The following is a 72,089-nucleotide window of genomic DNA, read 5'->3' on the forward strand; positions in this document are numbered from 1 at the left end:
GATTGAGGCGTTGGACAAGAAAGGTTTGGGGCAAGGTCTTCCTTCTTCATACTGCTCCGCTAGCACAACTTCGAAAGCCTGATAAACCGTGTGCTCGCTCCCTTCCCTTGGTTCAAGATATGGGATGGATGGGTCCCGATAAATAGACTGTTCGTCTTCTCCGTGGACCACAATTTCCCGGTCTTCGTACTCAAACTTCACCATTTGGTGAAGAGTGGAAGGCACAGCCCCTGCCGCATGAATCCAAGGTCTGCCGAGGAGAAAATTGTAAGACGTATCCATGTCAAGCACCTGGAAAGTTATTTCAAACTCCACTGGTCCTATAGTCAACACCAAGTCTATTTCCCCGAGGGTGTCCCTCTTGACGCCATCAAAAGCCCTTACACAGACATTATTGGGGCGGATTCTTCCGGTCCCAATTTCCATTCTCTGCAGTGTGGAGAGCGGACAAATGTCAACACCTGATCCTCCATCTAACATTACCCGTTTGATATAGTAGTCTTCGCATTTAACTGTCAGATGTAAGGCTTTGTTGTGAGCTGCTCCCTCTGGAGGTAAGTCGTTCTTGCTGAAAGAAACCTGGTTAACGGCGAAGAACCTCTCCGTCATTCGTTCCAGTTGTTCGACTGAGGTTTCAACTGGTATGTATGCTTCGTTCAAGGTCTTGAGCAAGATCTTTTGGTATTCGGCCGACCTCATCAACAGAGATAGCATGGACACTTGCTCGGGGCACTTGCGTAGTTGATCCACCACTTCGTAGTCTGGCATTTTCATCTTTTGGAAGAAAACTTCCGCTTCTTCAACGCTTACAAGCTTCTTTGGTGGGAAGCGTTTCCGTGTGGCGTTGTTTAACTCTTGAGTGTTTGAATACCTTCCAATGAAAGTATTCTCCGGAAGTTCTCCCGTGACTTCTCTGCCTTTGTACGTAACCAACGTTCTTTGATAGTTCCACGGTACTGTGGACGGGTTTGTTATCGGCTTCTATGGCACGCGTCCGATAACCACTGGCTCATTCAGCCGAGGTGGTTGAATCGTCCCCCGGACCACATAGGCCCCTTTTGGTACGTACATTGATTTTGCCCTTTTGACTTCGAAACTCTGCGGCTTCTCTGCTCGACCTCATGGAATGTAAAGAACTTCATTCCTCACGGGCACCATCATTACTGTCCTTTTCTCATCCTTCTCTTCGGGCTCAACCTTGATAGCACTAACCTTCTTTTCCCCTTTCTCTAGCTTCGGGGTGGTTTTAGGCCTTTTCCCTGCATCGACGATGGCGATTATAGCTTTTAAAGCAGGATCAAATTCTTTGTCCTCGCAAATCATTCCAATCAGCGGCCCGTTATTGTGAGCGGGCAACGGGTTGTTAGTCACATTTGGGACCTCCTCGTCCCTTAGTACTATCTTCCCCTGCTCTATTAAATTCTCGACTACCCTTCTCAAAGCCCAGCAGTCATTTGTATCGTGCCCTTCTGCTCCTGAATGATAGGCGCACCTAACACCATCTTTGTAAGTAGGTGATGCCGGATTGTGCCTTGTCTGAGGGACAGGCTGCAGGAAACCCAATATGGTTCACCGATGGGTGTGAAAGTCCATCTTCTAGGTGGTTCCTGAGGGCGGAAGTTATTTTGAGGAGGCTGTGGATTATAGTGGTTGCGGTAGGGAGGTTGATTTCTGGGAGGTGGAGCTTGGCCTCGATTGGCTTGCTGTGGCGGATGGACATAGGGCTGGGTATTCATGACCATATAGGGTTGAGGAGCATATGTCACATTTTGGTGGGGGTAGTAGTGTTGTGGGGTTCTTTCTGGAAAACGGGACCTGGGATTACGATATTCCCTTGCTTCTGATGCTGCCATGAACGTTTCTTCCTTTTTCTTCCCTCTTGCCATTCCTCCGGACCCGCTTTGGATGGCTTGGGAGGTTGCCCTTATGGCTGCCTGACTTAAGATTCTACCCGTTTTCAAACCGTTCTCCACCATCTCCCGGATCTTGATTGCTTCCGCGAAAGGCTTTCCCATGGCTGACATCATATTCTGGAAACAGTCTGATTCTTGAGCCCGGAGAAAAGTAGTGACCATTTCTACCTCGTCCATAGGAGGTTTTACCCTTGATGCCTGCTCGCGCCACTTAATAGCATATTTTCTGAAGCTCTCTGAAGGTTTCTTCTTCATGTTTGATAGAGAATTTCTGTCTGGTGCAATGTCGATGTTATACTAGAATTGTCTCACAAAATCTCTGGCGAGATCATCCCATATATGCCATCGATATATGTCTTGGTCCATATACCACTCTGAAGCCATTCCTATCAGACTTTCTCCAAAGTATACCATCAGCAATTCCTCTTTGCCACCGGCTCCCCGCAACTGGTTGCAATACTTCTTGATATGAGAAATGGGGTCTCCGTGCCCATCATACTTCTCAAATTTAGGGGTTTTGAAACCCACGGGTAGGTGCACGTGAGGGAACATGCATAGATCGGTATAGGAGACGCTCTTCTATCCGTTCAAACCTTGCATGTTTTTCAAACTCTGCTCAAGGCTCCTCATTCTTTTTGCCATCTCATCTTGTTCAGCAGTTTTGGGGTTTTGATCCTGCCCAGGTGCAAACTCGTATTGAGGCTGTTGAGGATGAGTGCTGGTGGTGAACCGAGTTGGTTCCAGTGAGAAGGATGGTGCTTGGAATGTGAATGAGGATGAGTCGAAATTTGGCTTGTGTGTAGCAGGTTGTGCCACGATTGGACAGGGAGGTGCAGTAAATATGGTCGTAGCTACATCTGTTGTTGACATCCGGGGATAAGAATCAGAGGGTGATCCAGCAGAGAGGGCTGAAATGGCTGGGTACCCGAATGGGGTAGCTGGATAGCTTATGGGGACGTTGGAAGTCCCACTTGTCCTGGAGAACAACTCAGGGAACCCAGGGATTACACTCGGTGGCTCTTTTCCGTTATTCCAGTCATCTAACATTTCCAACATGCGGAGCCGCAGGATTCTATTTTCCTATGCAGTTGCTGACTCGGGTGTCAGGACGGCCGAGATTGAACTCTCCTCGGAAACAGGAACTATCTGCAAAGGAATTTCTGAAGACATTTCTATGCTTCCTTTTGATCTCGTGAAGTAAGTGCGAATACTCCCTCTTGACTTAACAACGGGTAACTGAACACTCCCTTTCGACCTCGTGAAGTATGAATGTGAGGCTAGACCTCCACCAAACCAACCACCTTTTCTAAAAACCTGGAAGACTCAGCAGCAAACAAACGGTTAGTTTGAAACAAATAACAGATAGGTAATCGCACGTTGGGGTGTGATGCACCTATACAGTTAAATGAATTTCTACATGTTTGCAACGAAGGAATGCGTCATTCCAGCTTCTCTTTATTCATCGTTTTTCTTTCTTTCTTTTTTTTTCTTTTTTTTATTACTGTTTTCAATATTTGCAGTTAAAAATATGACCGGATCCGATGAGGATTGCCTACGTATCACGATGTCGCGTGAATCAGATCATTACGTAGTTCAAAACAGATGAGTGTAAAAGAAGCACACATTTTATTACTGAACAATCTATTACAAACTAACATTCTTGAAAAAAGGAAAATAACAAGCCTTGAAAAAAAAAAAGTACAGACTCAAACAGACTAATACACCTTGATGCAAAAGACGGACAGACTCGACCTATGAATACATTAAGGTTCTGAGAATTGGCGCCCGCGGGGCATCGTTCGGCCTCGCCGCGGTCCTAGGTGTGAGATCCCTTTCAAGTTGTTCCAGCTCATGCATGGTCTGCTTGACATAAACCATCACTGCCGAGAGAACGGTAATGCTGGTCATTTTTTCACACCGTAGACACCGTCTGATGATGGCATGGGCAATGGTCCTGATCTTATCCCTGGTTTGCCTCTTTTCTTTGAGTAAGTGCTCTATTTGATCATTACGGGCTGTCATAACCCGAGAATCCTAGAGGCATTGATTTTGCCACTGCTAAATTTCTACTTCCATCTGAGCTAAGAGCTTGCGGCAATGTCTATTTTCAACTCCCAGGGTTCGGGTTTGCTCAAACGCTCTGTCCACCTTTTCCTTTAGATTGGCAATGGATCGCTCGTGATCCCTTTCCAACTGCCACAGGTGCCGGTTATGTTTTTCTGTCCTTCTTGCCCCGTGTGCTTCGAGCCCTGCTATGGTATTTTCTGACTCACTCCGGCACTCCGCAATTTCCGTCATTAAAGCTTTTATCAATCATTCATCCGACCGGCTCCTTCGCTGGTTATCAGCATTTATCCTCATCTGTTTGATTTGGGCCTTGAGCATCTCGTTTTCCTGAGTCAACCTGTTCTTTTCTCCCAGATCGGTAGCAACTTGCACGTTGTGCTCATATTTCAGACCTTCCACTTGTTGCTTCAACTTGCTGATTTCGGTACGATAGCCTCTTTCTTTTGCCAACCAATCCCACTGCTTTTGCGATGACTCGGCAAAATTCAGGATGTGGGGTCTTTTAGCCGGCCTTTCGTGTTCGAGTTCTCTTCTATACCATGCAAGGTAACCTAGTGCCATTTCACTTTTGGCCCGATCCTGCACACAAGTATCTGCTTTCAAATATTGACATTCATTCCAGATCTGGCGGACTTTTGCTTCAGGAAATTGTCCGTCAGGGCTTATCTCAATTGTTTGAGCACTAAGATCTTCCTCGTGTGGTACTATCTGGTATCTTCCGAGTTGTCTCAAGACTCGGCAGGGCGCATAAGGTTGAATGATCTTAAGTCCCATCAGTAGGAAATGAGTTCTAGTTGCTGGCATATACATGACCTCATCAACAGGCAACCATCCCAGTGTCCACTGTATTTGGCTGGCAGTAAGAGCTTGAAAGAATGAAGTCCATGCCATAACTCCTTTGGGCAGACTGATCTCTTTGGTTCTCGTGTAAAACTCTTCTATGCAAGTTTTCTCCGAGGAACCATGGCTCAAAAGCTCGGAACGATGGCAGAGATGTTCAGTCATCCATATTTGTAGCAGCAAGTTACAACCTTCGAAGAAATTCCCCCGACTTTGCAGGCTGTGAGAGCTTGAAAGATATCGGATACCACCATAGGCGCGAGAGTACTGTCATTTTGAGTGAGTAAAGTACTGACGACCCCGGATATTTTCAGATCAATATTTCCATCTTTCCTCGGAAATACCAGAAGGCCCAAAAATGTTATCATGAAAGCCATCCGTCTGTGCTTATCCCACTTCTGACGACTACCTTTGCTGCATAGATTGTTAATCGGATTGTTGAATCCTCCTACATGACCATACCTGTCGTATATGAAGCATGGATTACAAAAACCGGCGGCCAAATCTGGGTTGTGGACCGTCCTGGTTATTTTTAGTGAGTCTAGAAATCGATGCACCGTGACAGCTCTTGGGGTGACCAGGTATCTTTGCCTTAATGAAAGTTCAGCATTTCCGATGTACCCAGCCATTTCCTCCAGAGTCGGGGTGAGTTCAAAATCGGAGAAGTGGAAAACATTGTGCGCTGGGTACCAGTAGGTGACCAAAGCTCTTATGAGATATCCTCGAGGCTGGATTTCCAATAAACTCGTGAGTCCTTTCAGATATTTCTTGACCTCATCTTGCCCTTCAGTACCTAGATCATTCCACCATAGCCGTAACTTGACAGGGATTTTAGTCATTATCGAAAAGTGTTCATTTTGCATTGTGCTCATCCTGCACATTTATTAAGGTGACTTTAAGCAAAAATGATTTGACTCAAAAAATATTTTGACTATATTTTTTTTAAAAAAAGAAGATCAGATTTTCGAACACGGCCTTTCAGCACTTCGGGGACGAAGATTTTAAGGCTATGAGGGTCAACCGATCAAAAACTCTAAAAGACGACCGAAAGTGGCCGTTTATGCAAAATCAGCCTTCCGCCGTCCCTTGCGGGAACATTTGGCTATTTTTGACAAAAAACAATCACTTGATTTATTTATGACTCTTTTAGTAGTAATGAAAACAACATGGGGAACATGGCCTCACAGAGCCTCGGGGACGAGGATTCTAAGGCCGTTGGGCAATTTGGTCAGAAAAAAATGACCAATAATGGTCGTTTGTACAAAGTCAGCCTTCCGGCGTCCCTTTGGGGAACATTCGGCTATCCTTGACAAAACGGCATCACCCGACTCATTCATGACGAAATTAAAATTCTAACATTTTGGCTATTTTGAAAAGGGGAGGTTGGACCTGATGAGGGTTGCCTACGTATCTCACACCCTGTGAGAATCAAAACGGCGTAGTTCGGGCAACAAACTAAATCCTTTTTTTTGAATAAAATATTTTAAAGAAAAGGAGGAACAACTATTTTTCTGGAATTTTATATATATTTTTTTATTTTTTAAGGAAATACTTATGAATTTTAAACTTCTTTTCACTTTTTTTTTGAAATTTCGAAAATCTTTTAAAGAGATACTCCAAATGAAACAATATATTTTTTGAATTTTGAATTTTCCCTTTTTTTTTTACTTTTAAATAAATACCTTTTTTTTTTAATTTTGAAAGTGATTAAAAAGAAAAAAAAATTTATATGTTTTTTTTAATAAATCAAACTAAAAGACAAACTTTGTTTTCATCATTTTTTTTTAGAAAATTCTGGCGAGGTTTTGACACTACTTGGACATTGGTTTTATTTTTTCAAAATAAGTAATTATCTCCCTACGCTGTTATATTTTTTAAGAGTTTTTTTTAGAAGCCGGTCAGCATGCAGAACTGAAGCAAATAAATGCGCAAAACAAACGGGATGCAGCAGGATGGTCTTTTCATTTCAGGTTGCCTGTCCTAGACGGACCCAACCCCTGTGTTGAGTCCTCTATGTCAAATGCAACATGATGCAAATAAGCGTTCCTACTAGGGATCCGGCATGAGGTTTCGTTATACTAGGTTTATAACCTGGGTATATGTTCTAGACTGTGTACCCGAGCAGACAACTCGAGTCGAGGAGGGGGCTACGTACCGGGGACCCGCGAGATCGTCCGGCTTTGTAACTTGTCCGACCTCTTTCTTATTTCAGGTATTGACACTAACAGAATAGGGAGTCTCGACCAGCGAGCTTCTCCCCGGAGGTAAGAAGAGAAGGGTTTCGGCACAGTTTATATACAGTTCAGATAATATCAAAGCGGTAAAAGACAACATTTAGCACGTTATGCAAAAACATGTAATAAAGATCAGATAATAAAGCCAAATATAACAATTATTCTAAGCTCGAATTCTTGAACCCTAAACCAGTGGTTCTGGGTTATCTCCCCAGGTTTTTAACTTTTTGTCACACCTCCTTTTGCGCGCCCGCCCCGAAGGGTTAAATGCGCGAGGGAGTTTTTCCAATTTAAGTGACAATATTCGAAATGGGATTATTTATTTAATTCAGAGTCGCCACTTGGGAAAGGTTTGGCTTTTGGTGTCCCAAGTCACCGGTTTATCTTGAATCCCAAATCGAGGAAAATATTCGACTTTCCAAATGAAGTCTGCGAACCAGAAATTCTAAGTAAGGAATTCTGTTGACCCGAGGGAAGGTGTTAGGCACCCTCGAATCCCGTGGTTCTAGCACGGTCGCTTAAATTGTTATAATGGCTAAATATCTGATTTAAATACATGTTGTGACTTATGTGCTTTTATTAAGTTTAAACCGCTTTTATTATTATCATTTATTTTTATAGAATTGCAACGTCGTGAAAATGCATCTCGAACCACGTCACAATCAATGCACCCGTGGTCGTCGACACATTTTGACTCCGTTGAGATTCGGATTTGGGTCACATCAATGTGCACCCGTGTTTAAGAAGGTTAAATTATTAAAGGTGCGCCTAAAGCAACTAGCGTATTGTTATTTTGGGAAGGCCGTAAAATTCGCTAAACGGCCTGTCCCGAATTCTAAGTATTTTAATATATACATTTAGAGGGCCCCGCAGCTTGTGCATTTTTGTCAAGGCTCGTCTCATTTTATGAAACGGGTAAACCTACAATGACTACATCATTATTATGTTCGTCTCTAAGAAATGGAAGAAAGAAAATACATTCTAACTAAATTGCATGCTTGGCCAACTCCGGATTCTTGTTTGATTATCTGATTAGTTGTTTATGAGGCAGGAATTGTCTCGTGCCTTATTTCACGGGTGAACATGCTGTTAATTTGCTAAAGGAGATTGCAGGCAAGATTAATAAAAATACTAAACTTACACTAAATGTTCTTCAAGTTCGAATTTAAACTAACTTATTTGGGCTTGATTAATGGAATCAACTACTTATTAGAAAATGCTACTAATTGGATTCGAAACTGCCTAATGGAATCCGGACGTGACAGAGTTAAATTAAATGATTTAAAGCTATATTGCGTTTGTCCAGGTTAGTAGCAATCTACCTTATACATACAGAATATAACTAAAAATGAAGTCTAGTTATCGATATACCAATTACTCGTGCATTCCACGAATTACATAATGACATCATACATACAAACTAAACAAGCTAAACCATTGTAAATCACAATAATTAAACAAACTAAGTTTTCAATTAGATACGAAACTACCTGTTGTATTTTCCTATCGAGTTACAACCTAAAGATTTGCACAAATCTACTAACACTTTATAAGACTATAGGTACAGCACCAAATGACTGAAAAATTCTTTGTGTCTTTCATTTCATACTCATTGTTACTGTTACATCAAGGTGAGATTCAAAATGTGTACCTGGATGCTGAAATGCAAAGAAGAAGAAGAAGGATAGAGAAGTCAGCAGCAGTAGCAAAGGATAGCAGCAACAACAACAAATACAGTAGCAATAGCACCCCCAGGCAGAATGAAACAGCAGTAACTCAATGAAACAGTACCCAATGTCCAAGTAAAAGACTCAACAAGGCTCAGTTGAGACCCAGGAAACTCCAATGTTAATCAACAGGTAATAGATGAATCCGACACAAGATTGAAACACAGTTTCTGATTTTCAGACACTCAAAGGAAAGAAACCCCAAAATTCGAATAGAACAAAGCAGTTGATGCTGATTTCAAACACAAAAAGGTGAGGAAAAGCAAAGTTTTCAACTTCAATCAAACAGCAGAAATTTTCTTTTCTATCTCCCTCCCTGATTTCTGAACTCTCTCTTTTCTGATTTTCAGAACTATCTTTGATTTTCTGAACTATATTTTTCTGCACTCTCCACTGTCTGTCCAAAAAGCCCCCCTTAACTAATGGAATCCTCCTCTATTTATCCTAGCATCAGCCCATTCAAACAACCTGTTAAAATCCACTGAACTCCCTCCCATGTTCTCCTGTTGTTTTTCCACTCAAAGATTAAACTAAAAACCCTTCCCATGAGATTCCCCTGACAGCCTCTTTTTCATTATTAAAATGGTTTATCATTTTATTAAACTAAGCAAACATGGGCAGCAGGAATATACCCTGACAGCACATGATGTCCAATTGACCCTAATTCATTAAATAACTACAAATTGCCATGCTTTCTGATTTCCTGAATCTAAAGTGAATAAACAATGCTAGTAATCTCTATCTTATGTGCACAAACAGGGTCAGCAATTCAATATCAATCCAAACCCAGCTTAGGTTCAGTTTGAAACTAGTATGAATTCATATGCACATATATTCAGCAAAATCAAGCTAACAGGAAGCTCAGAAGCAGGGAATGTCAACAAAACTGGCACCAAACAGTTCGAAGGGAACAAATAAACTACAAACAATTAATCGACGAAACTTAATTAATCGACTACGTAGTGTACAACATACGACTGGCAACAAACAATCAGAACCAAACAGGCAGACTTGTGATTTCAATGGTATTGACAAAACAGGGGCTAAAAGGAAACTTAATTAATCGACGAAACTTATCGAATCGATTACACAACTTGTTATATACTTGAACAAACGAACATGAATAATTCGATCAAATAAAGGGTCTGATTCAGAGAAAAGAAGAACAAAGCGAAGAAATTGGAAATAAAATTATTCTAAACGACAGACGAACAACAAAGACAAACAAACAACAATAGATCAAACAGAAAGGGAAAAGAATACCTCGAGCAAACTAGGTGAAACGGGCCCGAACTCAGACTCGACCTTTTTGAGGTCGAACGGACCTTAATCAAGTGTACTCAACAGAGAACACTTTGACTAAGGTCTATTAGACCCTCAAACCTCTACTAATTAGGACAACATCCTGATTTTTGGATTTCTAGGGTTCTTGGGGCTCAGATTAGGGGTTCAGGTTTTCCTGGTTAGATTCGGACCAAACCAAGCCTAGTTTGGTCACGATGGAGGTCAGGGGAGTGCCTGGTGTGAATCTGGGGTAGTGTAGATCGGGGTTTTGTTTGAACCTTCAAATAAAGATTCGAGGCGACGGGGAATGATTCGAGGCAAGGGGGTAGCAGATCCTTGTTCAGGGGGTTGAGGTGTACTAGGGGTGTTAAGATAGTGGTCACCGGCGTCGTTGCCGCCGGGTTTACGGTGAAGGGAAAGGGGGGAGTCGCGCTAGGGTTTCGTGGGGTTTGGGTCTGGTGAGGGAGACGACCTAAAGGAAGGGGGGTCTGGCTTAGGGGCGTGGGGTTAAGGGATGAGGGATTATATACGGGGTGGATGGTTTGATCTTGACCGTTAGATCAGTCGAGATCAACGGCCTGGATCTCTCACTTAAAGAAAACGACATCGTTTGGTTAAGTGAGACCGGGTTGGTCTTTGGGTGGAATGGGTCGGGTCAGGTAATGGGTAAGGGAGATGGGACGAGGGCCGTCAGATCAACTTGGTTTGAACGGCTGAGATGGGTTGTTCCTGAAACGACGTAGTTTTGGTATCAAACTACGTCGTTTGGTGGCCTGGGAGATGGGTCTCTTGGACCGGCTGCCTTGGGCTGCTTTTGGGCCTCGAATTTTCCTAAAGAAAACTGGCCCAATCTGATTTTCAGACCAATTTGCACTCTTTTTCTTTTATTTTCTAATTTAAAACACCATACCTAATTAAAGTAAAACTAAACACATATTAATTAACACTTAACACAATTATCACACACATATTAAAATATTTAAATAGGTAAAATCACACCATGGCAACAAATAGAATAAAAGATGCATATTTTGTGGTTTTCCTTTTAATAACCGAATTATGGTTTAATTACACACGACATATTTTTTGTATTTTTGTTTGATAAGCCTAAATAAGAATGGACAAGACCACAAAAAACTACCAAAAATGCCACATAAATTCCAAAAATTGTACAGCAAGACCATTTGTTATTATTTTTGATTTCTTTTGGAGTAATTGTCGTGTAAACAAAAATCACGTGCTCACAACTAGTAGGAAGAAATAATACAAAAAAAACTTTTACAATACCATTATGAACATAAACATTACATTAGGATTAATATCACAGTTGTAGTTATAACACTTGATTAGTGGAAATATTAGCTGAAACAAAATTAAGAGTAATAAATTCTCAAATTAGTAACAAAATATTTAATCTGAAGTAGATGTATGCCAATCCCCGGCAACGGCGCCAAAACTTTGACGAGGCCAATGTGTATAGGATTTTCCTGCTCGTGCTTTGTCAAATTCTAGTATAGTTTATGATATCGTCCCACAGAGATTGGAACATCTATGCTACAGACTTTTAATATTTCAACTACTATTTGAGAGAATCAGTTTGATGAAAAGTTTGTGAAATTAAAACTTGTTAAATACTTAACAAAATTAAACAACTTTCGAAAGATATGTGATTTAAAAGAGTTGGGAATCGTTGAATTCACTTGATAATATATTATAATAAAATCTCACTTTTTACATGTATTTCTCTAAAGGATAATTGCTTATTGCTAACACAATTATATCTTATCTCACCAAGAATTAATCAACTAATAACACTCTGTGAGATTATGTAATTAATTGAGTTAAAACTGGTGATGGTTAAATCGAAATATCTTCTGGTCTGAATTGTGCTAAAGATAGTAAAAACTTCGTGAGAATATTTTTACTAAATCAATACTCCTGCGACTACAATTCCTCCGTGAGAATTAAAATTGAGGTAAGCAAGATTACAGACTTTTAATAATAGCGTACTAATAATTACTCTCACTTCACTATTTTATTCAATAGTTATTATATATTAATTTTGCTCTGTGAGAATTACAAAATTAATATAAGAGTAACTTAAAGATAAAATATATAGAAGTGCTAACAATGATTAGTTAAAAACTATTATTATAGCACAATATAAAATATAAATAGAAAGTTCCAAACCAAGAATGTATTAAAACTGAGATAGTATAATAATATATATATCAAGCTTCATCAGTTATCCCAACCAAAAGAATTACTCCATTATGAAGTAAGAAAAAGAACCTACTTTAGAAATACGAAGAATTAGTACAAAGATATTATTTTTCACAAAAGGATAACTACTAGGACTTAGAATATTAAAGACAAAATAGAGACCAAGAATAGCTCTTCTCTGCTCAAGACTTGATGTCTTCTTTCCAACATTCACTCTCTATTTATAGAGTTTTTTTGCCTAAGATTCTTCATAGCTGCAACTACGGAAATTGTAGTTGCAACTATGGCCTTATCACTTTCTTCCTTTTGTAGAGAAAGGCTATAGTTTCAACTATAGTTCTCTAGTTACAACTATGTGATTTCCTTCATGATTCTCCATCGTTATCGTCGCAACTATGGTGCTTTAGTCCATTTGCTTCTTCATTCCCAGTAGACTACTCAATTCCCACTTTTTTTTTGCTTCTTTTATTCGATTTTCATATGCTCTTTCTCCTGCGAAGTATGTTTGAAAATATGGGAGAATATGATATATTTATTCATGTTTTATTTAAAATATTTAATATTTACATATAAAAATATATAAATAAATTACATCCATCAAGAATCAAGTCATTCTTAAATGACAATTATGAGAGCAATTGAAGGGTGCGTAACTGTAGGCACTGAATGTCATTTTCTCTTTAACAAACTATGTATTTAATGTTATAAAATATTCTTTATTAAATGCTATTGGGTCGCATGCATTTATTCCGCCTTTATGAGCACCATTCCTTTCGGGAACTAACAAGATCGTTGCCTTCGGACCTGGTTGCCTTCCGTCTTCAGCTACACGTGTCGCTTCATCATGCGAGCATTTAATATGAACATAATTTACCCTATATAGTCCACTTGCCCTTATGTCACCGGGAAGTTGGTAAAGATATCTTTCTTGGCGGGAAATTCCTTGACCCTATCTGAAAAGTTTTTGACGGTTGATTAGACGCACGTCTCTCCGCATTTAATGCCCCGAACATGCGTCATCCCATCACTCAGCAACACTTTTACCAGTTATCGAGATAATTACGGTCATGATTATAGCCGCTTATTCCTTTACTTTTACACTTCTTCTTTAACACTTCATAATTCTCTACACTCTCTCAAACTCTTTCCAACTCTCTTTATTCGATTCACACTTATTTTCAACTACCTTTAATCTCTCTTCAGAGAAAAACCTTTATTCCCTTCTGATAATTATGGTCTCTTCTTCCAAAATTTTGAGTTCTTCAAAGAGAAAGGAAAACACTAATAATGCTTCTCCTCATACGGTAAGCACCATTATCCCCAGAAAACTCATTACAACTTAGGACTTCAAAGAGAAGTTCCCTTCTGCTATCTCCCGCACGTGGACCGTTGGCGTATATCCTTCTTTCATCCGTCTTTCTAGCATCCTTGACGTGACGGAATATTGTAGTTTTCCGGGTTTGAACGTCATTGCTCCTGATCTAGCGGACCGGTTAACCTTCTCCAAGAAGGGTTTTATGTATATTTACACATACCCCTTTATTTTGGGCCCGTTCTCATTGAGCGGGAGGCTTGACTACGTTATCTTGGATTTTTGCTTCTGCTACCAAGTCTGTTTGGCACAGGTGAGCCCTTCTGTATGGCATGACGGTAGCATGCTTTTGGCGGCTATGCCAGGAGACGAGAGAAGAGCTTTCCTTGGATCGGCTGATGAACCTTTATTCCCCCAAGACTTTTCATGGGAAAATGATAAACTTCAGAAAATATGGTCACCATGTTTTGCTCACCAACATGGATGATGACAATAACCATGGGTGGATGGAGCGGTTTGTTGTAGTTGCCACTAGGTACATCATCCCGGCCACAACCCCATCCTTTCCTGAATCTTGGAATCGTATATGTAAGTTCGATATCTACCTCTTTCTACTATTAAGAATTGTTTATGTTGTTTATAAATCTTCTCTTTTTGTTATCTTAGTGACTCGGTGGACACCTCAAAGGGTTGAGGGCTTAGACCAGTGGGTCCAGAAGATCTGGATAATACCATGCCCGAGAGTCGTCGATGGAAAGAATTGGCCCTCAAATACGGGTAGAAGGTCAAAAATCATGGTAAACTGACTCCTGAACTAACCTTGTCTCTACTTTCCATAAAAGAAGTTTTGGCTAACTTCTTTCTCTGCCAAATTCAGGTCTACTGCATGGTTCTGTTTCTGTCTCAGAGGAGGACGTTTTGGCCGATCCCTCAAATGTGGTGAGGTTGTTGCAGGAGTCCTTTGCCCGAACGAGTGTTGTCAGACCTACTTCTGGTGCAAGTGCATCCTCTCAGAGTCCCCGTCCAGAGAACAAGCAACCAAAAAAGTGATGTTCCTCTTCGGTCGGGGGCAAAAATAAGAAAGCGAAGAGTTCGGCATCAGAGCCATCCGCGGACGTTGTGGTGATGAGCTATGCGCCCGAGCCAGCCATAGACACTGTGGTGATCGACAACGATGGTGGAGCTAGTAATGAAGGGGCTTCTCTACATAGAATACGATGAACTTCATCAGCTCAACAGAATGCTCAATCTATTAAGCTAGTTACGCCAACTAAGGACGATGCCCCAGCACTTTAGGGGAATTTAATATGGTGGAAGATGCTAACTCTCGCTTCCGAGCCCTGATCGTTGTTCCCAGTACTATGAGGTTGGGTACTAGGTCTCTCCCGTCTTCGGTTGACGAGAAATCAACTACTAGCACTAATTTTGCCGCAACTGCTTCTCAACCAACAACGAGGTGGATCGTCTTAAGGAAGAACTTCAGCGGCGAGCGGCTTCCCTCATTGTTGATAAAATATATTCTATGTATAGCATGAGGAGAAAAACCTTGGAAGAGGCCAAAATGGGCATTATTAACTTTGATGTCGAAATCGCTAAGGCCCGTGAGCTGGAATCAACTGCCCAAAGGGGTCTCTTAGTCCAACCTGATGCTACCGACTCTTCTGATTCCGGTTCTGAGTTCTCGGGAACTGAAGAAGAACCGGAAAGGGATGATGCTGAAGGCAAAGATGGTGAAGGCCATGATATTGAGCCGATGGCGGATCCGCCTACTTTTTCTAGGGGTGCAGATGCTTCTCTTCCTCCGGATTTCGAGGGTGCAGTAGTTTAGCTTTTTGCTTTCTTTTCTTTTCCATACCTTTGTATTCGTGCTGCTTGTCATGTTTGTTGTGAACAGAAGTATTTTTTTCGTTTAAGTATTATGCAAGTTTCTCTCTTTGTGTCGAATTATGCAAGGCTTCAGGTGTATTTTTCCCCGATAACATTTGGATTCCAGGCATAAGCTCTTCCGGAATCAACCCTTTACTATGAGGGTTTCATAAGAGAGGGTCCTCTTATGTTTATGGTGCTCTTAAAGAGGATGTCTCCTATTTATTCCGGCACTAGCATTTGAAGTACTTGTTTAACTTTCAAATTATAAAATTAATTCATCGATAGGATAAGAAACAAGATAAAAATAAAAGGACTTTATTTTATTCCTTCTATTTTCAAAAGTACATAGCATTAATTGCCATTACTTGTGGCTAACTTGTGCAACTTGTTTCTACAGGGCTGGCCGCACATTCCCTAGTCCCTATGATACAACTTTATTTTCGAATTTCGTAGTGCTGGTCAATGTGGCAATCATTGTTGCCATATTCTCATATCATTGTCCCCCAGTGTTCGAATGCGAAGAACGCGAATTTGGATATTGGAAGTCTTGCTTCTTTGAAGATTCCAATAGTGATTGGTTAGATAATATTTAATTTGATAGCAAGCTTCACTTCTCCTTAGGAACTTTTTCTATCGAGCCAAATATTATCTAACAATCCCCTAGTGGATTGCACTCGTGAACGGTCGGGTAACCTTTGGCCCGATAGCAAACTTTGCTTCTCGGTAGGAACTTTGGTACCAAGCAGAAGACTATCTAACCTCTCCGTAGTGGCATATTTCTCACATGCCTTGTCATTTAAAGGTCTTATTCCTGCTGACAAAGTTTCCCTCGTAGTATGCTTTCCGTTGCTACCTCGTCAAAAACCTTGCAAGAAAAATACAATTGGGACAAAAAGTGAGCGAAGGGAAAAAGAGTGCAACACATACATTCAGTATAGGCGAGGCTCATCAGCAATAATATCTTTTTAGGTGTGCCATATTCCAGTTGCTTGGCAACTTTACTCCATCTTCATTTACCAATTCGTATAACACTTTTCCGGCAACAGTTGAAACCCGGTAAGGGCCTTCCCACGTCGGACCCAACTTCCTTGCATTGAGCTCCTAGGTGTTCTGATGTACCTTCCTTAAAACCAAGTTTCCTACTTGGAAATAACGGAGGTTGGCTCTTCGATTGTAATATATTTCTATTCTCTCTTTCTGGGATGCCATCGTTATATGCGCAAAGTCCCTGCGTTCATAGAGCAGCTCCAATTTTACCTACATTGCTTCATTGTTTACTTCTTCGTCCGCGCGGAAATATGTCAAGGTAGGTTTCCCTACTCCCATCGGGATCAAGGCTTCTGAATTGTACACAAGAAAGAAAGGAGTCCCCCTCCCCCATGCTTGATTTGGTCGTTGTTCGATACACCCACAACACTCTTGGTATATCTTCGGGACATTTGCCTTTAGCTGCTTCCAATATCTTTTGAGATATTGGATAATTACCTTATTTGTTGATTCTGCTTGATCGTTTGCACTCGGGTAATAAGGTGATGATGTGATCCTCTTGATTTCCAGGTCTTCAAGAAATTTTATGATCTTTGCCCCTATAAATTGTGGCCCATTGTCGCAGGCTATCTCTTTTGGCATCCCGAATCTGCAAATTATATTTTCCCACAAGAAATCTACCACTTCACATTCGCCGATTTTCTGGTAAGGACCTGTTTTAACTACATAGAAAAATAGTTAGTTAAAATCAAAAGAAACCTTACCTTACCGTGGGGTGGCGGCAGCGAACCGACTATATCCATTCCCTACTTCATAGATGGCTAGGGAGACAAAACCGAGTGCAGTAGCTCTGCCAGTTTATGTACCAACGGTGCGTGGCATTGACAGTTACCGCATTTCTGAACATAAGCCTTAGCGTCTTATTCTATTCGGGCACCAATAGTATCTCGCGCTAATTAATTTTAACACTTAGGAATCTGCGCCTGAGTGACTTTTGCAGATACCTTCATGGACTTCTCACATGACATAATTAGCTGCGAAAGATCCCGTAGACCTGATTTACTACCAATTGGGGTTGCATTTAATTTCTATGACCTCGGAATCCAGTCCCTAGGCCAGCTCGAGTCCTGCAATCAAAGCTTCGTGTACTCTGCTTCATTGTTAGTCAGAGGAATAGTTCTTATGGCATGCCTTAGGGTTTCCCCTGAGGGCATGATTAATACTACGCCGAGCCCGGACCCTTTTCACATTGGAAGTTCCGTCCGTGAAAAAGGTCCAAACTCCTAATGTCGACTCTGACACCATTATTGCTTCTTTGGTAGCCAAATGTAATAGTCTTGGACTGAAATCGGCCATAAAGTCGGCCAAAACCTATGACTTAATCGCAGTACTAGGTTTGTATTCTATGTTAAATTCACTCATTTTGACTGCCCACTTGGCTAGCCTACTTGAAAGTTCAGGTTTATTAAGTATATTCCGCAAGGAAAAGGTGGTCACTACGGCTATCGGATGACATTGGAAACAAGGTCTAAGTTTTCGAGTGGCGACTACGAGAGTTAAGGCCAACTATTCCAGATATGGGTAGTGAGTTTCTTCTCTCGTTAGAATTTTACTAACATAATTGATAGGAGATTGCGTACCTTCACCCTCATGGACTAAAACGGCAGTTACTACTACCTCCGAGACCTCTAAGTATATTAGCAGTTGTTCACGTTCCTCCAGTTTAGACAGTAATGGAGGACTCGACAAATACCTTTTCAAGTCCTTCAAAGCCTGTTGACACGTCGGAGTCCATTCAAAATTGTTCTTCTTTTTGAGGAGTGAAAAGTAGTGACGACATTTTTTCGAAGACCGAGAAATGAATCTACTTAAAGTAGTCAGTCTTCCTCTCAACCTTTGAACCTCTTTCACGCTTGATAGATGGTCCGATGTTGATACCCGATTTTGCCCTCATATTTTATAAAATATTATATATACTTTCAAAATATTATTTTTGCATCATTATTCAATTTACAAAAGCCAAATAAGTATTTTCTATAATTTTTCATAATTTTTAAAGCTTTAAAATTGATTTTCTTGCATTATAAATATTGTCCTTTCAAATTATTTTGCAATAACTTAATCATCCAAATTTATTATTTACACCCACATATATATTTTATAATATTTTTACTCCATTTCATATAATTACATTTGTATTTTTTATCTATTTACACAATCAAAAATAATAGCCTACATTCTATACATAATTATATTTATTACATTATGTTAGAATAATATTTGTATATTTTTATAATATTAAGCTATTATTTTCTAGAATTTTACTGCATAAATAATATTTTTATTATTTATTAATCACCTTTTATAAATTTTGTATATTTAATTTTACAGCCCAATGAAGGGCTAATTTTCCGACCAAACATGCCCGAATCATTGGCCCAAAGATCCCAAATCCTTAGCCGGGCCTCCTTTGGCCCAAATCAAAGGACCCCTCTCCTAACCCGGTCGGGACCCGTTAAAATGACCTGCTCCGTTTTTTTTAATCCTGACCGTTGATCTCTCAAGATCAATGGCCCACAATCCCCCTCCACTTTTAACTAACCAAACCTACCAAAACCCTACCATTTCTCTAAGACCGCCACCCCTAAATCCTTTCTTCTCCTCTCCTGTCTAACCCTAGCTGCCACCCCCAAATTTCCTCTAAATCCGATCAACTCATGGATTCCTACCATTATGCACTTAACTTTTATGGATTATCTTGTTGTTTATTGCAAGACTATGGTATTATATAGTACTTGCCCCATTTTTGGCAAGTTCCAATCTTTCGAATCAAGAGAGATCAGACTCACTCCTCAAGATTTAGATGATTTTTAGTATATATACATTCATGGCAAGATTATATGGGTCTGATTTACCTAGATTCTTCGGCCAATGTGAGATTCTGGGCAAAACTAGGGTTTGCCTGATTTCTCCTAATTTGTTTCTAAATCGATTCTACATGCTTTTTTTTCCTTATTTATGTTTTACTAACTATGTTTCCTTATTTGTTTGTTAAATTCTTACTACTACATAAACCCCCTTCCCCATTCCCTTTCCAAAGGCTAAATAACTATTATTTGACCACTATTACTACTACTATTAGTCTGTCACTCTGAGTCATTTAATGTTTTAAAACTTGAGACCTTGGCCGGCTGAAAGTCAAGGCTACCAAAATTTGATTGTTGCTCCTTTCTCAGTGCAAGCATTGCCTGGGGTTCACTTGGAACCCTTGGGAACTCTGACGCACTGAGATTTTGGGAGTCATGTTGTTCTCTCCTTACTACTGCTCATTGAGTTGCTGCTGGAACTTAATTTTCTCATTTTCGTGTTCATTAATTTGCAACTGGTGAGTACTTTGACTCTTGCAATTCTATTCTCTCTAGTTGTGGCCATGCTCTGAATATCTATATTGTACGAACTTTGTGAACCAACATGATTTCAATGTGGTATAATCTTTGTCTGCAATCCTATCCGCCTTGAAGTTAGTCTATGATCTTGTATTTTCTAGCATCTAAACGTGTCTAAATTCTAAACTTGGACATCTGCTCACTATGTGTAACTTCTGATCATCTTGAACCTACTTAGTCTACTATGTTTATGTATACATGAGTTTCCTATGTTTGTTGCTTGCCATATTCATGCTTTGCTTTGGATTCATATGTCAAAACTCCTAAGACACTAATCCATGCCCAAAAATTGCTCGATTGTACTTCTCCACACCAAGTCATTCATGCATAACCTGCTACTTGCTCACTTTCTTAAAATGATCATGTCTATATAAATTATGAACCCTTTAGACAAGCATGTTTTTCTGCCACTTGTGAACCCCTGCCCTTACTATAGTTGCATGGTTTACTACCATCTTGTTCTGTAGACCTATGTCTGCTAGTGGTAGGTTTGCTTGAGTTTGATGCCTATGGAAATCTTTGATATGTATAATCAAACCTGCTATATGTGATCAACTTGCATTCTCAGAATCAAGCACTCGTTTGCTGATTAGTTGTCGTGCTGATTTTGTGATATTGTTGACCTTGAATTTTCTTAATAAACTTTCTTTTTAGCACTTTTGCTTGCCATAAACTGAACTGTCATTTTTAGTTAAGTTTTGCCTTGCATTCTTATGTTGAGGTCTTCTTGTGAAAACTATTGTTGGTATCTGCCTCTCGAGCATGTAATTACTACTTGTTAATCTTCTTAGAATCAATTCATGACCATGTCTGCTTTGAACTCTCATGATTGGTCTCTTTGCTTTTTAAATTCTTTTTTTGCCAAACTCTTGTAATTAATCATGTGCATCCTAAGGAGCCTGTTACTTTGAACTTGTTTGCTAATATGAAAGACCATGTGTATGCCCATTCTATCTACTCTACCTATCCTCTACATCTTATATGTATTTATGTAAAGTTCAATTGTGTGCCTTGCCCTTGAGATGTTTAGAATTCTTGCTCCTGCTAGTTGTAGTATTAAGGGGCAAATGTGCGTATGTTCCTCCTTAGAATTTGAGTCATCCTAAATGATTTTGGTTTGCATGAGTTTCCATTCGTGTCTTCACTAGCTGTAATTGGAAATGGATGGGTAAGAGAATTGTTTTTTTGTTGGGACTGGGCTGCTAAATATAATTCTTGGTACTGTGGTTTTGAGCATATTGTCTACGCCTGGGGTATGGGCCTGTCTGAGTTTTAAAGCCTATGTGAAGGCCCAGAAATCATCGCTGGGTTATTTTGTACTTATGCTAGACCTATAATTATTGTATTTGAGCCTGTAGTTATCCTATTAAGTCTATAATAGTTTTATTATTCTATTTGGGCCTGTAATAATCTGTAATAACCAATAATGGGGAAGTAGTGAAAGTGGGGGGCTGTGATATTTTAATTTTCATATAAAAGGGTAGAGAACATATCTATAGGGTCTATGTGTTTTGTTTGCTGTTTTTCTTTAGCGCGCTTTATTTCTGTACACAGATAGAAATAATGCTTCTAGGAATCATACACACTTCACTTAACATGTCTAATTGTGACGACCCGGCTAGTCGTCTCATGATTTACCACTCCGTTTTTCCCATTTCTTCTTCTTTATGCTTTGTTTATCCGTGTTATGTGGTATCGGGTTGGTCGGATCGAATCCGAAATAATTTTGGTAATGTTTGAGACACATTGTCTCTTTTGAGGAAGCTTAAGTTAGAAAAGTCAACTGAATGTTGACTTAGGTGTTAGAGGGCTCGGAGATGAGTTCCAATTGTTCGGATAGCTTCGGGAGGTGATTTGGGACTTAGGAGCGTGATTGAAATGAGTTTTGGAGGTTCGGAGTAGATTTAGGCTTGAATTGGCGAAGTTGATATTTTGGCAATTTTCGGTTGGTAGGAGAGATTTTGATATAGGGGTCGGATGGAATTCCAAGAGTTGCAGTAGTCCCGTTGTGTCATTTGGGATGTGTGTGAAAAATATCAGGTCATTCGGACGTGGTTTGGTTGGGTTTCTGATCAAAAGCATAATTAAGAAGATTTTGGAATTCTTAGGCTTGAATCCGATGCGAATTTAGTGTTTCGATGTTGTTTTGAGCGTTCTGAAGGTTGGAGCAAGTTTGAATGAGGTTATGGGATATGTTGGTATGTTTGGTGGAGGTCTAGAGGGCCTCGGGTGAGTTTCGGGTGGTCAATTGGACCATTTTATGAAGTTTGGAATTGCAGAAATCTGTTGCTCAGTGTAGCAGACAATTGACCTTCGCGTTTGCGAGAGGGTAGCCACGATCTTTTCGTACTCAGCCATGTTTACTCTGTTTTAACACTTACATGATCTTTTAAATAATATTTTGGGCTAAGAATCATGTTTTACTATTGCCCGAGTGGCTTGTGAGGATTTTGAAAGAGTAAGGCCGAAGGCCTATGTTGTGAGGAAACATTTGATATTGATTATGAGGTCGAGGGCCTGATATATGTACGCCACGAGGTGTCTTGATTGATATGAGGCCGAGGGCCTAGTGATGATGCCACAAGGTGGCTTGATATTGCGCTTGGGCCATAAGGGCCCCTCCAGGAGTCTGCATACCCCCAGTGAGCGTGGGTACCCATTGTGATATGAGACTGAGCCCGAGGGGCTGGTATTGTTCTGAGATGTTGCCCGAGGGGCGGATTTGTTGATAATGTGCCCGAGGGGCGAACCTTTATATGTTTATATTTTTCTTAAATTCTTGTCAAATACCATGCTTAATTGTTGAAAAAGGCTTTTCATGAAGTTAATTTTGAGTTAAAGGATTTTACCTATCTTTCACTGGTTTATTGTTTTAAATGGTTTTACTGCTTCATTATAGCATGCTTTGTGCCTTACTTGATTTCCTGCTTTCAGTCTTTATTTATGATTATTACTCACTGAGTTGGAGTACTCACTTTACTCTTTGCACCCTGTGTGTAGATTCAGACGTATCTGGTCCTGCTCCCGAGTGCTGATCATTTTCAGCTCAGGCGGATCCGAGGAGTCTCTAGCCCAGAGCTCTTCCCTATCTTAGTCCTTCATGTTCTTAGTTTTCTGTATTAAACTCTGTAGTTATATTTGGAGTATTCTATTTTGCTAGATGCTCATGACTAGTGACACCTCAGTATCGAGCTATGTTGGGTTATTCTCCGCGAATTATGTTATTATATATTAACTTTGGATTATCTTATCATGCTTTAGATTTATTTCTTATAGTTTAACTATTATAATTGGATATGGGAAGTGTCGGCTGGCCTAGTCATGACCCAATCTCCGAACCCAGCCGTGATGGCGCCTCTCGTGAAGACAAGGCCAGCCGGACCGTAACAGAACACCCCTTTTAACAATTAATCATCTAACAGTAATAACATATAATGTAATATTCATAAATTGCGAAATTTAACGATAATAACAGCAGGAACCATCCCGACACAGCCCAAACCGGGGTGTCACAAGTCATGAGCTACTATAGAATCTGCTATAGGTCGACAAGTATGGAATCCGATACAACAGTCTCAAGAAACATAAATGATAGAGGATAAGAGAGATAAGGGGCTACGACATCAACAGCTACCTCGTAACTCCAAATTGCTGCCTAGTCTGGACGGAATCAGCACTCATATGCGGACTCTGATATACCTGAATCTGCACGCACGGTGCACGGAGTAATGTGAGTACTCCGACTTAGTGAGTAATAACTATAAATAATGGCTGAAAGTATGAAAACACGTAAAGGCACAAAGCAATTCCATATCAAGCAGTAAAAATCACTTAAAGCAGTAAGTCAGTGAAGAAATCAAATGATATTCCTTTTAAAACAAGTAAAACCGATAAATTAACAGGTAAATAACAAGTAGAAATCCGCCCCTCGGGCACGGTATCAATCGCTCAGCATAGTAACAGCCCCCCGGGCTCACTCTCAGTATAGTATCAGCCCCTCGGGCTCAGTATCAATCACTCATAACAGTATCAGCCCCGCGGGCTACCACACAATCACTCATATCAGCCCCTCGGGCATAGTATCAATCGCTCAACATAATGGGTACCCGCGCTAACTGTGGGTGTGCAGACTCCGGAGGGGGCCCTTACGGCCCAAGCGCTATATGAAGCCACCACGTGGCATCATCACTCGGCACTTGGCCTCACATCACTCAAGCCACCTCGTGGCAGATAAAGTATCTCAGGCCCTCGGCCTCATATCACTCAGCATATCCTCACATATGGCCCTCGGCCTCACTCAGTCCAAAAATCATCACAAACCCTTTGGGCATTAGTAAAACAGTAGTTCTCAACCCAAAACATGATGTAGAAATATCATTAAAGTTTCAAATCTGAGTGAAAGTGGTTGAGTTTGTAAAACAGTAGATATCAACAGGACTGAGTTCAAATAATAAGTCAAACAGTGAGGAAATAGTGATAAAAATCCCCGAAGGGTTCAAATAATTGGCATGAAGCCCAAATATGGCAATCAGCCCAAGTCATGATGATAACAAATAAATTTCAGTCAAATATTCGGTAAAATCATCAATCGGAATGGACCAAGTCACAATCTTCAGCAGTGAAAGACCCACGCTCATCATCCAGCATGTATCTTGCCTCAATATAGCACTACGATGTGCAAATTCGGGGTTTCAAACCCTCAGGACATCATTTACAACCATTACTCAACTCGAACTGGCTAATTCTCTAGCTCGAGATGCCTTTGCCCCTCAAATCGGCCTCCACGCGCGTCGAATCTAACCAAAATCAGAGCGAATACATCACAATATGCTAAGGGAACAATACCCAATCGAAAACAATCGAAAAATATCAAGAATCACGAAGTTGGCAAAAACCCGAGCCCCGGGCCCACGTCTCGAAACTCAGAAAATTTATGTCATCGGGTTCCTTATCTCGCCATGAGTCAATACATACAAAAATCTCTCAAATCGGACCACAAATGGCCCCTCAAATCCCAAATTTAGAATTTCAATTTCACGCCCTAATTTCTTACAATTTGGTTATATTTTCATGAATTTCGAAGATGATTTCACAATATAATCATGTATTTAGTTCATAGGACTTACCTCCAATCACTTCCCGTCAAAACCCCTTCAATTACCGTTCAAAACCTCTCAAGGTTGCCAAAAAATGGAGGAAACATGGGTTGGGTTCGCGGATGAAATATTTTAACATTCTGCCCAGATCATTGTAGCTCCTTCTATGCGATCGCATTAGAGTCCAGGCGATCACATAGCACAAATATTCTGCCCCCCCCAGATTTTGCCCTATGCAATCGCATAGGCCTCTCTATGATCGCATAGCACAAGGTCTTTACCATGTGCGATCGCATGCCTTCCATCGCGATCGCATAGCACAACCAAACAACCCCTCGAATTCCTTCTATGCGATCGCATGACACCCTCTGCGATCGCATAGAACAAAAATACTCTGCAATTTTTCGGCTACATTTTACAACTCCAAACTTCCCGTTAACCATCCGAAATCACCCCGAGGCCCCCGGGACCTCAACAAAACGCACCATCATATCTTAAAACATCATCCAAACTTGATCCAATCATCAAAACACCTCAACTAACACTAAAATCATCGAATTACATCGAATTCAAGCCTAAGTTCTTTTAAAACTTCTAAAACACGCATTTGATAAAAAACCCGACCAAAACACCTCTGAATGATCTGAAATTTTGCACACACATCCAAAATCACCTAACGAAGCCATTACAACTCTCGTAATTCCACTCCGACTCTCGGATCAAAATCTTACCTATCAACCGGAAATCGCCAAAATACTAACTTCGCCAATTCAAGCCTAATTCTACTCCGGACCTCCAAAATCAATTCTGATCACACTCCTAAGCCACATATCATCCCCTGAAGCTAACTGAATCACCGGAAATTGAATCCGAGCCCTCTAACTCAATAGTCCACACCCGGTTGACTTTTTCAAAATAAGCCTTCCTTAAAGAGACTAAGTATCTCATTTCCTATCAAAACCAATCCGATTTAACTCTAACACACCGAATACCGACAACGAAACATGAAGAAGCGTAAAATGGGGGAAACGGGGCAGCAACTCACATGACGACGGGTCGGGTCGTCACATTCTCCCCAACTTAAACAAACACTCGTCCTCGAGCGGGTCAAGAAACATACCTGGGGCCTCAAACAGGTGAGGATATTTGTTCCGCATCTCCCGCTCGGTCTCCCATGTAGCCTCCCCCACGGGTCGACCTCTGCACTTCACCTTCACCAAAGCGATATCCTTTGATCTCAATCTCCCAACCTAACGACCCAAAATAGCCGCTGGCTCCACATCGTAGGTCAAATCATCATCCAACTGGACCATGCTGAAGTCTAAAACATGAGACGAGTCCCCAACATACTTCCAGAGCATAAAAACATGGAATACTGGATGAACGCTCGACAAGCTGGGTGGCAAGGCAAGCTCATAAGCTACCTCCCCAATCCTCTAAAGCACCTCAAAAGGCCCAATGAACCGAGGACTCAACTTGCCTTTCTTCCCAAACCTCATAACACCCTTCATGGGGCAAACCTTCAGCAAGACCTTCTCACCAACCATATAGGACACATCTCGAACCTTCCGATCTGCATAACTCTTCTGACGCGACTGTGCTGTATGAAACCTCTCCTGAATCACCTTAACCTTCTCTAAGGCATCCTGAACCAAATTTGTCCCCAATAGTCTAGCCTCGCTGGGCTCGAACCAACGAATCGGATATCTATATCGCCTCCCATACAATGCCTCATATGGAGCCATCTGAATACTCGACGGGTAGCTATTGTTGTAAGCAAACTCTGCAAGTGGTAGAAACTTATCCCATGAACCTCCAAAGTCAATAACACAAGCACGCAACATATCCTCCAATATCTGAATAGTGCGCTCGGACTGTCCGTCCGTCTGAGGATGAAACGTTGTGCTCAACTCTACCTGAGTACCCAACTCTCTATACATGGCTCTCCAAAACTATGAAGTAAACTGAGTACCTCTATATGAGATGATGGAGACCGGAACACCATGCATCCGAACAATCTCCCGGATATAAATCCCTGCCAACCGCTCTGAAGAATAGGTAGTACACACAGGAATGAAGTGTGCAAACTTGGTCAGCCGATCCACAATCATCCAAATAGCATTGAACTTCTTGAAAGTCCGAGGAAGTCCAACCACGAAGTCCATAGTGATTCTCTCCAACTTCCACTCGGGAATAACTATCTGCTGAAGCAAGCCACCCGGTCTCTGATGCTCATATTTCACCTGCTAACAATTGAGACACCGAGCTACAAACCCCACGATATCTTTCTTCATTCTTCTCCACCAATAGTGCTGCCTCAAATCCTGATACATCTTCGCGACACCCGAATGAATGGAATACCGCGAGCTATGGGCCTCTTCCAGAATCAACGCTCTAAGCCCATCCATATTGGGCACACAAATCCGGCCCTGCATCCTCATCACACCATCATCACCGATGGTCACATCTCTGGCATCACCATGCTAAACTCTATCCTTAAGGACAAGCAAATGCGAATCATCATATTGGCGCTCTTTGATGCGATCCTATAAGGAAGACCGAGAAACCACACAAGCCAACACCCGACTGAGCTCCAAAATATCCAATCTCACAAACCGATTGGCCAAGGCCTGAACATCAACTGCAAGGGGTCTCTCCCCAACTGGAATATACGCCAAACTCCCCATACTCACTGCCTTTTGGCTAAAAGCATCGGCCACTACATTGGCCTTTCCCGGATGATACAGAATAGTGATATCGTAATCCTTAAGCAACTACAACCATCTCCGCTACCTCAAATTAAGATCCTTTTGCTTGAACAAATGCTGAAGACTGCGATGATTAGTGAACACTTCACAAGATACGCCATACAAGTAATGCCTCCAAATCCTCAATGCATGAACTATGGCAGCCAACTCCAAATTATGGACGGGGTAGTTCTTCTCATGGGGCTTCAACTGACGAGAAGCATAAGCAATAACTCTACCCTCCTGCATCAACACGCAACCAATCCCAACTCTCAAAGCATCACAATACACAGTATATGAACCTGAAGCTGATGGAAAAACCAACACTGGAGCTGTGGTCAAGGCTATCTTGAGCTTCTGAAAGCTCTCCTCACACTCGTCTGACCATACAAATAGATCACCCTTCTGAGTCAACTTGGTCAAGGGCAATGCAATGGATGAAAATCCCGGAACAAACCGGCGATAATAGCCTGCTAACCCAAGAAAGCTACGAATCTTTGTGGCTGAGGACGGTCTAGGCCAACTCTGAACCGCCTCTATCTTCTTTGGGTCAACCTGAATACCCTCACTGGACACCAAGTGTCCCAAGAAAGCCACTGTACTGAGCCAAAGCTCACACTTGGAGAACTTTGCATAAAGTTTCTCCTCCCTCAATCTCTGCAACACAACTCTCAAATGCTCCGCATGCTCCTCTTGACTACGCGAGTACACCAGGATATCATCAATGAATATTATAATGAACGAATCAAGATAAGGCCAGAACACGATGTTCATCAAATGCATGAATGTTGTTGGGGCATTGGTTAGCCCGAAAGACATAACAAGAAACTCATAATGACCATATCTGGTCCTAAAAGCAGTCTTAAGAATATCTAAATCCCTGATCTTCAACTGGTGATAACCTGAACGGAGATCAATCTTGGAGAATACCCTCGCTCCCTGAAGTTGATCAAATAAATCATCAATGCGAGGCAAAGGATACTTGTTCTTAATTGTTACTTTGTTTAATTTCCTATAATCAATGTACATTCTCATCGTGCCATCTTTCTTCTTCACAAATAAAACTGGTGCACCCCAAGGGGACACACTAGGCCGAATGAACCCCTTATCTAGGAGTTACTGAAGCTGTTCTTTCAATTCCTTCAACTCTGTTGGTGCCATACGATACGACGGAATAGAAATGGGTTGAGTGCCCGGCAACAGGTCAATACCAAAATCAATATTCATGTCCGGTGGCATGCCCGGCAGGTCTGCAGGAAAAACATCGGGAAAATCCCTCACAACTGGAACAGAATCAATACTGGGAGTCTCAACTCCAACATCCCTCACAAACGCTAGATATGAAAGGCAACCTTTCCCAACCATACGTTGGGCCTTCAAGAAAGATATCACTCTACTAGGGATATAATCAGTCACACCACGCCACTCGATCCGCGGTACACCCGGTATAGCCAAAGTGACTGTCTTAGCATGACAGTCTAGAATAGCACGACACGGGGATAGCCAATCCATGCCCAAAATGACATCAAAATCCACCATGCTCAATAGAAATAGATCTACTCAGGTCTCCAGACCCCCAATAGTCACCACACATGATCGGTACACACGATCTACAACAACAATATCGCCCACCGGGGTAGATACATGAACAGGTAAAGCAAGAAACTCAGGGGGCGTACCCAAATAATGAGCAAAGTATGATGACACATAAGAAAAGGTGGAACCGGGATCAAATAATACAAAGGCATCTCTGTGGCAGACTAAAACAATACCTGTAATGACAGCATCCGAAGCAATGGCGTTGGGTCTGCCTGGGAGTGCATAAAAACGGGCCTGACTGCCCCCTGATCGACCTCTCCTTCTAGGGAGACCCCTGGCTGCCTGACCTCTACCCCTAGCTGGCTGGGCGGGTGGTGAAGTAACTGGAGCAGAAGTCGAGGACTAACCCCTCTGCTGGGACAAACTAGCAACACGACGAGGACACTACCTCCACATATGCCCAAACTCTCCACACTCAAAACAACTCCCAGGTGCTGGAGAAGGGGACTGAAGGGAACCCCTCGCACCTGAATGACCAGTTGATGCACTCGGCATAGAAGAACCCTGAGCTGACGGGGCATGAGATGAACTCTGGGCTAGAAGGGCACTGAGTGATGACTGGCCCCGCTGAGATCCATGATGACCATGACCCGAAGATGCCCTGCGATACTCTGGGCGGGCTGACTGAACAGGCCTGAAAGAACAGCCTCTACCATGCTGAAACTGGCCCCTCAAAGAAGCACCACTATAACTGCCAGATCCTCGAGGCCTCTTGGCCTCCCTCTCCTCTCGATCCTAACGGCGAACCGTCTCAATCTCACGAGCAATATCGACCACCTCCTCGAACGTAGCACCCAACACCCTCTCTCAGGTCATAAGAATACAAAGGTGATCGTTAAGGACATCAACAAATCTCCTGATCCTCTCACGATATGTCAGAACCATCCAAATGGCATGACGAGCCAACTCAGAAAACCTCGACTCATATTGTGACACAGTCATATCCCCCTGTCGCAACCACTCAAACTGTCTACGCAGCTCCTCTCTGCGGGACTTCGGCACATACTTCTCCAAGAAGAGAGTGGAGAACTGCTGCCAAGTAAGGGGCGCTGCTCCAACCGGCCTACGCCTCTCATACGCCTCCCACCATGTGAAGGCAGCCCTAGTAAACTGAAAGGTGGTAAACGCCACACCACTCGTCTCAAGAATCCCTGTTGTACGAAGCATCCGCTGAAACTTATCAAGAAAACCCTAGGCATCCTCGCCCTCGGCACCACTGAATGACGGAGGCTGAAGTCTACCAAACCTCTCAAGACGACACTTCTCATCATCTAGCATAACTGGCACAACAAACTCCTGAGCTGGTGCAACCGGTTGAGCTAGAGGTTCCCCCGGTGTCTGTAGTCCCTGCACTACCTGCTCAGGTGTGCGAGCAGTGGGGGTCTGATTGCCTCCCCCGGCCTATGAAGTAGCTGCTGCTGTAATGGTTGAAACTGCCTGAGCCAGGCCAGTGCAAACTGATAAGATCTGTGCCAAGGCCTCCTGAAGACCCGGAACCACGATGGGCACAGCTGGTGCTTGAACTGGTGCTGCTGGAGCATCCATAGCGGGAGCCTGATCCGGAGCCGGGGTAGCTGGTGGGTCAACAGGTGCTGCCCTCGCTGCTCTGCCTCTGCCACATCCATGACCGCGTCCACGGCCTCTGGTCACCTCAGCGGGTGGCACTGGTGGTCGTCCACCTCGTCCGGTAGCTCACGTCCTCGCCATCTATGAGAGAATGGAATATCAGAAGTTTAGTACTCAGACCAACAAGTTCGCACGACAAGAGTTTCAAGAATATGAAATTTTCCTAAAGGTTCTGCAGCCTCTCGAGGATAAATACAGACGTCTCTGTACCGATCCGCGAGACTCTACTAAACATGCTCATGACTCGTGAGACCTAAGTAACCTAGGCTCATCAACCAACTTGTCATATCCCAATCCCCGAACCCGGTCGTGATGGTGCCTCTCGTGAAGACAAGGCTAGCCGGACCGAAATATAACACCCCTTTTAACAATTAATCATCATAACAGTAATAACATATAATATAATATTCATAAATTGCAGAATTTAACGATAATAACAGAAGGAACCATCCCAACATAGCCCAAACCGGGGTGTCACAAGTCATGAGCTACTACAGAATCTGCTATAGGTCTACAAGTACGAAATCCGATACAACAGTCTGAAGAAACATAAATGATAGAGGATAAGAGAGACAAGGGGCTGCGGCGTCAACAGCTACCTCGTAACTCCAAATCGCTGCCTAGTCTGGAGGAATCAATGCTCAGATGCGGACTCTGCTATACCTGAATCTACACACACGGTGCAGGGAGTAATGTGAGTACTCCGACTCAGTGAGTAATAACTATAAATAATGGCTGAAAGTATGAAAACACGTAAAGGCACAAAGCAATTCCATATCAAGCAGTAAAAATCACTTAAAGCAATAAGTCAGTGAAAAAATCAAATGATATTCCTTTTAAAACAAGTAAAACCGGTAAATAAACAGGTAAATAACAAGTAGAAATCCGCCCCTCGGGCACGGTATCAATCGCTCAGCATAGTATCAGCCCCTTGGGCTCACTCTCAGTATAGTATCAGCCCCTCGGGCTCAGTATCAATCATTCAGAATAGTATCAGCCCCGCGGGCTACCTCACAATCACTCATATCAGCCCCTCAGGCATAGTATCAATCGTTCAGCATAATGGGTACCCGCGCTCATTGTGGGTGTGCAGACTCCAGAGGGGCCCCTTACGGCCCAAGCGCTATATCAAGCCACCTCGTGGCATCATCACTCGGCACTCGGCCTCACATCACTCAAGCCACCTCGTGGCAGATAAAGTATCTCAGGCCCTTGGCCTCATATCACTCAACATATCCTCACATATGGCCCTCGACCTCACTCAGTCCAAAAATCATCACAAGCCCCTTGGGCATTAGTAAAACAGTAGTTCTCAGCACAAAACATGATGTAGAAATATCATTAAAGTTTCAAATCTGAGTAAAAGTGGCTGAGTTTGTAAAACAGTAGATATCAACAGGACTGAGTTCAAATAATAAGTCAAGCAGTGAGGAAACAGTGATAAAAATCCCTGAAGGGTTCGAATAATTGGTATAAAGCCCAAATATTGTAATCAACCCAAGTCATGATGATAACAAATGAATTTCAGTCAAATATTCGGTAAAATCATCAATAGGGATGGACCAAGTCACAATCCTCAGTAGTGAAAGACCCCACGTTCATCATCCAACGCGTATCTTGCCTCAATATAGCACTACGATGTGCAAATCCGGGGTTTCAAACCCTCAGGACATCATTTACAACCATTACTCACCTCAAACTGGCTAATTCTCTAGCTCGCAACGCCTTTGGCCCTCAAATTGGCCTCCACGCGCGTCGAATCTAACCAAAATCAGAGCGAATACATCACAATATGCTAAGGGAACAATACCCAATCGAAAACAATCGAAAAATATCAAGAATCACGAAGTTGGCAAAAACCCGAGCCCCGGGCCCACATCTCGAAACTCAGAAATTATTACGTCATCGGGTTCCTTATCTCGCCACGAGTCTATACATACAAAAATCTCTCAAATCGGACCACAAATGGCCCCTCAAATCCCAAATTTAGAATTTCAATTTCAAGCCCTAATTTCTTACAATTTGGCTATATTTTCATGGATTTCGAAGATGATTTCACAATATAATCATGTATTTAGTTCATAGGACTTACCTCCAATCACTTCCCGTCAAAACCCCTTCAATTCCCGTTTAAAAGCTCTCAAGGTTGCTCAAAAATGGAGGGAAAATGGGTTGGGTTCGCGGATGAAATGTTTTAACATTCTGCCCAGATCATTGTAGCTCTAATGCGATCGCATAGCACAAATATTCTGCCCCCCAGATTTAGCCCTATGCGATCGCATAGGCCTCTCTGTGATCGCATAGCACAAGGTCTTTACCCTGTGCGATCGCATGCCTTCCACCGCGATCGCATAGCACAACCAAACAGCCCCTCGAATTCCTTCTATGCGATCACATGACACCCTCTGCGATCACATAGAACAAAAATACTCTGCAATTTTTCGGCTGCATTTTACAACTCCAAACTTCCCGTTTACCATCCAAAATCACCCCGAGGACCCCGGGACCTCAACCAAATGCACCATCATATCTTAAAATATCATCCAAACTTGCTCCAATCATCAAAACACCTCAAATAACACTAAAATCATCGAATTACATCGAATTCAAGCCTAAGTTCTTTTAAAACTTCTAAAACACGCATTTGATCAAAAACCCGACCAAAACACCTCTAAATGATCTGAAATTTTGCACACACATCCAAACTCACCTAACGAAGCCAGTGCAACTTTCGGAATTCCATTCCGACTCTCGGATCAAAATCTTGCCTATCAACCGGAAATCGCCAAAATACTAACTTCGCCAATTCAAGCCTAATTCTACTCCGGACCTCCAAAATCAATTCCGATCACACTACTAAGCCACATATCATCCCCAGAAGCTAACCGAATCACCGAAAATCACATCCGAGCCCTCTAACTCAATAGTTCACACCCTGTTGACTTTTCTAAAACAAGCCTTCCTTAAAGAGACTAAGTGTCTCATTTCCTATCAAAACCAATCCGATTTAACTCTAACACACCGAATACCGACAACGAAACATGAAGAAGCATAAAATGGGGGAAACAGGGCGGTAACTCACATGATGACGGGTCGGGTCGTCACGTTCTCCCCAACTTAAACAAACGCTCATCCTCAAGCGGGTCAAGAAACATATCCGGGGCCTCAAACAGGTGAGGATATCTGGTTTGCATCTCCCGCTCGGTCTCCCAAGTATCCTCCCCCACGGGTCGACCTCTCCACTGCACCTTCACCAAAGCGGTATCCAGATTAAGTCTGTTCATCACCAGGAGCGTGAGGAGAGGGAGGCCAAGAGGCCTCGAAGATCTGGTAGTTACAACGGTACTCTTCCGAGAGGTCAGTTTCAGCACGACAGAGGCCGTCCATTTAGACATGCTCAGCCAGCTCGCCCAGGTTATCGTGGGGCATCATCGAGTCATGGTTCTCACAGTTTTCATCAGGGCCAGTCATCACTTAGTGCCCTTCCAACTCAGAGTTCATCCCGTGCTCCATCAGTTTAGGGCTCTTCTATGCCGAGTGCATCTGCTAGTCACTCCGGTGCGAGGGGTTCCCTTCAGTCCCTTTCTCTAGCACCCGGGATTTGTTATGAGTGTGGTGAGATGGGTATTATGTTTAGGCAGTGCCCTCGTCGTCTTGCGAGCTCATCTCAGCAGAGGGCCAGTCATTGGCTTCAGCGCCAGTTACTTCACCACCACCTGCCCAGCCAGCTAGGGGTGGAGGTCAGTCAGCTAGGCGTTGCCCCAGAGAGGGAGGTCAATCAGGTGGCGGTCAGGTCCATTTCTATCCACTTCTAGGCAGACCCGATGCTATTGCTTTAGATGTTGTTATTACAGGTATTGTTTCAGTCTGCCATAGAGATGCCTCTATTTTATTTGATCCTAATTCTACCTTTTCTTATGTGTCATCATACTTTGCTCGTTATTTGGGTATGCCCCGTGAGTTTCTTTCTTCACTTGTTCATGCATCTAGCCCGATGGGCGATACTATTGTTGTAAACCGTGTGTACCAGTCGTGTGGGGTGACTATTGGGGGTTTGGAGATCCGTGTGGATCTTTTATTATTGTTGGTGGATTTTGATGTCATTTTGGGCATGGATTGGCTATCTCTGTGTCGTGCTATTCTGGACTATCATGCTAAGATAGTCACATTGGCTTTACCAGGTGTGCCACAGATCGATTGACGAGGTGTGACTGATTATGTTCCCAGTAGAATGATCTCATTCTTGAAAGCCAGCGTATGGTTGGAAGGGTTGTCTTTCGTATCTAGCCTTTGTGAGGGATGTCGGTGTTGAGACTCCCAGTATTTATTATGTTCCAGTTGTGAGGGATTTTCCCGATGTGTTTCCTGCAGACCTGTTGGGCATGCCACCGGATAGGGATATTGATTTTGGTATTGACCTGGTGCTGGGCACTCAGTCCATTTCTATTCCGCCGTATCGTATGGCACCAACGGAGTTGAAAGATTAAAGGAGCAGCTTCAGGAACTCCTTGATAAAGGGTTCATTCATCCTAGTGTGTCACCTTGGGGTGCGTCGATTCTATTTGTGAAGAAAAACGATGGCATTATGAGGATGTGCAGTAATTATAGGCAATTGAACAAGGTAACAATTAAGAACAAGTATCCTTTGCCTCGCATTGATGATTTATTCGACTAGATTCAGGGAGCGAGAGTGTTCTCCAAGATTGATCTCCGTTCAGGTTATTACCAGTTGAAGATCAGGGACTCGAATATTTTTAAGATAGCTTTCAGGACCCGATATGGTAATTATGAGTTCTGTGTGATGTCTTTTGGGCTGACTAATGCCCCAGTAGCATTCATGCATTTGATGAATAGTGTGTTGCGGCCTTATCTTGACTCGTTTGTCATAGTCTTCATTGATGATATTCTGGTATATTTGCGTAGTCAAGAGGAGCACGCGGAATATTTAAGAGTTGTGTTGCAGAGATTGAGAGAAGAGAAGCTTTATGCAAAGTTCTTCAAGTGTGAGTTTTGGCTCAGTTCAGTGGATTTCTTGGGGCATGTGGTGTCCAGCGAGGGTATTCAGGTTGATCTGAAGAAGATAGAGGCAGTTCAGAGTTGGCCCAGACCATCCTCAACCACAGAGATTCGCAACTTTCTTGGTTTGGTAGGTTATTATCGCTGTTTTGTTTAGGGATTCTCATCTATCGCATCGCCCTTGACCAAGTTGACTCAGAAGGTTGCTTCATTTGTATGGTCACACGAGTGTGAGGAGAGCTTTCAAAAGCTCAAGACAGCTTTGACCATAGCTCCAGTGTTAGTTTTGCCATCAGCTTCAGGTTCATATACCGTGTATTGTGGTGCTTCGAGAATTGACATTGGTTATGTATTGACGCAGGAGGGTAGAGTTATTGCTTATACTTCTCGTTAGTTAAAGCCCCATGAGAAGAACTACCCCGTACATGATTTAGAGTTGGCTGCCATAGTTCACGCGTTGAAGATTTGGAGGAATTACTTGTATGGTGTGTCTTGTGAGGTGTTTACTGATCATCATAGCCTCCAGAACTTGTTCAAACAGAAGGATCTCAATTTGAGGCAGCGGAGGTGGTTGGAGTTGCTTAAGGATTATGATATCACTATATTTTACCATCCGGGAAAGGCCAACGTGGTAGCCGATGCTTTGAGCCGAAAGGAGGTGAGTATGGGGAGTTTGGCATATATTCCAGTTGGGGAGAGACCTCTTGTAGTTGATGTTCAGGACTTGGCTAATCGGTTCGTGAGGTTAGATATTTTGGAGCCCAGTCGGGTATTGGCTTGTGTGGTTTCTCAGTCTTCCTTATATGATCGCATCAGAGAGTGCCAATATGATGATCCGCATTTGCTTGTCCTTAAGGACAGATTTTAGCACGATGATGCCAGAGATGTGACCATTGGTGATGATGGGGTGTTGAGGATGCAGGGTCGGATATGTGTGCCCAATGTGGATGGGCTTCCGGAGTTGATTCTAAAGGAGGCCCATAGGTCGCGATATTCCATTCATCCGGGTGACGCGAAGATGTATTAGGATTTAAGGCAGCACTATTGGTGGAGGAGAATGAATAAAGACATTGTGGGATTTGTAGCTCGATGTCTCAATTGTCAGCAGGTGAAATATGAGCATCAGAGACCGGGTGGCTTGCATCAGCGGATAGATATTCCAGAGTGGAAGTGGGAGAGGATCACTTTGGACTTTGTTATTGGACTTTCATGGACTCTGAAGAAGTTCGATGCTATTTGGGTGATTGTGGATCGACTGACTAAGTCCACGCACTTCATTCTTGTGTGTACTACCTATTCTTCAGAGCGGTTGGTAGAGATCTATATCCAGGAGATTGTTCTTTTGCATGGTCTCCAAGTTTCTATCATTTCAGATAGGGGCACTTAGTTTACTTCGCAGTTTTGGAGGTCTGTGCAGCGAGAGTTGGGTACTCAAGTTGAGTTTAGCACAACTTTTCACCCTCAGACTGACGGGCAGTCTGAGCGCACTATCCAGATATTGGAGGACATGTTGTGTGCTTGTGTCATTGATTTCGGAGAGTCATGGGATCAATTTCTACTGCTTGCAGAGTTTGCTTATAACAACAACTACCAATCGAGTATTCAGATGGCTCCATATGAGGCTTTGTATGGGATGCGGTGTAGATCTCCAGGTGGTTGGTTCGAGCCCGATGAGGCTAGGCTATTGGGGACAGACTTGGTGCAGGATGCCTTAGAAAAGGTGAAGGTGATTCAGGAGAGGCTTCTACAGCGCACTCGAAGCAAAAGAGTTATGCTGATAGGAAGGTTCGAGATATGTCCTACATGGTTGGTGAAAAGGTTCTGTTGAAGGTTTCGCCCATGAAGGGTGTTATGAGATTTGGGAAGAAAGGGAAATTGAGTCCGCGGTTCATTAGGCCTTTTGAGGTGCTTCGTAGGATTGGAGAGGTGGCTTATGAGCTTGTTTTGCCATCCAGCTTGTCGAGTGTGCATCCGGTATTTCATGTTTCTATGCTCCGGAAGTATATTGGGGATCCGTCTCATGTTTTGGATTTCAGCACGATTCAGTTGGACGATGATTTGACCTATGATGTGGAGCTAGCAGCTATTTTGGGTAGTCAGGTTCGAAAGTTGAGGTCGAAGGATATAAATTCAGTGAAAGTGCAGTGGAGAGGTCGGCCCGTGGAGGAGGCTACCTGGGAGACTGAGCGGGAGATGCGGAGAAGATATCCTCACCTGTTTGAGACTTTAGATATGTTTCTTGACTCGTTCGAGGACGAACGTTTGTTTAAGTTGGGGGGATGTGACGACCTGGTCAGTCGTCTCATGAGTTATCGCTCTGTTTTCTGTATTTCTGCTTCTCTATGCTTTGTTTATCCGTGTTATGTGGTATCGGGTTGGTCGGATCGAATCAGGAATGATTTTGATAAAGTTTGAGACACTTAGTCTCTTTTGAGGAAACTTAAGTTAGAAAAGTCAACCGAATGTTGACTTAGGTGTTAGAGGGCTCGGAGGTGAGTTCTAATGGTTCGGATAGCTTCAGGAGGTGATTTGGAACTTAGGAGCGTGATTGGAATGTGTTTTGGAGGTTTGGAGTAGATTTAGGCTTGAATTGGCGAAGTTGATATTTTGGCAATTTCCGGTTGGTAGGCGAGATTTTGATATAGGGGTCGGAATGGAATTCCGAGAGTTGCAGTAGTTCTGTTATGTCATTTGGTATGTGTGTGAAAAACTTCAGGTCATTCGGACGTGGTTTGGTTGGGTTTTTGATCAAAAGTGTAATTTAGAAGATTTTGGAATTCTTAGGCTTGAATCTGATGCGAATTTGGTGTTTCGATCTTGTTCTGAGCGTTCTGAAGGTTGGAGAAAGTTTGAATGAGGTATGGGATATGTTGTTATATTTGGTGGAGGTCCCTAGGGCCTCGAGCGAGTTTCGGGTGGTCAATCGGACCATTTTATGAAGTTTGGAATTGTAGAAATCTGTTGCTCAGTGTTGCAGACAATTGACCTTCACGTTCGTGAGAGGGGAGCCACGATCGCGAAGGGTTAGCTGGAGAAGGCTGAGACTTTGGCCTTCGCATTCGCGAGGAAGTCTCCGCGTTCGCGAAGGGATGGGAAGAGATTCATCGCGTTCGCGAGGTAAGCTACGCGTTCGCATAGAGGAAATTGACTAGCTGGGTTTTGAGGTGTTTTGTTCATCGCATTCGCGGGTGAGGGAGCGCATTCGCGAAGGGTCAAGCTGAGAAGCCATCGCGTTCGCGATGGGGATGTCGCGTTCGTGTAGAGGATTTTTGGTCAAAGTCATTTTTGTGCTTCGCGAACGCGAGGCGTTGACCACGTTTGTGAAGAAGGAATTAAGGCCTGGGCAAAAGGTTTAAAAGGTCGTCTTGTCCGCGATTTTGGGGTTTATTTCTTCCATTGTTGGTCGTTTTTGGAGATTTTTTAAGGGGATGGAAGAGGGATTCAAGGGGAATCACCTGGAGGTAAGATTCTTGGACTTAAAACTCAATTCTAATGTAAAATCCACCTAAATAATCATGGAAATTAAGCCAAAAATTGAAGAACTAGGGCTTGGAAATTTAGACCTTTGATTGAGGATTTGAAGGACTAATTGAGGTCGGAACTTTTGATTTGTATGAACGCGTGGGGAGATAAGAAATCTATTGATGTAAAAATTATCGAATTCCGAGATGTGGGCCCGGGGGTCAGGTTTTGGTAATTTTGGGATTTGTGTCATATTCTGATTATTTTCGCTTGGGTTTCGTTCCCTTAGCATATTTTGACGTTCTCGTTCTGATTTTGGATAGATTTGATGCGAGTGGAGGCCGATTCGAGGGGCAAAGGCGTCGCGAGCTAGAGATTTGACCGGTTCGAGGTGAGTAATGATTGTAAATGATGTTCTGATGGTTTGAAACCCCGGATTGCACATCGTAGTGCTATATTGAGGTGACGCACACGCCTGATGACGAGGGTGGGGTCATGCACTATTGGGGATTGTGACTTATTCCGTTCCGAATGACTATTTTACAGCGTATTTGACTGAAATCTATTTGCTATCATCATGATTTGGGCTGAATGCCATATTTGAGCCTTGTGCCAACTATTTGAACCCTTCGGGGATTTTTGCTGGTATTTCCTCACTGTTTTGACTTTATACTTGAACTCAGTCATGCTATATTTCACTGTTTTTGTACTCAGCCATGTTTACTCTGTTTTAACACTTACATGATCTTTTAAATGATATTTTGGGTTGAGAATCATGTTTTACTATTGCCCGAGTGGCTTGTGAGGATTTTGACAGAGTAAGGCCAAGGGCCTATATTGTGAGGAAACATTTGATACTGATTATGTGGCCGAGGGCCTGAGATATGTATGCCACAAGGTGGCTTGATTGATATGAGGCTGAGGGCCTAGTGATGATGCCACGAGATGGCTTGATATTGCGCTTGGGCCGTAACGGGACCCTTCAGGAGTCTGCACACCCCCAGTGAGTGCGGGTACCTATGTGATCTGAGATTGAGCCTGAGAGGCTGGTATTGTTCTGAGATGTTGCCCGAGTGGCGGATTTGTTAATATTGTGCCCGAGGGGCGAACCTTTTATGTGTTTATCTTTTTCTTAAATTCCTGTCAATTACCATGCTTAATTGTTGAAAAAGTTTTTTCATGAAGCTAATTTTGAGTTAAAGGATTTTACCTATATTTCACTGGTTTACTGTTTTAAATGGATTTACTGCTTCATTATAGCATGCTTTGTGCCTTACATTATTTCCTGCTTTCAGTCTTTATTTATGATTATTACTCACTGAGTTGGAGTACTCACTTTATTCCCTGCACCCTATGTGCAGATTCAGGCATTTGGTCCCGCTCCCGAGCGCTAATCATTTCTGGCTCAGGCGGATCCGAGGAGTCTCTAGGTAACTGTTGGCATTCGCAGGCCAGAGCTCTTTCCTATCTTGGTCCTTCATGTTCTTAGTTTTCTGTATTAAACTCTGTAGTTATATTTGGAGTATTCCATTTTGCTAGATGCTCATGACTAGTGACACCTAGGTATCGGGCTGTGTTGGGTTATTTTCCGTGAATTATGCTATTATCTGTTAACTTTAGATTATCTTATCACGTTTTAGATTTATTCTTATGGTTTAACTGTTAATAATTGGATATGGGAAGTGTCGGTTGGCCTTGTCTTCACGAGAGGCGCCATCACGATCGGGTCTGGGTTTAGGGTTGTGACACTAATACTTGTACACCATTCAAAGCTTGTTAGTTTGAGTATTTGCTATATTTGTTTCCATGTCTACTATCGTGCACACTTAGACAGCACGCCTGTAGGATTCAATAACATATGTTTCGCTAATCTAAGTAACATATCTATAGGGCTTCAACTAATCAATCAATCAGTCGCTTTTATTACACTGTTCACTTAGATATCATGACTGTAGGATCTTAATCAATTAATTGACTACTTTGCTGCTTTGTTATACTGCAACACTTAGATGACATGCCTATAGGGATAAAGTATTATAAAATCGAATTTGATTGTCAACCATAGAAATCCTGCCTATAAGATATTGTCACCCGCCTAAGAATATGTTCATAAAATCAGCGTTGTTATTTCTAAACTTTCAGACAGTTGCATCACCTCATTGTGCGAATAATTAGTGATCATGCCTATAGTACATGCAGTACTTTTGTCAATACGTTAATCTAAAGTTGCAATGCTGCATGTACAATGTTGGAAGTCAGAATCACATAAAACCATGCCATTAAGACTCCATGACTCTAATGCGTCTTGATTCTAAAAATGTCTACTACCTAATCTGCCCGCGTGCATTTGCTGTTTATGTGTGGAGGTTAACTTGAGACATTTATTGTCTTTATGCAAAGTCATATATGTTTTAAATGTTCGCCTAGTTTTATTATTTTTGAGCATCCTAAGTAGAGTCTAGAACCACCAAATAGTAGGTCCAAAGCCTCCTGGACCATAGGCATGGGTAGTGTACGCATAAAACACGACCTAGAATTGAATTAGAGCGTCATAAAGTACACAACTTTAACCTAGTAATTGGGTAGTAGGAGATGATAGTCTGTGCCCACTGAATAATACGAGCAACCCCAACCTTAAGAGAGTTGCGAAGTATTATTTATGTTGCACGGGGTGATCCTTTAGGCTAAAAAACTTAGAACCCCCCCCCCCAATATGTTAATTGTTCACACTTAGCCATCAAATATAGAATAATTAAGTTGTACATTGCAACCTCTAAAGATTTGTATTGATTATCTATATAGTTTAATTGTTGCCCGATTTTCTTTGCAGTTGCTCATAATAGAATCTTTAAATTCCTTATCTTCCCCCACTTATATGATCACTTGGGACAATTGTAATTTGATAATCCCACATAGTGTAAACTTCGGTCGGAACCCACAGTTGTAGACCTCGAAGAGTACCTAACACCTTATCTTTGAGGTAACTTGAGCCCTTAACCGATCTTTGGTGACGTTGACTAGTTAAAATAGTGTTATTTTCAAATAGGTGCCCACCTCAAATAGTTAGGTGGAGACTCTTCTCTTTTAATACCCATTTAAAAGAGTTATCACATATCGAAATCCGCTTTTTGAGAGAAAAAGGGGCGCAACATCCGGATGTCTTCGATGGCTTTAATTTTATTGGGGTTGACTTCGATCCCCCTTTGCGACATCAGGAACACCAAGAATTTAACAGAGCTAACTCCGAATGCACACTTCTTGGGGTTAAGCTTCATGTTGTGCTTTCTTAAGATGTCAAAGGTTTCTTGCAAGTATTTAAGATGATCACATGCGTTCAAAGACTTAACCAACATATCATCTATGTAAACTTTCATGGTTTTCCCTATTTATTTCTCAAACATTTTGTTTACAGCTCCAACATTATTTAGCCCGAAAGGCATCGAATTATAGCAATATGTGCCGAAGTTTGTTATGAATGAAGTTTTTTCCTGGTCCTATGGGTTCATCTTGATTTGGTTGTACCCCAGAGTAAGCATCGAGAAAACTCATTAACTCGTGCTTGGTCGTCGCATCAATCATTGATCAATGTTCGACAATGGGAACGAGTCTTTAGGGCATGCCTTATTTAGATCCTTATAGTCTACGCATATGTGAAATTTATTGTTCTTCTTCGGAACAACTACTACATTAGCTAATCAATCCGGATACTTTACCTCTCGATTGAACCGATATCAAAAAACAAGTTTCCTCTTTTTTGATGAATTTGTTTCTGACCTCGGCGATAGGACTTTTTTCTGCCTTATTGGAGGGATGTTAGGATCCAAGCTTAGTTTGTGCACAGCCACTTCTGGTGGAATATCTGTTATATTCGCATGCGACCATGAAAAATACTCAACATTAAATTTAAGAAATTCAATAAATCCAGACCTGATCTCGGAGTTTAGTCCTGTCCCTAAGTAGAACTTCCTCTCCAAGAACTTTTCGAACAATGCGACTTGCTCAAGTTCTTCCGATGTGGATTTTGTTGTGTCCATTTCATCTGGTACCTGGAAAAATTTTGGTACATAATAGGATTCCTTCTCCTCCTCCTCCTCCTGGTTGACTTCACTCAGTTTGAGAGCGGACACCGGTTCCCGTAATTTCTATGATGCATGTTCCTTCCCTTTGCTACTGGAAACTGAGATTACATTTATCTCCCTTGCCACTGGTTGGTCTTCTTTTATTTTCTTAATTCTCTCAGGAGTTGGGAACTTCAATAAATGATGATATGTCGATGGCACAACCTTCATATCGTGCAACCACGGTCTCCCCAGGTAATATTGTAGCCCATATCGTCGTCTACTACCTCGAAAAGGGATATCTTCATCACCTCCCAGCATTCGTGGGCAGCAAGATCTCTTCTCGAGTTGTTACACTCGCCAGGTTGAATCCGGTTAGCTTGGCTTGCTCCAACATTCTCCACTAGATAATATTAGCCGAACTTCTTGCGTCCACCAAAATGCCTTTAATTTTAAAATCTAAGTCATTTAAAGAGATTAACAAGGCATCGTTGTGCGGCAGCAATAGTCCATTTGCGTCTTCCTCCGACGGTGACTTCCCATAGTCTCTTACTGTGGGTTACTGATACCTTTGTCTTCTTGGCCGCCAAAAAGATCACACCATTAACATCGTTTCCCCGAAAATCATGTTGATCATCAAACGTGGAGGATCTTCTCCTGCTTTCAAAGGTTCCACGTTGTCACGATTGCGACCGTAATTGTTTTTAGCCCGATCATTTAAGAATTCTCTAAGATACTTGTTTTTCAGCAATATTGCTACCTTCTCCCGTAAATACCGGTGGTCCCTAGTCCAGTGACAATTAGTACAATGGTATTCATACCACAAATTAGGATCTCTCTGATTGAGAACAAATCTAATTGGTTTCGGGAACCATGCTTCCTTAATATTACTCAAAACAAACATCAGCTCCACAATGCTAATGTTGAAATTGTATTCGGAAAGCCTAGGTAGGAGGAATCTCAGGAACCCAATATCTCCTTGTCTTGCAGTGACCTATTATTTCAGCCATGATCAGCTCTCCTATCGGTAGCGAATCTATCTGCCAACTGAAAACCTCTGTCGCGTCCTTCGGCCCATTCATAGGGCAAAAACCAACCCCTTGAAGACCGCCGATCCATGTCAAAATCTTCCTTTGATCTCTCATTATTCTTCTCCCAATCTCGACCCTTTGTTGATGCCTGAAAATTGAGCTGAGCATCCTCAATTCTTATCTTTGACTCGTAGCGGTTGTGAACATCCCCTATGTTGTTACCTAGAACTCGAGCAGAATTTCTTTCAATTTTTGGGAAGCATCGAAACTTCTCAAATTCAGCCCTTTTGTAAATGCTTCAGCTTCCCATTCGTTTGGTACGGGCGGGAGCAGCATTCTTTCTTTGTAGAATTTGGTTACGAACTCTCGCAATAATTCGGACTCTTCTTGTTCAATCCTGAACAGCCTTTTGGTCCTGTGTTTTTCTGACCCCGATATGGGCCTTGATAAAAGAATCCGCGAGCATATCAAAGGAATCTATTGAATGCTCGAGCAAGAGTGAATACCATGTCAGGGCCCCTTTTGTGAAGGTCTCCCTGAATTTCTTCAGTAAGACTGACTCAATTTCATGCAGAGCTAAATCATTTCCCTTCACCACCGTTTTATAGGTGGTGATGTGCTCCTGCAAATCTGAAGTCCCATCATACTTCAGCATGTCTGGTATTTTGAACGGCTTCGAAATCAATTCCGGTGCTACGCTTGGTCTAAACAGCAATTGGGTGTACTTCTTCGAGTATGGTCCTTTCAACACTAGTGGAGCGCCCGGAATCTGATCCATTCAGGCGTTTATTTCCCTCATAGACCGCATGAGTTCGGTTTTAAAGGGATTATTCTCACTATTGTTGTCGGATCCACTACCATTCCCCCGACCTTATTAATGCCAACTTCGCCCCTTGGGGTCTTGTTGTCGACCATCTGCGTTGTTTAATTTGCGGGAGTACCGGGAGGAACCGGACCTCGTCCATTCTCATAGTTGGAAGCACTCGACAATGCCTGGCTTAACTCCGTCATGACCTGGTCCCATCATGAGAGATGACCCATAATAGCCTTTTGTTGCTCCCTCTGGATCCCCACTGTTTCAACTACATGCTCTTCTTCAGCATCATCAGGAGTTGCCTCTCGAACGTGACGTGGATACTGCCCGCCATGGACTGGCGTGGCCTCATCCCCCTTGTTGCGGGTATCACTGACCGAATCTTTGTGCTGAGGCTGATTTACTTGGGCATCAACGTTGTGCGATGTTGACATCGTTATCTGCCATTTTTTAATAATTTTTGCTAAGAACAAAGAAAGAAATAGGTTCGTAATAGATGCAAGGATCAACTAAATTACACAGTTGTCTAAGCTCCACGGTCGGCACCAAACTATTTACCCGTAAAATGGTATAGTTGAATTTATATGTGGTTTATATACAAGTGAATCGATTTGATTCCAAAATGATACACAAATTGAACAAGAATGTAAAATTTCGCGTTGAAATCAAGATAGGATAGCAGAAATCCTGGTTCCAGGAGCAGAGCTTCCGGATGCAGCAGTACATATTAATAAGCAAGAAGATCATATATTATTGAACTTTGAATAGAGTATAGTATGTGCTTGTCAGAAAAGTCATGTTCCCTTACAACGGTTGTTGAACCCTCTATTTATAATTGTATATAGGGAAAAGGGTCATAGGATCAAGCCATTCTTAAATGACAATTATGAGAGTCATTAAAGGGCGTGCGTAGCGGTAGGCAGAGAATGTTATATTCTCTGTAACAGACTATGTACTTAATGCTATAGAATATTCTTCATTCAATGCTACTGGTAGCAGATATTTATTCCGCTTTTATGAACATCATTCCTTTCGGGAACCAACGAGATTGTTGCCTTCAGACCTGATTGCCTTTCATTTTTTACTACACATGTCGCTTCATCATGCGACCATTTAATATGAACATATTTTACCTTACACTGTACGAAAATTTAAGATTTTAAATGATATTTTTGAATTGTGTGCCTTAAACTAATGTTATACTCCCTCTGTTTAAATAAGATAGGTACTATTTTCATATTAGTCTTGTGATTTTAAACAAAAATATTAAAATTAAAAGCTTATACTCCCTCTGTTTAAAAATGATAGGTACTATTTTCATATTAGTCTATTTCAAAGATTATCACCTTTTAATATTTTCTTAATAGGAAGTATTTGTAATTACACAAATGTTGTCATAGGTTTCAGATCACAAGTTTCAAGAGTTTCACAATCACACAAATATTATGGTTTATTTAAGACCACATTGTATCTCAAAAAAATTTCTTTTTTTATTAAAGCTTGTATCAAGTCAAACTATAACAATCTTTTTGAAACGGATAGAGTAACATATAAAAGATGATTTTATATATATATATATATATATATATATATATATATATATTAAAAAAAAATAGACGATAGAAGTGTAACATACACCGAAAAGAAGGAAGTAAACGTAATGTATCTTTGACCTCGTTTGTTGATAAAAATTAACTCGCATATGATATTTGGCATTAAAACATTAAATGCAATATTATTTAAGATATATTTTCACATTACTTTATAGCTAGTACTATTAGTAGTATTTTTCTTGAGTCGACTTGATTTTATGAAAGACATTAAGATACGAACAAAAAAGAATCTTCTCCTCGTCTTTTCCCATGTACTCGATTTGTTCCATGGTTCCAAATGATGTGAATTCTAACTTTTTCATCATGATCTAGGTGTTGTTCAAATTTTCTTAAAATATTTTGTTTTCCTATCTCTAGTAAAAAGGGCAATATATTTACCATAATTTGGTTTTTCTTCTTGTAAAAAAAAAATTATGAATTTCTCATATTTAGCTAGTCTTTTTTCTTGTATGAAAATGTTTGGATTTCTATGAATTGAGGATCATTCCTTCTCATTCAATAACATTCACAATATAGCCATATGAGTTTGAGAGTCGTGTTTTGTGGGAGAACTTTACGGGACAAGCGTTAGTGTGTCACTTGTGTTGACCTCTTTATGAGGTTGTTCTCTCGATATTTTGTACTCTCTTTTATATAGTGGATTGTTTATCTCCGCCGTAGACGCTGGTCAATTATCACGTTAAATATTTTTGTCTCTTTTGATATATTTTTCTTCTGTTGTCTGATTTATCGTCATTCAAATTTTGCTTTGTTCGCTTCCGCGTGAAACCTGATTTTTTCGATCCTTAACACTAGGACCACGCCAAATTTATATTCTATTTTTCATTCATTCGTTAGTTTTTTGTTCTCTAAGATTTGCAAGTTCAAATGTTTGCCTTTTCTGACTTTCTGAATGACAAAGTCAAGGTGTGGGATTCCGAAATCTGACATTAACTTTCCATTACAGCAAGTAATCTGATGAATTCGGAACCTAAATATTGTTGATTTTGACTCAAAATACGTTTTTAATGCTAAAAAAAGTTATATTTCTATATATAACGCGGTTTATGCTGCGCTATATTTTAACGGTGTTTTTGGCCGTTAAAGTATAGCGCGGTATAAAACCGCGTTATATATGTATAGCGCATGAATAAACCCGCTATGCTGATATGATGTGACGGAGATGTATAGCGCATTATATAACTGCAGTATACTGGGTTTAGCGCATTTATCTACCGCGTTATACATGTTTGTGGGCCCTCCAATAAGTCTCATGTGGTTAACTGACATAACAATAATTCAAATGGGTATAGCGCTCTTTAAAAGGGCGCTATACATCAAATAATTCAGTCCCCGAGCTAGGCATTGCCTTATTTAAAGGCGTTAGGATTTTATGAAAATCCATTCAAAAAATATTCTAACTTCCGTTCAAACTTTTTTTCTTGGTTATCAAGCATTTTTTATAATGTCAGAAGAGCAAAAAATAAGGGTCTCATTATATTGGAGGGGGGGAGAGGGAGGTTGTAGTGGAGAAAAACTCTGTGAGGTATAGTTTATCTCCACAGTGTCATGTTAAATTGCCGCTTACAATGGAGTATGATGCATTAGTATCGTTGTTACATTAAAAAATGAGTGTGAGAAAACGTTCGATGAACCTTAAAGTAACCGGTAGATATCTGTATTCTGTGACTCTATAGGGGTTTGCTTGTTATTCTGAATTTAACATCGAAGATGATGAAACTCTGACAGATTTTTTGCGGATTCCAGATGAATACAGGGAATTTATTGTGATAAAATTGTTGGAAATGTACGTCAAGGCTGAATACGTTCGCAATAATGAGATTGCTCAAAGCGGGAATAACCCCCAGTCATCAGGTGGTTATTCTGGAGCAATTTTAGCCCAACAGGTTCCGACTGAAAGAGTTTGGCCGGATCTTAACTTATCTCCACGGGCGAACGAGGAGCGAGAAAATAATTTCTCTCCTACTTTATATAATCCACAAGACGACTGGTAAACTTCAATTTTTTTTTTCTGTTACGATGTTTTTTTTTTCTTGAATTGAAATTGTATTGACACTTATATATTCCACAGGGGGTACCATCCGGATATGAATTTTTCAAGTTATGACCCCACGCCCAGTTGGAATATGCATAGTTTTTGCGTGTTGGATCTGGTGGTCTATCCGGGAGTCATCACCAATAGAAAAATGTCTATCATGGAATGTCAACACAGTACGACTTGTAAGTTAAGTGATATAGCTATATGCAAAGTATTTATCAATTTGAGCAGCTTATCATTTTGTTGTTTGTGTAGTGAAAACAAGCAACTTGATGGTCCTGACCTCACTCAGTTGCCCGTAGACGATGTATTTACTCGGGATTTGGCAGATGCGCAGAGTCAGGAAGATAATAGTGATTATGACAACAATACAGATGAGTCTGGAGATGAGACACCCATCCCTGACGAGGGTGATGATGAGGAGGAAGTGAATGTCGAACCTGAGCTGGCGAGGGAGCATGCTCCTCCACCTCCCGTTAGACCAAGAGTGGACGAGTCTCACGTGTCATTTCATTCGTGGCATATTCCTTACCTTGATAATTTGCCAAGTATGCTAGATGTGGATGCCCTCATAAGGGATGCTGATGAATTTTGGTCAGCAATGTGAGATGAGTCTAGATCAACGGTGCTGGCAAAGGGCATGTATTTTCCCGATAAAGCTCGCCTAACCAGGGCTGTAAAAATATACAGCGTAAGAGAGTGTCGCGAGATGATGGTATGGGAGTCAACTCCGGAGGTATACAAGGTCAAATGTCGTAGACACTTTATGGGTTGTAACTGGATTTTGCGTGCGATCAAGAAGGAAACGGGGTTGTGGAAAGTGGGTAAATATATTAGCACCCACAGATGTGAAATGGACACATTCAATGAGAATCACTTCAACTTGGATGTAGACTTGATTTCTCTTGTCTTAATTTCACACTTGGAAGTGTCCATTAGGTACAAGATCAAAGAGTGTATTACATCCGTCCACCAGGAATATGGGTGTACTATAACCAAAAGAAAAGCATATCTCGGGCGCAAATGTGCATTTGAAATTATTTATGGTGACTGGGATAAGTCATTCTCATCTCTACCCAGGTACATGGCCGTAGTAAAACACTTTAACCCCTGGACTGTTGTTGAATGGAGGCATGAGCGGAGTCGGGGAATATCAGAATATATATTCAGATACGTGTTCTGGGCATTTAAATCAGCAATTGATGGTTTTGTGTATTGTCGTCCGGTAATTTCCATAGACGGTACTCATGTCTATGAAAAGTATGATATTAAGTTGTTGGTCGCCGTTGCACTAGATGCCAATGGACAAATATTTCCACTAGCTTTTGACATTTGTTCCAATGAAAGCGAAGAGACGTGGAAGCTATTTTTGAACCACTTGAAGCAGCACGTTGTCAAACAGCGTTCAGGTATTTGTCTAATATCTGATTGGCATGGTGGTATTTTAAGTTCTGTACGGTATTTGCCTGATTGACAGGAAACCTATGCATACCACCGTTACTGTGTGAGTCACCTGAAGGCCAATTTCCAGATGAAATATCCTACCAAGGAATTGTATAATTTAATGTGGATGGCTGTAACTGAGCACCAGCAGTGCAAATTCATGAGGCGCATGGAAGCGATCTGGTAGTTAGACGAAAGAGCCTATAATTGGATGATGGGACATGAGCTTCACAAGTGGACATTGCATGCTAATGGTGGCAGACTATGGGGAGCCCTGACTACAAATGTGTCGGAGTCATTCAACGGCTTATTGAAGTTTGCACGTGGATTGCATGTCACTGCCATGGTCCGGATGACATTCAAACAGATGGCGGAGTGATTTGTTGAAAGGCATAGAGCTACATTGGAATTGATGGACAGGGGTGTTCAATTTATGCCAATACCGATGAGAAGATTTGATAAATACAGGAGGCGAGCACATTGGCATTCATATTTACAGTATGATCACGATGGGGTATTTTTGAAGTTCGCACCGCTATCCGCGGATACTGGGGGAATAATCTACAAATCGTAAATGAAGCCAGCAGGTTGTGTTCATGTGGGAAATGGATCATCTACCACATGTCGTGCGCACATGCCATGAAGTGCTTTCAACAAGTTGGTTTAGGGACAACCACCTATGTTGATAGGCAATACAGTGTTGTCCCATACATAAACACATATAGTGTGCAGTTGCAGCCATTAGGTGCTGAGCATTATTGACCGCCAGAACCATTTAAAATGTTGTGTAACAAGGACTATTTACGCAAGCTTCAAGTGCAAAAGAGAACGCGTATACAGAACCAAATGGATGTTGGTGATACCATTTATGTGCTTAAATGCGGCATATGCTCGCAAATAGGATACGACCGTTGTAAATGTCCTTCAGCTGGTTTGGGTGATGGTGGTAATCCAGCTCCTGGTGCAAGTTCATCTAATGTACCCAACTATCAAGGATATACCTAGTGTTTTGTTTTCGTAATGTTTTTTGTAATAAGTATTTGTACTTGTTTATGTTGCAAGATGTATCAAATAAAATTATGTTCCACAGCCTTGTTACATCTTATTATCTAACATGACGTTTTGAATTGGGATGATGATATGATAGTTCTAACATTCAACTTATTGGTGTTAGTAAAGAAGACCAATATGAAGATTGAAATTTCATAACAAAATACTTCAAGAGAAAAAAGCACAACTACCATAACTAAAGCAACGTACATAAAAATAAAAGATAATAAAAGGATAAATGAAGACAAACACATCCTAGTACCAAGTAGAAAAACGGATTAGTACAAACAGGATATTTGTCTCCCTTCACATCCGCATTGAAGATAGCATGCAGTGGTGAGACATCAACCAACATAAATTTGACGACGAAACCTCGACTGATAAAATTCTCCAACAGTAAAAAGTCTCCAGCCTACCTTGAATCTTCTTTGATCACTAACAATCATATTTATATACCACTCTTTGCCATGACGGTGAAGATACGCGTGTTCTAATATTGGAGGATTATCTTCTTCATTATTACTGCTAGTAGAAGAGTAAGATAGGGTTTGTTTGGTAGAGGAAGAGTCATCCATAATTTAGGGTTTGAATTTGTGAGTGTGTTTTATATTTTGAGTATGTGACTATATATATAGGGACACGCATAGCATATCGCGGTTAAATAGTACATTTTGTGTGAATATATATAGCGCAATTGAATACTACCTTTTTAGTGTTATCTTGTCGACCTAAAAAGTTGACCGACTGCAAAAAAGCTGTTTCATTTCAGAAAAGTCAATATGTATAGCGTGGTTGAATACTACGTTTTGAGTGTTCTCTTGTCGGTCTGAAAAGCTGACCGACTGCGAAAAAGCTATTTCGTTTTAGAAAAAGTCAATATATATAGCGCGGTTAAATACTACGTTTTGTGTGTTATCTTGTCGGTCTAAAAAGCTGACCGACTGTGAAAAAGCTATTTCGTTTCAGAAAATGTCAATATGTATAGCGCGGTTAAATACTACGTTTTGTGTGTTGTCTTGTCGGTCTGAAAAGCTGTCCAACTACGAAAAAGATGTTTCGTTTAAGAAAAAGTCAATATGTATAATGCGGCTAAATACTACGTTTTGTGTGTTGTCTTGTCGTTCTGAAAAGCAGACCGACTACGAAAAAGATGTTTCGTTTAAGAAAAAGTTAATATGTATAACGCGGTTAAATACTACGTTTTGTGTGTTTATATCAGAAAGAATCTTTAACACGCCAAGCATATCGCAGTTAAATACTACGTTTTGCGTGAATATATATTACACGGTTAAGTACTACGTTTTCTATGTTGCCTTGCCTATAAATAATGGCCGCATTCTTGTTATTTTTTGCGCTTAACAGTAACCAATAGCAAATATTTGCATAAAAGCAAGGTTTTTTTTTACGCTTTAACAAATATCTGAACCCCTTTATGTACCGAGGTGCGAGTGCGGCAAAAAATGCATGATGAACGACTGTTGGGATGATGGTGAAGCTGGATGCCGGTATTGAATGTGTATGAACAACTTTATAGGGTTCCTGACGAACCTATTTGCAATTTTGAGGTATGGATTGATGAACCATGTCAACACGAATACTACAAAGAAAAGTTCCAGTTGATAACTAGGGATTCTAGTATATTTTATGCTCCATTTTCCTTGAATTTTGGACTAAAATGTGTACAAGTATTCCCAAAAGTTAACTTGTTGTGCTTGTTTGCAGTGTTTGGTCAAAAAAATAAGGATGTCATAACCAGCTCAAAAAAGGAGCGAAACCTGCATAAGTTCAATGCCAGTCAAAGCAGTGCTACAGCGGAAAACCAACCGTAGACGCGAAAGACCTACCGCGACAGCGGTCCTTTTATCGTGGTCTGCGGTGATTTATATGACTGCGGTACCTCTACCACGGCAGCAGTCCTTTCACCGTGGTCCGTGGAGAAGAGATTCAGAGAGCCAAAGATTAGAGCTAAAGCTGAAGACTGTGGTTTGCGGTTGATTTTACGTGGTCGCGGTAACCTCCCCGCTACAGCGGTCCATTTTCCTCTATCAGCGGTACCTCCATCAGGGGCATTTTTGTCCGAAAAATTTAGCTGTGTGTAAATACTACTTTTTCAGATTTTTAGGTTATCTTATCAGTAGTTGAGCAGGTGAACGTCATTTTTGTCTATTTTGAGTAATTTTGTAGCTTACTTAGCAATTAATTTTAGATTCTTATCTTGTAATTACAATTTATGGATTATTCTTCATATCAATCTAGGATTTCTTCTTCAATTATGAGTAGCTAAACCCATTAACTAGGATTGTGGCTCAACCCTAGTATGGGTATTTAATGAGTCTCTTATTTTAGGGCTTAGATGTTTATGGGTGGTTGATATTTGGTTTGATTTATGCTTTTTATGTTGAATTAGTGGTTAAATACTAATTTGTGCCTTTTTGACTTAGGCTTTTCTTGAGAAAGAGAGACTAAGTCTAGGAATTTCAAGCCAACAAGGAATTGGGGTGTATTCAAGAGATTGATAGCCCCAATTAAAGCATTAAACCTAGAGATAGTAATACCCGACTTTAGCCAACATTGCTTGCACAATTTGAACACCCAATTGAGCTTGAGAAAGACAACTAGGGCAAAGTCACTCTTACTACCGAGAGGTGTAGAGTGAGTAGCTTCGTGCATTGGCTATATCACGATCCCAACTATGACATCATTTCCCGAAGTTATATATCTCGTTAGATACTCATCTAGGAGTAAGTCACTTCCCTAATGCCTCTTTACCATTTTAGAAAGCCTTACAAAATTATCTACTTAGCTTAATTTCGTGCATCATTAGTATAAAAATTAGAAGTAACAATGACCCTCTTGGAAATGCTATTCCGGGGAGGAGGTAGATGACAATATTGATGATGAGGTACCTATAGTGCCTCAAGCTCAAAAGAGAGGCCGCCAGACCAATGATAATGTTCCAGACCCTCCCCCGCCACCTCCAAAAGCGGCTCCTCGGGTGCTTCCAAATGAAGGATATGCTAGTGCAATTGTCCCACCCCGGATCCGGGTGGGCAATTTCAAAATTACAAATGTGATGTTGACTTTGTTGGAGCAGTGAGGGTATTTCACAGATGCTCCCCATCAGAATGCTTATAAACATCTTAAAGGCTTTGTGGATACCTGTTGGGGAAGCAAGCAAACAAATGTGTCAGAGGATGCACTTCGGTTGATATTGTCCCCTTTCTCACTTAGAGGTAAAGCTTTGGATTGGCTTGAAAGGCTTCCTGACCATTCCATCATTACCTGGGATGAGTTGGCGGACAAGTTTATAGCCAAGTTTTTCTTGCCAGGGCATATGGCGACTTTGAGAGATGAGATTTTGGCCTTCAAATAGGAACATAATGAACCACTTCATGAGATCTGGGAGAGATATCGGACAATGGTGAAAGAATGTCCGAACAATGACATGACCAAAGATGTGATTCAGCAGACATTATACCATGGCATTAACATGACCAATCAGTGTGTAGTGAACCAGCTCGCAGGGGAAAATTTTATGAACACACTTTATGATCATGCGTGTGAGATATTGGATGAGATGGCAGATACTTCCTCAGCTTGGCAAAGTCGAGCCAATGTGCCACAGGGTGACCCCACTGTCATCCACTTGCACAAAGAGCTCCATGATCATGGCCAGACAATAGCAGAGTTAACTACCACAATGAACCAGTTGGCAAAAGCTCAATTGCAACAAGTTCAAGCTCCTAGATAAGTAAATGCTATGGAAGGTGTCAACATGTTGGTCAACAAGAGCGCCAAAGAGGTCAACAAGGTCAAGGTAGTCCTGATAAATATGACCAAGGTAGTGGTGGTTTCAATCAAGATGAGGGCTATGATGAGCAAAATGAAGAAGTGCAGTATGTGAACAATTACCAAGGACAAAGGGGCAATGCTCCTAACCAACAACAACAATGGAGATCCCAAGGAAATTAGGAAATCAAAACCAACAAGGCAATAGCAACTGGGGGAACAACAATCAGAATTAGGGCAACCAGAACAACTAGGGTAACTGGAGTGGCAACAACAACAATTGGGGAGGAAAAAACAACCAAGGGGGTTAGAATAATGGCAACCATGGGAATCAGGGGCAAGGCTTTCAAAGACCTCTGATGTTTCAACAACCAAACAACCTACCCTATTTCCTTCTCAAGGTCCTAGCTCGTCGAACAATGAGATAGGAAGGATTGAGATGATGATTGAACAAATAATGAAGAAGAACGTCGACTCTGATACCCAGTTGGCATCCCACAATACTTCAATCCGAAATTTGGAGGTTCAACTTGGCCAGATTTCACAGTCTTTGAATACTCACCCTAAGGGGGAACTACCTAGTAATACGGTAGTAAACCCGAAGGGTAGGAACAACACCGGGCATGCAATGGTGGTGATTACTAGGTCGAGGTGGTGATGTGAATACCTCCAAGCAAAAGGAAATTGTGAGTGATGAGATTCAAGGGCAAGATGATGATATTCCTTTAGTTGATAAGCAAGTGAGAGAAGAGAATGTGAATGCGGAAGTGAGGATTGACGTTCATGATGATGAGGTGGAGACCCAAGATGACGTGAACCCGTCTAGGGAACACGTAATAGACATACCAAAAATGGTAGCGTCCAAGGCTAAGGCTCCCTTGCCAAGGCCTCCTCCACCTTACCCTCAAAGGCTTGTGAAGCAAAAGAATGAGAACCAATTTAAAAAATTTATTGACATGATGAAGAGCTTGTCAATCAATGTTCCTTTGGTGGAAGCTCTCGAGCAAATGCTGGGTTACGCCAAGTTCATCAAAGACTTGGTGACTAAAAAGAGATCCATGTATTGTGAGACCATCAAAATAACTCACCAAGTAAGTGCAATTGTTCACTCGATGGCTCCAAAGCTTGAAGATCTCGGCGCTTTCACCATTTCGTGTACTATTAGGAGTGCGGATTTTGCTAAGTCATTGTGCGATTTGGGTGCAAGCATCAATTTTATGCCTTACTCCGTGTTCAAAACTTTGGGTATAGGTCAACCAAGGTCTACTTCAATGAGTTTGCAAATGGCGGATAGAACGATGAAGAGGCCGCTCGATATTATCGATGTTGTTCTTGTTTGTGTGGACAAGTTTATTCTACATGCTGCCTTTGTGATTTTAGACTGCGAGGTTGGTTATGAAGTTTTCGATCATATTAGGAAGACCTTTCCTTGCAACTGGGAAGGCCTTGGTTGATGTGGAAGCAGGGGAGCTCACCTTCCGGTGGGTGATGAAAAAGTGGTCTTTCATGTATGCAAATCAATAAAGCGGCCCAACAGTACTGAAGTGTGCTCTTTTGTAGATCTTGTCATGGAAGTGATAGTTGATGATACTAGTGCAATGATCAATGTGGAGGATCCTCTAGAGGCGATGTTGTTGAATCTTGATGTAAATGAGAATGAAGGCCGGGTGGAGTGTGTCAATGCTTTACATGGAATGGGATCTTACTCTTATGAGCCTCAGAAGCTCTCTTTGGATCTTGAGAATAGAAAACTCCACCAACAAAGCTCTCAATCAAGGAACCTCCCATGTTGGAGTTGAAGCCTTTGCCTCCACACTTCAGGTATGAATTCTTAGGCCTTAGTTCAACTTTACCAGTTATTTTTTCCTCTTGTCTTACTAACATGCAGGTAGATGTCACATTGGTGGTGCTCCAAAAATGGAAGAAGGCAATTATATGGACTCTAGCTGATATCCGGAAGATAAGCCCCGCCTTTTACATGCACAAGATTATTCTTGAGGATGATGCCAAGCCCTCCGTGGAACATCAGAGGAGGTTGAATGAGACTATGCAAGAGGTTGTCAAAAAGGAGGTGATCAAGTGATTGGATGCAGAGGTTGTGTACCCCATCTCGAATAGTTCTTGGACTTCGCCAGTGCAATGTGTGGTGAATAAGGGTGGTATGACTATGGTTACCAATGCGCAAAATGAGTTGATTCCCATCAGGACTATCACTGGATGGAGGGTGTGCATGGACTATCGCAAGCTGAATAAATTGATCCGCAAGGATCATTTTCCATTGCCCTTTCTTAACTAGATGGTAGATAGACTTGCTGGGCGTGCCTTCTACTATTTCTTGGATGGGTACTCTGGGTACAACCAGATTTTGATTGCTCCGGAAGATCAGGAGAAAACCACTTTCACGTGTCTGTATGGCACCTTTGCCTTTTCTAGGATGTCATTTGGGTTGTGTATTGCATCGGCTACATTCCAGCGGTGTATGATGGCCATATTTACCGACATGGTGGAGGACATTTTGGAGGTGTTCATGGGCGACTTCAGTGTTGTAGGAGACTCATTTGACGAATGTTTGAAGAATCTTGACAAGGTGTTGGCCCGGTGTGAAGAGACCAATCTTGTGCTTAACTGGGAAAAATGTCACTTTATGGTCGAGGAGGGCATTGTCCTCGGTCATAAGATCTTGAAGCACAGAATAGAGGTGGACATGGCTAAAATTGAAGTGATCTCAAATCTTCCTCCTCCTACTTCTGTTAAGGGGGTTAGGAGTTCTTGGGCATGCGGGGTTCTACCGAAGATTCATCAAAGACTTTTCTAAGGTAGTGAATCCCTTGTGCAAGTTATTGGAAAAGGATGCCAAGTTTTTGTTCAATGAGGAATGTATGAAAGCTTGTGAACTCCTAAAGTAAAAATTGACAACCACTTCCATTATTACCGCACCCAATTGGAGCTTACCTTTTGAGATCATGTGTGACTCAAGTGATGTTGCGGTAGGAGCGGTCTTGGGTCAAGGGTGAATAAGATGTTTCACCCAGTGTATTATGCAAGCAAAATAATGAATGATGCTCAAGTGAATTACACAGTAATAGAAAAAGAGTTGTTGGCAATTGTGTTCGCAATGGAGAAGTTTAGGCCTTATCTCATGGGTGCCAAGGTGATAGTTCATACCGACCATGCAACACTCCGCTACTTGATGACGAAGAAGGATTCCAAAGCTCGGTTGATGAGATGGGTCTTATTTCTTAAAGAGTTTGATCTTGAAATTGTGGACTGAAAAGGGTGTGAAAATCAAGTGGCGGACCACTTGTCCAGCTTGGAGGAGGAGGGGAGGCCCCTTGATGGCCTCGAAATTAATTATTCATTCCCTAATGAGAAACTCCTCTCTGTATCTATGAATAACAAGCCTTGGTTTGCGGATGTTACCAATTTCCTTGTGACCGGTGTTGTTCCGTGTGAGCTCTCTTCTAACCAAAGGAAGAAGCTTAAACGGGATAGCTTGGACTACTACTGGGATGAGTCGTACTTGTTCAAAATCTGTAATGATGGTGTGATCCGGAGATGTATTCCGGAGCAAGAGCAATTGAGTATTCTAGATGCTTGTCATACCTCTCCCTACGGTGGTCATCATCGTGGGGCGAGGACAGCTTCAAAAGTGCTTAGTTGTGGTTTTTATTGGCCTACATTGTACAAAGATGCAAGTGAACTTGTGAAGAAATGTGATCAGTGTCAAAGAGAGGGTGGAATTTCAAAGAAGGATGAGATACCTCTCACCACCATCCTTGAGGTTGACATATTTGATGTGTGGGGCATTGATTTCATGGGTCCGTTTGTAAGTTCTTGTGGTAATACGTACATTTTGGTGGTCGTTAATTATGTCTCAAAGTGGTTTGAGGCTGTGGCTTTACCCAACAATGAGGCCCAAAGTGTTGTGAATTTCTCAAGAAGAGTATCTTTACACGATTTGGCACTCCTAGATCAATCATTAGTGATGGAGGGTCTCATTTTTGCAATAAGGCATTTGACACTTTGCTTGCAAAGTATGGTGTCAATCACAAGGTTTCTACCCCTTACCATCCCATCCTCAAGCTAGTGGGTAAATTTAGGTCTCCAACAGGGAGATCAAGAGTATATTGTCAAAGACGGTTAATGCAAATAGGACGGATTGGTCAAAGAAATTGGATAATGCTTTATAGGCTTACAGGACTGCTTACAAGACTCTGATTGGTATGTCTCTGTACCGGTTGGTGTTTGGGAAAGCTTGCCATCGACCGGTTGAGTTAGAGCACAAGGCCATGTGGGCTTTGAGGAAGTTAAATCTTGAATGGGATTTGGCAGTAAATCTTCAGGTGGAGCAGCTTAATGAGCTTGATGAGTTCCGGTTTCATGCCTACTCTAGTTCGTCCTTGTATAAGGACAAGATGAAGTACCTTCATGACAAGTATGCTCGTGGAAAGAAGTTCAAAGTGGGTGATTTGGTTCTCTTATTCAATTCATGGTTATCACTGTTTCCGGGAAAGCTTAAGTCAAAATGGAGTGGACCTTTTGAGGTGGTGCTTGTGACTCTGTGTGGTGCTCTTGATTTGAAAAACAATAATGGTGAGATCTTCAGAGTTAATGGGCATAGAGTCAAACACTATTTGGCAAGTTTGATGACACCCACGTGGTGGCAATGATCCATCTCAAGTGATTGATGGTAACCTGCATCGTGCCACGATGTTAAGTCGGGTGCTTCTTGGGAGGCAACCCATGTGCTTTTCTTCTTCTTTCTCTTTGATTTTCTTCTTAGTGTACGATTTGTTTTTGGAATAACGGGTTGTGAGATGTGTATATGGATGTTGGATACAGTGCAGGACTAATCTGAAAAGAATTGGCACTCTTTGAAGTTTGGACTGTTGTCGCGCTCCATTTTTCGCGGTCGCGATGGCCTTTCCTCGGAGGCGGAAATTGATCGCGGTCAACGGTGCTAAAAGGTCCAAAATGGAGGTTCTATGAAGTTTCAACTGCTGCCGTGGTGCATTTTTCGTAGTCAACAGTGGCTTACCGCTGTCGCGGAGCATTTTTGTGGTTCGTGGTGGTCTCAAAACAACAGCCCTTCTGAACTTCACAACTGCGGTCCACGGTAATTTACCGCGGTAGGTAAGACTTTGTGGGCCCTGGGACTTTTCTATAAATAGGCGGTCCTAGACCCTTTTACACTTTTCGCCCATTTTACTCTCAAATAACACAACACACTGTTCATCCACACCCTAAATTGCACAAACACAAGAACTGAACTTCATTTGACTCACATTTCACATCTGGTAATTCCAATCAATCCTTAGTCTTTAATTTTGTTTTTATTTTCTTTTAACTTGATAGTTCTTACTTCTTCTTCTTCCGTTTTCTTTTAATTTTGACTTAGGGTTACATAGTGTTAATTAGATTAGGTTTCAATTAGTTAGAAATGGACATTAACTACCTAGTGGAATTGATAATGTGTTATTAATGCTAAAATGCATGAAAAATAGAAACCCTAGGTTTGATGAGCCCTAAATTGACTACCATGACTGCGGTTGATTTTTCACGGTCTGCAGTCATTTGTTTGACCTGAGAATGTTAAGTCCTGATACCTCTCCGCAGCCGCAAAGTTGCGGTCTGTGATGTTAAAGTTCAGAGAGGCACACTTAAGGGTTTGTGACCGCGGTTGATTTTTTGCGGTCCGCGGTGCACTTACCACGGCCGCACTCCTTTTTCTGTGGTCCATGGTGCCATTAAATCAAAGAGTGGGTAGTCTGAGTCCCACACCTCCACGACCGCGATGCATTTTCTGTGGTCCGTGATCTGCTGTTTTGTTCTTGCACTATCAATTGATATTCTGCACTGCTTCTTCTAGTATTTGTACTAACAAATTTCAATTGATTGTACTTGCAGATAATGGGTAAATCTAGAGGAGGCGGTGATAAACAAAAGGGTAGAGAAGAGTCCTCCTGGGGTAGGGGACGAGTCATGATTAAATTGACCCCAGTAGTTCAGAAAGCAATTAGAGAAACCAGAAAAATCATCAGAGCTGTACATAGAGCTATTTTACATTCTGAGGGGAGTTAGTACTTTCCTTTCCGGGAGGGCACGTACCCAACTTCCCGGAGAGACATATTCTGATTCAGTGCCAGAATATGTATCTGACTTCCTGGAGAGACATAGGTTGAGAGATGTGCCTACACCTCCAGACTCTCCTACTACTAGTGCTTCAGTTCATGTTTCTTTTGAGTCGTCTGAGGGCTCAGCAGAGAGCAGTGATAGTTCAGTTTCAACCTCACCTACGCCTTCGTCACCTGGACAGGATGTAGATACTACTGGGGTACCGAATGAAGAAGGAGGGGGTGTGACCCAAACCGGGGATGTCGAAAGAACTAGAAACCCCAAAGTGTGGCAAAAGAGGTTTGTCAGTGAGCTGGCATATCACAAGTTTCGAGAGTGGTGGCCTCTGTCGCACACCATTTTTCCCTCTTTGCATCGAAAAATCGGTTTTATGATATTTTGGGTATGGGACAACTCATTCCTTTTGGAAACTAGGTTTGCATTTGAAGAGTCGCCATCTAATGATTTAAGGTGCATTAGGACACCTATAAGGACTTATTTCTAAGTTTGTTTGATAACTAGAGATAGGGTAAAGGCTTGAAATTATCCTAAGGGGAAGGTGTTAGGCACCCCTTCGGATCCACTAGTATGGTTCCTGTCCAGACAGTTTTTTGTGAATTTTGTACAATTAGCAGATAGACAAAAATATAGGCTCAAATAGTAGGGGATTTAAGTTTGAACACATAAGAGTTTGAAAAATAATTATTAAAAGGCGAATTTTGAAAAGGAGTTACAGTTCTACAAATATTTAAGAATATAGAAAGGAGGGGGGTCCTAGGTTTATTTATAATGTGGATCATATCAATGCGATACCCGGTATGATACTCCTCAGAAGAGGGGATACACGTGGTATTAGTGCACCGGTCATCATATCCATATCTACTCTTCCCACCTCGCTAAGGTATTAAAGCACGGATTGGTCTCGACCTCTACTGCATGCTATTATCCGTCCCATTCCTATCAGTCCTGGAGGGATTTAGGACTACTATTCCTATAAGAGGGATAATTTTAGGCTGACTCTTGGTTTTTAAAGGTAAAAATACTAAGGCGACATACAAAACACGTAGGACTGCATATTAGGAGAAACATATAAACAACTAAGAGGCTCATATATACCTCCTCAAATAAAGCACATAAATAGCATGACTTAAACACATTTAGGGTCAGAATTAAAAGGTACTAAGGCAGGGTGCTTTAATTGTTGAAGCAGGCCAATTTATTACATAACTTAAATAAGAAGTCCTAATCAGGCCTGCCTGCTGGCTGTAGCAATGCTAATTAAACAAAGGCGAGTTCAGTTTTATCAAGCAATTACCTAAGGCTTTCCTAAGTATGTATTGGTGGTGCTCTATAAGCATAATATCTATTACTAATTAAGAAGGCAACAGAATAGTGGTTGAATTTTTTTAAACTGGTGATTTGGATCCTATAGCCATGATTTCTAAACCGTATTAATAAAAGGAGTAGGTTGCTTAAACTGATTCATGACAGGCATGAGTCGAACTGATTTTAACTAGACTGATTTAGATCCTATAGGCATGATTTCTATTATAGCTGATTTCAATTCTTATAGGCATGGTATCTAATTGAACATGCAGTGAAGTAGGCAGGATTTATTTGACTAAAGCGAAATTCCTATATGCATGATTTCTATTAAAATGAATTTTAATCTTATGAGCATGATCTCTATTTGTGTGAAAGTAAAGCATGCATAACTTAAATTAAAACAGAGCAGATCCTATAGGCATGTTCTCTACCCTTCTAATAGCTAAAACATGCATAATTACCCCATCCCTTTTCACTAGTCAACCCCAATATTTGTTAAAAATTATTATAGACCAAATACTAAATTACATCAGAAAAGTGTAAAATAAGAATTTACAACTATAGGAAGCCTGATTCTGACTTCCTCTCTAAGTTATGGAATAAACCACCTCAAATGCCACTTGTTTCAAAGCCTTTCTCAGACCTGGGTGTGTCAAAGTTCCTTAAGGGTCTCAAGGGACCCCGGGTAGTGCTTACACCTAGGATTGTTTAACCAGATAGAGATTAGTGCAGTGTCAAAGGGCCAGCCTTTATGTGTCCAAGTTTAGAGGGAGCTCAAGGGTCCCAAGGCAAGGCTCACACAAGAGGGGTAGAACCTAGGTTCTAAGAATATAATGGAAGTGCAGAACAGAGAGATTTATTTAAAACTTGATTAAGAATAGTAAGTGGTAAGGGTGATTGAAAAAAGTAGTAATAAAACTCAAACTACACAGAATCAGCAGTTACACAAAGGGGTCAGGGGTTTTGGGATTACATTGCACGAAGCATATGACCACAGAAAGGGTCAGGTTTTGTCATGTACAGCAATAGATGATGTTGGCATGCCCACAAACCAGCCATAGAACACAAACACATAGGGGGATATGGGGGTTTGGGATTTATAAGTCGGCAAATCACACAACAAGTGACTGACAGAGTGCATACATGAGGGAAAACATTAATTTAGAAGGGGAAGGAGCAGATTACAGCATGCTTAGTAATGTAACTTGATTGCATAAACATAAGCAGAAGCAGGCAAGGGTGAAGGAAACTGAAACAGCTAAAGAAACATGTTGTTGTTGATGCTTGAAGATTAACTAGAACATACCAGTAGAGAAACAAAGTGCAGAAAGGAAAAGTAGGCAAAAATTCCATAGTCTAGCCTTGGCTTTCAGCCGGCTAGATAAAGCAGTAGCACAAGCAGTAGTAGAGAAAAGAGAGAAAGTTTTGAGTGCAAGTGTGTGTTCTTGAACTCAATTGTTCGTGTCTTTGAAAGAAAATAAGGTGGGTATTTATAGTTTTGAAAACATGTGAAGAATAAGGTATCAAGTAAAGTCTTAACACGAACATGGAAACAATCATAATCAGAATCAATTAACACAAGTGATTCCCTTTAATTAAGGGATCATTGTTTAACGGGTAGTACCAAGCTCAATTAAGGAAAGAAATCAGTTTGGGGATAGATTAATTATTGTCATATAAAGGGTAGTAAAAACATGAAGTAAACAATCAAGTCTACGTACAAAAATATGCTTACATTGGGAAAAGATTCAGCAAGGTAAAACATCACAATAAAGGAAAAGGAATCAATTAATTTTAAACAGGCGAGTGAAATTAGGGGTCATAAAAGAAAATCTTTTTGCAATCAGTCACAAGACTAAGATAAATCAAGGAAGAAACATGATTCTGCACTTCAGTATATAAATAGAGTGAACAGAAGCATCATACATGCAAGGCCAAGCATATTGGCAAAAGAAACAACATACAATAGTAGCAGAAATAAGCATAGGATTCAGTAGTGAACAAAGTTAGATAGTCAGGGCTCACACGTATAACCAAAGTGAAGAAGAGAGTCAAAAAAGTAAAGGTCTTACAGTAACAGGTGAGGAAACCTTTTGAGAAGTTAGGGTTTCAACAATAGTCAAGTTAAAAAGATAGTAAAACTCAGAATCAAATAAGTCACATAAAGCAAGAAGAGTCTGAAACAAGGAACCTTTAATCGAGTCAAGTATACATTCAAACAAGTAGTCTCAGACCAAAGGACCTAGGGTTTTCCACAATAATCGAGTTTAAAAGATGGTAAAACTCAAAATCAAATAAGTCAACAAGAACGGAGAACTTAATCGAACCAGTACACACTTAAACAAATAGTTTCAAAACTCGGATGCAACCAAAAAAGGAATTAGGGTTTTCAACATGCTGACTCAGATAGAAGAACAACATGAGCAAAACATATCAAAATCACAAATAACATTAAAATCGGAGAAGAGGTCTTTTGAAAAACTTAAAGGAAAACTCTAATGAAGAGTCGTTTTGAAAGAAAAGTTGAAGAACCTTCTAGAAAATACTTAAGACATTCATAGGAAGCACAGATCTATGGTAGATCTCAAAGAACAATCAAAAGATCTTAAAGATTAGGGTTTCGAAAACCCAGAAAAGGTGAGAAAGACCTTAAAAGTTATCGATCTAACCTGGAAAGTCAAGGATCTGCCTTGAAAGGTCAAGAATGGCAAGAGAAAAGTCATGGATGGCCGGAGAAAGGCCATGAACAAAAGTCGAGCAAGGACTGGACCAGTTCCCTTCGAGGTTTGACCATGAAACCACAAAACAAACACCCAGGAGCCATAGGAGGCTGATACACATCTCCAATGGCCATGAGAGGCCATGGATTAGGCAGGGGTTAAGGTGGATTAGGGTGAAATTAGATGGCGGCGGCTAGGGTTCATGAGGGATTGCAAGATTTGAGAGGGAAGGGATCCAGAGGCGGCGGTTGGTGAAAATTGAGGTAGGTTTAGGGGTCCTTTAGGATTAATTATGGAAGGGCGAATAGTGACCGTTGAACTGAATGATCAACTGCATGGGTTCAAAAGGATAGGTAGGGGAATACGGGTTGGGTCGTTTAATTGGGCTAGGGGTCGGGTTTGAAATGGAATTGGGCCGGGGAAATTGGGTTTAATTTGGAGTCAGATTTAGGCTAAAATTGAAATATATTTGGCTATTATTTAAATAGCCAATTTTCCCCTTTTAAAAATATAAAAATAGTAAATTAATTTCTGGAAATAAATTGAAAGCACTAAAATAATTTATAACATATAATTATAAATTTAAAAATACATGACTTAATTTTGTGTATAAAATACAATTGAATCTTAAAAGGGCCAATATTGCAATTATATGCAAAAAATACTAAATAAATTTTTGAAAATATGCAAAAATTACCTTAGCTATATTTTAGCATAAATATAAAAGTCCAACAAATGAATTACCAAAATAATAACTTTGGAAATAATTATTAGGTTTTTTATGGATAAAAGGGGAAAATAAATTTATTTGAAAACCTTTAAAAATTATGGAAAAATAATAAAACATTTGGATATTCTTACATATGCATATATATGCTATTTTGAAGGTATTTTACATATTGAAAATATATAGGAAAAATTGGGTATCAACAGCCTCTACGGTCATTTATTCATGAGCGTCAGTTCATAGAGCGGGACCTACTACCTCATAACCCCAACGTGAAGCAACAATTCAATGCACGAGTGGGGTGGGATTACTTCACTAGCAGGGTATCATATGCAAATGAGCACTTAGTCAAGGAGTTCTACGCCAATGCCTCCCACATCAAGAAGGATACCAAAGTGACTAAAGTGCGGAACTTGAAAGTGAAGTTTGACGGGAAGACAATCAATGAATACCTGGGCTTTAATGAGGAAGATGAAATATTGTACTTGGAGAAGGTGGCACTTGATGAGGCAACCCGCCCAAAGTTGGTCTCATACCTGGCTATCACGGACACCACCCCAGCGTGGTTGACAACAGGGGTTCCTATCTTGAGGAAAACCCTAAACTTTGAGGCGAAGGATTGGGAGACATTTGTATGTAGCAGGATAGACCCAACTACCTATGAAACACCATGCCGATATCCCGGGCGATATTAGTGGCGGCTATTATGGCGGGGTTCCCTATCAATATTGGGAATGTGATGTCTAGGGTGATCACCAGGGTGGTAAATGAAAGTGATAGATCATACCCCTTCTCGAACTTCCTTATAATGTATTTGGAAGATCAAGAGGTGGAGAAAAGGAACTTTGACGTGAAGGTGAAACCCAAGATCCATTTTCATGGTACAGCCTCAAGGATCCGACAACCCCAAAGCCAAGGAATCTAAGGGCAAAGACACTACTTCTACTGGCCAGTCTGAAGAGTCAGTAGTAGTAGTCACTTCTTCTCAGCCTCCAACTGCCATACCAGAGCCTGCCCCCGGACAATCTACTTTCACTCCTCCAGATATTCCATCCTCCTCAGCATACCCATTGACTGCCCACCGATTAAGCCAAATACTCTCCAGTATCAACAACTAGATGCAGGCAGCAACTTCTAAGTTATCTGTGCTATCTAGTTCAATGATAGCCCAGTTAGTGCCCCCACAGCCACAAGTGTCAGCTTCAGTAGAGGAGTCTCTCAAGGAGCTTCTGGACAACCAGAAGAAGCTCTTGGAGAACCAAAAGCTTATCATGGATGCTCTTGCTGATCAAGGAAAAATACTTAAGGAGCTGAGCAAATACACAAAGATGCTGAAGAAGATGCGGGCCTCGAAGGAGTCGGTTAAGGAATTGAGGGGTGAAGTGGAGAAGATGAAGGCAGTTGACCACTTGCCTTTGGAGCTACTATTGCATGATCAACCTCCAGCAGCTCAGACAGAGCAGGTTCCAGAGCAGGGGATTGAGAGAGATCCAAAGAGGAGCAGAGTGATTCCCTAGGTGGATGATGTGGAGATTGAGCTTGAGGAGACGGAGGGTGTTGCTTCTATCCAGCCACAGTCCCCTGAGACATATGATCTAGGTGTCCAGCCACAGGACCCCATGCTACCACAGGACCCCAAGTAGACGGAGGATCCAAGGGAGTTTTCTTCACTCTCTATCTTTCTTTTTGAGCTTATTTTTGGTTAGTTAGCATTGAGGACAATGCTAGCTTTCATTTGAGGGGGTGGACCTACTTTGATTTGGTAGTTGGTTTGTAAATATGACACTATTTTCTTTCTTTATGCTTATTTTTTTCACTTATGGTATGTATATAACTTTACTTTTTGATTCACTTTTTGTTATTTTTGTATCTTGGTCTATATATAAATTTACTCTCTCATGTATATATTCATTTTCTCTTGTGTATATTCATATAAACCCCCTTTTGTACATATTCAGTTTACTTTCTGCATTTTACTTCATAGCTTATTTTGCAATTTCCCTTAATAGTATAGCTTCTTATTTGATTTAATAGCTTCTTTTTCGGTTCGTAGCTTCTTATTTTACAATTTTGTGTGATCAATAAGACTTTGGTTTTCTTGAGGCCACGGTTCTTTCCAAAGGTGGAGTTTGTGTGAACCGGGTGGCTCTTCCCGATGATGGATGGAATGACAACCTTCTTAAGGGTTTGAGTTTGTTTTTCTTTTTGTTTTTGTGCAAATAGTAGTTAGTGAGTAATGGTGCCTCAGGAAAAGCTTCACTTGGGCCTAATACATTTACCTTTGACCTTATGGTTAAATTGGTGTGTATATGATGGTGATAGTTGTGACCTTGAGACTCTTGTGTTGGCTAAACAATCATCGAGCGGTTTCTCGGAACTATTTCTGTTGCTCAAATCTTAGCTAAGGTTGTTGTGGGCCCCCGGCTCTGTTTCTTTAGCAATCCTCTAGCTTGTGTGGTGAGGTATTGATTTTCAAGTCCAAGTCCCGTGCCAATGAGTTTAGAACTTGCCCTGAATGTTTGTCAAGGCGAAATCCTAAGTGAAGCTCGACTTGAGAAGTAATTATAGGCTCTCCTTGATCCTAATTGAGACCTGAAAACATCCATAGCCTACCAATGATGATATCCCTGGTCAACCCCGTTGAGCCATAGCCCTTATTCTTTCAATAACCATGATACAAGCCTCTATCCGTTCTGAAATGATCCTCTCTTGGCACCCTATCTTTCCTTAGGACAAGGCAAAAGCATAAGTTTGGGGGGGAGAGACGAGGAATGCAAAAGTAATAAAAGGTACAAAATGAAGAAAAGGAAAGGCAAAACGCAAAAGAAAGAAAAGCCAAAAAGTCAAAAAGAAAGTGAACAATGAAGAGGAAATGAAGGGATTCAATAAAAGCAAAAGATGAAAGGCATGGAAAGATTAGAAAGGAGAGGATTGAAATGAACAACAAAGAGTGACAGTGTGTCTCTCTAGCCCCTAAAGAAGAAGTAAATAACTCAAAGAGTCAAGAAAATGTGTGCCAAGATGAAGCAATGAAGTGCTTAAGGGAAGATGAAACCTTCTTAGACCAATATATCCTACCTTAAACCAAAAATACTTCATTACATTCCCAAAAAAGCCCTATATGATCTTGAGTTGAGTGAGCTTACATTAGTAGTGACTCACATAAGGGGCAAGCTTATGGTACTTAGAGCCGGACTGGTGACCTTCCTTTGAGAGAGATGAGTGTGTTTTTTACAATCTTCGTTCTAAGTGCTACAATCTAAAAGTGAGGTTTGCTTATAGAGAGTTGAGAAGTATGAGTTTGGGTTCCACAGCAACCAATGTAACAGAAAGAGTTTCCTTGATGAGTTGAGTCAACTCTTGATGCTTTTGTGTTTCACTATAGCCATGGTGCTAAAAGGTTGTGTATTGTTGATAATGCATTTGAGTTGAGGGTAATTGTTAGTCCCAATTGATTATTGATGATGTTACTTTAGGAAAGCTGAATTTTCCTTTCTTTTATCTTGAGGAGGTGGGAATTACTTTATTTGCTTGAGGACAAGCAAAAGCTTAAGTTTGGGGGAGTTGATAACTAGGGATTCTAGTCTATTTTATGCTCCTTTTTGCTTGAGTTTTGGACTAAAATGTGTACAAGTATACCCAAAAGCTAACTTGTTGAGCTTGTTTGCAGTGTTTGGTCAAAACGAGACAAGGATGTCATAACCAGCTCAAAAAAGGAGTGAAACCTACACAAGTTCAAAGACAAGTCAAAGCAGCGCTACAACGGAAAACCAACCACGGACGCGAAGGACCTACCGCCACAACGGTCCTTTTATCGCGGTCACGGTGGCAAGATTCAGAGAGATGATATTTGAGATTTTTCAAGTCACCGCAGTCTGCGGTGATTTTATGAGACCGCAATACCTCTACCGCGACAGCGGTCTTTTTACCGCGGTCCGCGAAAAAGAGATTCAGAGAGCCAAAGATTGGAGCTAAAGTTGAAGACCGCGGTCCGCGATCCATTTTCCACTGTCAGCAGTACCTCCATCTGGGGCATTTTTGTCCAAAAAATTTAGCTGTGTATAAATACTACTTTTCCAGATTTTTAGGTCATCTTATCAGTAGCTGAGCACGTGAACACCATTTTTGTCTATTTTGAGTAATTTTGTAACTTACTTAGCAATTAATTTTAGACTCTTATCTTGTAATTAAAATTTATGGATTATTCTTCATCTCAATCTATGATTTCTTCTTCAATTATGAGTAGATAAATCATTAGCTAGGGTTGTGGCTCAACCCTTGTGTGGGTATTTAATGGGTCTTTTATTTTAGGGCTTAGATGTTTATGGATGGTTGATATTTGGCTTGATTTATGTTTTTTATGTTGAATTAGTGGTTGCAAACACTAATTTGTGCCTTTTTGACTTAGGCTCTTCTTGAGAAAGAGAGACTAGGTCTAAGAATTTCAGGCCAACAAGGAATTGGGGTATATTCAAGAGATTGATAGCTCTAATTAAAGGGTTAAATTTAGAGATAGTAATAACCGACTTGAGCCAACATTGCTTGCACAATTTGAACACCCAATTGGGCTTGAGAAAGCCAATTAGGGCAAAGTCACTCTTACTACCGAGAGGTGTAGAGTGAGTAGCTTCATGCATTGGCTATATCACGATCCCAACTATGACATCATTGCCCTAAGTTCTAGATCCCGTTAGATACTCACCTAGGAGTAAGTCACTTCCCTAGTGCCTCTTTACCCATTTAGAATGTAGACACCTGATTTTTGACCCTCCCCGAGAATTTTCACATTTTTAGCGTGAATATGTGAAATTGGGTCTAATATAGCCATTTTAACTATTTTTACTTTATTTCGTTGCAAAAAGAAAAATTAGAAAAAATATATATATAAATTTTAGTTTATGTATTTCTCATAAACTTGAAAAAATACAAAAATTGCACTCTATTTTTGTACTTTATATAATTTCGAAAATAACCAAAAATATAGTTCTATTAATGTTTTGTAGTCATTTTAATTTTTGAAAAATACAAAAAATATTACTTTATATTTTATCCTTATATAAAAACGAAAATTACAAAAAAAATAGTTTTATTAATATTTCGTAGCTATTTTAATCTTGAAAAATATTAAAAAAGATATAGTTTTGTTTAAATATTAGTCTTATTTTGGTAGCTATTTTGCTTACATAGGATTAGTCGAACAACGTCGTGTTCTTAATCGGGTCCGGGCAAAAGAATAATATTCGGGTTCAAATTACCCGCTTTTAGGCCTAATTTCGGACCTAGCCCATAATAATCTGAGTCCACCACACATGAGGGGACACGCGTGGGGAACACGGACGGAATCCCATACACGGGGAACCCCACCACGCGTGGGGGACACAAGTCTTGAACCCCACCACGCGTGGGGCTCATTTTCCTAGCAAAGGGATACTAAATACACGGACAAACATTTTTGGGAGGAGGGGACTTGGGGAAAAAAAATTTAAAAGTGCACTGTTCATGTTCTTCTTCTTTAAGAAGAAGAACAAAAAACCCTAGCAAGAAAAAAGCTTCAGCTCCCTCACCTTCCCCGACGCCGGAAACTGACCCCAAATCAGCATACCCTCACCCAAACCATCGTCAAACCACCCAAACACCAGCCCACGACCATTCCTCCTCCTCCTAGCTCCATCGTCGACCACTACCCAAAACCACCCTCCACCCGACGGTCCAAACACCACCACCATCGTTCCACCTCCAAACCCTCTCCAGCTGCCTCGTCCGTCAAACACCCGTTAGCAGCCCTCCCCTTCGCCATAGCTGCTCCCTCGCGCACAGCTGAACCAAGCAGTCCAGTGAACGACCACCTCTAAAATTACCCTTCTAGAGAACCTCCATAACTGGCCGGAAAACGAAACCAGAAAACCAGCTCCCTCCAT

The sequence above is a fragment of the Nicotiana sylvestris genome, chromosome 12, assembly GCF_000393655.2.
Source record: "Nicotiana sylvestris chromosome 12, ASM39365v2, whole genome shotgun sequence".
Lineage (NCBI taxonomy): Eukaryota > Viridiplantae > Streptophyta > Magnoliopsida > Solanales > Solanaceae > Nicotiana > Nicotiana sylvestris.